General features: G+C 44.0%; 2 long non-coding RNA genes across 2 annotated transcripts; both read right to left on the reverse strand.

The window, feature by feature from the left end:
• Positions 1–8,317: 8,317 nt before the first annotated feature.
• Positions 8,318–10,790, reverse strand: LOC136171142 (uncharacterized). The gene is made up of 3 exons (XR_010663762.1): positions 10,528–10,790; positions 9,757–9,969; positions 8,318–8,619 (listed from the first exon to the last, which is right to left on the reverse strand). It is a non-coding gene; the product is annotated as an uncharacterized lncRNA (long non-coding RNA).
• A 13,937-nt stretch (positions 10,791–24,727) lies between these two features.
• Positions 24,728–56,416, reverse strand: LOC136170275 (uncharacterized). The gene is made up of 3 exons (XR_010663625.1): positions 56,239–56,416; positions 54,174–54,252; positions 24,728–24,820 (listed from the first exon to the last, which is right to left on the reverse strand). It is a non-coding gene; the product is annotated as an uncharacterized lncRNA (long non-coding RNA).
• Between the last annotated feature and the right edge of the window lie 15,673 nt (positions 56,417–72,089).

Below are 72,089 nucleotides of genomic sequence, written 5' to 3' on the forward strand. Positions count from 1 at the left end.
GCTGCTATCTGTTGCATAGGAGAATTTATTATGGGAACACTTTCCTGTTTTGCATAACAGAAGGTGTGAGTGGGCTGTATTCTGGTGATAATTTAAGGGAATATGTAGGAGTTGTACTTAAGCTTTCAAAGTTCAGCTATCCTTTAGTGAGTGACCTAATGGAGCAGACAGCCTTCCACCACAATTTTATGCTGCTGCTGCTGCACAATTTTAAGAGGGAATTATTATTCCTAGTTCTTAGATTTGAACACTGAGAATTAGAATTATATATATTAGAATTATATCCTGAATAAGTGATGGAATCATGCCAAACGAACTCCTAGAAAAGCCCGTGGTTTTCCTACTGGACTGGGCTGCCCCTCCATTCTGCTCCCAGGCCATCCTATCCACTTCCAGGAGAGTAACCACAGCAGTGCTGTATCAGATCCTAAGAAGACAGCCAATGGAAGAAGCTGGAATTTCTCTCCCTTGCTTTTGGGTGACAATGCCGTGGTCTAGACTGGATGATTCGATCGTCCTGGGAGGCAGGTGCCGTCACAATACCCACTGTTGTTACTCTTTTATTAACCACCCTGGATTGTCAGTTCATTGACACTCCTTTCAAAGGAAATAATAATTCAGCTGGAAAAAAAGACCAGTCAATATACATGATTTCAGTTCCTCATAAAGGAAAATGAAAGCTACGTTAAGTGAAGAAAAGGTGTTTTCCTTGAACAGCGATTTGGCAACAGCTTGAAAAAGAACTTTCATAATGATTTGAATAACTGAACACACCCTCCTTGATACAAGATAATTGAGCTGATAAGCTGAGATTATGTAACACTAATTTGCTCGGCCCTGAGTAATATATATGTGTTCTCCACCCTTCTTGAAAAAAAAAAATTTAGAACAAAAATAAGAGCTTTGCAAAAGAAAAAAAATCAAAATTAACTTGTTGATTGTGACCTTAAGTGGGTGTCAAAGGGTCTTGTCCTAAATTGCAAAGTGTACAATTTTACATAAACAATGTTCTTGAATAATTATTATTTTTCAAGTCATCCAATAGAACATTTTCATCTGGCTTATAGGCATCAAAGGCTTTCTTACCCTTTAGCCTTTCATAAAACTTCAAGTAGAGATGAGGGGCTGGAGGGGATTAAAAAGACCATCTCATTAAATCATTGCTGAGGGTTTGGTTTAGTTATTAGAGTGATATTCTCCATTCTTGATAAGTCTACATAAAGATATAATTTACTTGGGGAGTTGCATTAAATACAAATATAATTTGGAGGCAAGCAAATGAGATGAAATGCTTCAAAGCCAACAGTATAATCTATAACAAGTAGAAGAAGCAATAAATATGGTGATGTTTATTTATTTACCTTTACCCAGTGTAACAGGGTAAAAAATTGAAGGTCCAACCAAGGCAATGCTTTCAGTAGATGCTAAAGAAAATGTTTAAATAATTTTTAAAATAATATTAAATTTCCTTTAAATTTATTAAATATTTTTAAAATAGTATATTTTAAATTATCCTTATATCATATATATTTTTAATTTTAAACAATGCATTTTTGGAAATGTACTTTTTCCTGGTGTCTCAAGTGGTAAAGAATCTCCCTGCAATGCAGGAGATCTGAGTTCCATCCCTGGGACAGGAAGATCCCTTGGAGAAGGGAATGACTACCCTCTCCAGTATTCTTGCCTGGAGAATTCCATGGACAAAGGAGCCTGGCAAGCTACAGTCCATGGTGTCACAAAGAGCTGAACACGTGAGAAACTAACACTTTCAGTTTTTGAAATTTATATTGATGCTACAAATGAGAGTGCAGATGGGGAGAACTTCATGCAGAGGATTGCTTCGGAAGCAGCTCACCCTCTCCCCACCAAGGGAGAGGACAGTCTCAATGGTGATGACGAGAAGAACTCTGCTATGGTGACCAGTCATCCCATTTCGCCAGAGTTGAAAAGTCTCCTGAGACAGGCGACCAAGTCCCAGACAAAAGCAGGGAAGTCAGTCTGTCCTCTTAATTTGACCCTGGGGTTGAGGAGGGGCCTACTGTACCAGATCCATGAATTATTGCTTCAGATAGAGATGGGGGTTGATCCATGAATTATTGCTGCCCTGTCATCATGACAGGATTTCCCACTTAATTAATTCTCCAAATACCTTGGGCTATCATTTGATAAATTAAACAATCAGAGGAGAACTCCCAGGGGGACATCCACAGTCTCCTGCACCACATTTGAACCCACAATGGCACCCCACTCCACTACTCTTGCCTGGAGAATTCCATGGACGGAGGAGCCTGGTGGGCTGCAGTCCTTGGGGTCGTTAAGAGTTGAACACGACTGAATGACTTCACTTTCACTTTTCACTTTCATGCATTGGAGAAGGAAATGGCAACCCACTCCAGTGTTCTTGCCTGGAGACTCCCAGGGACGGGGGAGCCTGGTGGGCTGCTGTCTATGGGGTCTCACAGAATCAGACACGACTAAAGCGACTTAGCAGCAGCAGCTCTGCCCCCTTCCTGTGGTCACAGATCCTTTCTCTCTCTTTCAACCAGCACCACATCCCATCCTCCTAATTAGACACCTACCAGCAATTCTCTCCTCTCTTCTACAGGACCAGTTGTTTTATATACACTCTCTTCTATGTAATTATCATCAGCATAAAATCATGGTATCTTTCACATCTTTGAAAACAAATGTGAAACTCGCTCAGTCATGTCCAACTCTTTCAATCCCATGAACTGTATAACATGGAATTCTCCAGACCAGAGTACTGGAGTGGATAGACTTTCCCTTCTACAGTGAATCTTCCCAACCCAGGAATCAAACTGGGATCTCCTCCATTACAGACAGATTCTTTACCAACCAAGCTATGGGGTTCACATCTTTAAACCCATATAAAGGTGCACACCCACAGAGCACACACAATTCAACTTTCTGTGATGGCTATCTCCCCATTTCTCTGCTTTTCCTTTAAGAGGACACGCCAGTTCTTCTATTCCACCAAATGTAATGCCTCACCTCTCATTTTTTATTAACAGTCCAATTGTTCTCAACAGGCCACCAAAATTACTCTTACATAGGCCGCAAACGATGGAACATTGCTAAATTCAGTGACCAACTCAGTTTTCATTTCATGGGCCATGTCTGACACACAATCATTCCCTTCTCCTGAGAACACTTTCTTATTTGGCTTCTAGGAGGTGATGCTAATCTTACAGGGAATAAATACCTGCTTTGTGCGCAGCTGTATAATAAATATTTCAAATGATATTTTTAGAACATAAAGCGTATTTACTGCTGTCAACCTATAGACTTGCTAGTGATGACTCACTAACTGGCCCTTCTCAGGCTGCTTTGCTGGGGAGAAAAATCTTAACTTTGGTTAAAGATCAAAGTGTTAATAATTCTTTTTGACTTGGAGAATAATTTCTGACTTGAGAATCTCTTTTACAAATTAAAATTAACATTAAATTCTCTACTTCTTTCAAGGAGTCAGGAAAAAATGCTTAGATCTGACTTCAGTTTTTATCTAGCAGCTTGGGGGAAATCTCTCATACTGACTACTACTAAATCACAGTGACAGATAAAAGTAAGGTTGAGGTTTGATGACGTTCCATAAGTCATGTTATCCAGTTTACTGCTCATAACCCCTTTCATACCCTTCCAATAAAATAAGTATGGACTCAGAAAATCATGCATTTAATACAGGCCAGTGATGTCAAATAGGAATGGAGCCTTAAACCACATCCCTCCTTCTGATTCAGTCCTGACCTCAAAGACAATATCTTTAGGCTCCATAGCAGAGAATGAGACTCCTCTGGACAGCTTGGCCCTTCCTATCTTGTATCATAGGCGTCCCTGGTAGCTCAGCTGGTATAGAATCTGGCTGCAATGCAGGAGACCCTGATTCAGTTCCTGGCTTGGGAAGATCCCCCAGAAAAGGGATAGGCTACCTATTCTAGTATTCTTGGGCTTTCCTGATGGCTCAGATGGTAAAGAATCCGCCTGCAATGTGGGAGACCTGAGTTTGATATCTGGCTTGGGAAGATCCCCTGGAGACGGGCTTGTCAACCCACTTCAGTGTTCTTGCCTGGAGAATCCCCCTGGACAGAGGAGTCTGGTAGGCCACAGTCCATGGGGTCACAAAGAGCTGGACATGACTGAGAACTAATCACAGCACAGCACAGCCTGTGTCATGTTACAATGGTAGCTGTGATTACTTTCAGTGTGAGATGAACTGTAATAGTAAGTGTGGGTGTCAAATTTACCAGGCCAATGTCCAGTCATTTGTTCAGACACCTGTCTAGATGTTGCTGTGAAGGTATTTATCAGAGATAATTAGCATTTAAATTCAATAGAGTTTTAATAGCATAGAGTACCCTCAATAATGTCATTGGGCCTCATCCGATCATTTGAGCAAAGACTGTTTAAGAGCAAAGACAGTTTCCCAAAGAAGAAACTCTATGTTAAGACTGCCACATAGAAACCCTCTCTGAGTTTCCAGCCTGGTGGAGTTCAGACTCAAACAATAACTTTTCCCTGAATTTCTAGCCTCCCAACCTGCTTCACAGAATTCAGATTTGCTATCCCCCCAATCATGTGAGCTAATTCTTTAAAATATGTATCTCTTCATTTCATCCCCCACCCCCTGCCATTTTTCTCCCTTTATCTCTGTCTCTATCTTTTTCTCTCTTTTTTTCATATGTAGGATGTATGTGTGAGTGTATATATATGTATATAAAAGAGTCAGACACAGCTGAAGCAACCAAGCATTCATGCAGGCTATAGCTAAGACAGAAATACTAGTAGACATTTATTTAGCCATTAATAAGAACTCTAAAAATGCTTTCCCAAATAATTTTGGACACACCAAATACTATAAAGATACTAAGGAGAGTTTTGTTTACCTTCACCCAGCTTTCCCTATTGTCAACATGTTACATAATCACAATAAAGCATTACAAAATGCTAAACCATTAACAGTGGTAAGACAAAATTAATTGAACTACAGACTTTATTCAGATTTCCTCAGTCATCCCATGAAACCAATCATCTGTTTAGGATATCCTATCCCATTATATGTAGCTATGACCCCTTAGTCATTTCCTTTTTTTCAGCCACACCATACACACAGCTTGCAGGATCGTAGTTACCTAACCAGGGATTGAACACTTGCCCGCTTCATTGGAAACAAGGAGTCCTAACCACTGGACAGCAGGGAATTCTCATGACTCCTCAGTCTTTGGAAAGACAAAAAAATGCACCAGATAATTAAGATGACCTTATCCTGGCAATGGCAATGAGAGAACGTGCATTAAGGAGGTCTGTCTAAAAAGAGAATGGAATCAGGGGTCTTCTAGAGGCAGGTGGACAGAGAATCATAATCATCACAGAAGGGTGGAGGCGAGCCTTATCTCAGAATACACAGGTGGGAGCGTGGTTTTCTGGGAACAGGGGTTCCGTGGAAGCTCAGCATCGTCCCTCATCTGTGGTCAGCCCTCTGCCTTTCCTCATTTATTCTGACCTCAGCACTCTTGAAGAGTACCAGTCAGGCATGTGGTAGAATGTCCCCAGTTTGGGTCTGTCTGGTGTTTTCTCATGATTAGACTGAGATATGAATTTGGAGGTAATGACAGTGGCAACATTCCCCTCCCATCAGAGTATATTGGGGTCTGTGATGTCAACACAAGTTGTCACTATGATGTAAACTCAATCACCTGGTTAAAGGTGAGTCTACAGGTGTTCCCACTGTAATGTTACTGTTGTTTCCTTTTATTAGGCATGTTTCTGTGGAATTCCATTTTTTCTCTGGTTACGACATGGGTTCTGAGGATTCAGATTTGAATGAAACCTGCTCATTTCCATCTATAGCTCATACAGTCCACCATGGATGGAATTCTCCCAGGCCTAGATTTGCACTGGAATCTTGATTACATAAGGGAAAACCCACCAGCAGATTTCTCCCAAATATGATGTCCATTAAAGATTCCCACAAGGTCCCTTCTGCCATTGAAATCAGCCCTAACTGAAATCAACACTGTGTGCTGGATTTGGAAGTTGGTAAATTGTTAGTACATTTTAAGGGTAGAAAGCAGCATTTTTTTTTTAATTTTTAAAAATCTTTTTAATTTTTTAATTAAATTATTTATTTAATTTAATTACAATATCGTGATGGTTTTTGCATATATCAACATGAATCAGTCATAGGTATACATGCGTCCCTTCCCTCTTGACCCCTCTTCCACTTCCCTCCCAACCCTATCCCTCTAGGTTGTCACAGAGCACTGGCTTTGTGACTATAAGTTGACTATTTTACATATAGTACTGTGTATGTTTCCATGCTATTATCTCTAATCATCCCACCCTCTCCTTCTGTGGCTGGGTCCAAAAGTTTGTTCTTCATGTCTATGTCTCTTTTGCTGCCCTGCACACAGGTTCATTGATATTCTTTTTCTAGATTCCATATATATGCACTAAGCAAAACCAAAGAAACAAGGAAGAAAAAATGATATCTTTGTATCCCTGTCTGCAGCAGGGAAAGCATGGGCTCTGGGTGGAGGAGGTGGCTTTCCAGTGAAATTACAAGGGGAAGAGAGCAGCAGTGGAGGTGAGAAAGTTCGCTGCAGAGAGACATAGACCCAAGTCACTGTTTTCAAGTGTTGAAGAGTCCTTGTGCATAAACAGAATTAGGTTTGTATCAAAAAGAGAAGATCAAAAGAGACAACAAGCTCTCAGGCAACATGTGCACCATGAAATTAAAAAAAAAAATTATAGAGTCCAGCCTCCAAAGACCTTGTAAAAGGCTCTGCCTGTGACACCTGTCACCTGGACCCCAATGTGGCATCCTGGGCAGGGGTCCCCACCCTCTCACTGCCATGGGGTCACACTGAAGCTGGAGTGTGCTCAGAGAGGACCCCTCTTTCCGTGAGCAGAAACTCCCTTTGACTAGACCTCCACATGTAAAAGGGAGTTATCATGAAAATTAAATAAAATAGAAAAAAGGAAAGAGCAAGAACTCAAACAGGAAATTTGAGAGACACTCCTGGCTCATTCCTACCTCACCTTCCAGAAGCAAGCTTTCCCCAAGCTGCATCATTGTTCCTTTCCAAGTGTTTGCCGGTTGCCCTTCCCAACCTAGGACACCGGCCCCAGACTGATCAGCCCACAGAGACCCTGCACTAGCCTGCCTCCTTGTCCTGGGGGCTGATCTCTGCGGAGCATCCATAATGCTCTTTGTAAAGGAATATCTGAGCAGCATGCCCTCCCCTACCCAGGTATCCTCCACTGCCTGCAAGATTACATCCCATCTTCCTGACAAACCCCTATGCCCTGGACACCTCTCCATTCTCCTCAGTCACCCCCCTTCCTCTCTGGCTTCCCGGCAGTAACTCATGTGAGCAGTAACTCACATGATGTCCCCTCCCCACCCATGCCCCCCCTGCCAGGCCTTCCATCACTTGGTTCCTGCTTATCAGAATACCTGACTGAGCCCCTGTTTTCTGGGCTTATTCCTTATTACCTCTTACGGACTTCCCCTGGTGTCACCTCAACCAGGCTCCCCCCTCTGCTCAGCTCTGGGTCATTCTGCTTAATGCGGCCCACACATCTGTCACTCATCAGCCCTGTGACAGCCTGGAAGTGTCACTTCTCTGAGTTCCAGTTTCCTCATCTGAGATATAGCAGGGGAGTCATGATAAGCGCTTTTGGTGGTGAGGGAGCAATCCACATACAGTGCTTGCAGATAGCCTGGCACTCACTGGATAGAAGGAGCTCATTATTGCTCCTATGATCTTAGTAGTGGTCATCATTTGTTTCTGTGACTGTCTTCCATTTGGGCTATGAAAGCCTAAAGGGCAGCACGTGTACAGGAGTCATCTTTGAATCTTTGAATCTCCATCAAGTAGCACAGTTCTCCCTACACTGTTGCTTTCAGTAAATATTTAACAAAGGAAGATGGAAGGAGAGTAAGGAGTAAGTTATATTCTTTTCCCAGCACTGTCAACCAAAGTCCCTCAAATGCTTGATACAGATTAAAATTGACTTCAAGTGGAAATGAGAATCATTGACAAGCGATACTGATCAATATTGAAAATATGTGAGTAGGTCCAACCTAAAATCTTAAGGAATTAAGGGGAAAGAATCAGGATAGAAATAATTGCTAAGCTCTGGTTTTCTTTAACAATGTCTTTCCATAAACATTTATTTTAAAAATAATGAGGCAGTGGAAGAACTTCTGAATGGAAAAAGCTCTGTTACGCCAGAAATGCCAAAAGATTTCTAAATTCTAGACCTTCTCTCAAGAAATGTCTTAATCACTGTAAAATGAGCTTTTGGAAAATGCCTGTGTTCATCCAGACATTCCTTGATGCTAAGAACAACTTCAGGTTCCTGTCTGACCTTTTGTTTCGAGTTTCCTATAGAGAGAATGTATTGAAGCATTTGCAAGCTAACCTGGCTACCAACCAGAGGGGCCAACCTGGGTTGCCATCACAGTGGGCCACGCTCTGTCAGGTGGAGGACAAGTGGCTCCAAGAGAAAGACAACACAGGGCTTAGTCCTTCCATAAGAGATGTTTCACGCTGCAGAATTCACCCCATATTGCGATTAAGTAGGGCATCCCAGGATCTAAAAAAAAAAAAAAAACACTTCATTTATGCATATTTGATTTCTGTAAAAAATTTCCAATTCAATCCCATTAATATTTAATAAGCAGTTACAAACAGCATCATAAGACCTATATCCTCCCTCACTTTTGAAACAATTCTTCTCTCCCATCAGAGTAGTAACATGATCTAAATATTATCTTCCTTTGCACCACTGTTTTGTCCTTTACATTGAAAACCCATGAGAGAATTTTTTTACGTTCTCTGTCTCAGAGTTTTGTCCTTTCACTCTTTATCCCATTAGGTTATATTCTCCTTCTTCCAGTGGAAGTGTTCTCATCAGGATCACTAATAAATTCAACTTTATTAAACTAATGGGATATTTTTCATCTTTAGTATATCAGGACTTTCAACAGCTATTGACACAGTAGATGCAGCACTTTTTAAGAAAACACTTCCTCTGCCTGACTTTCCTGACCCCATAGGCTCCTGGCTTTCTTGTGTCTCATGCATCTATCTCCCCAAATCTCCTTTCATTCTCCAAGGACGCTCATTCCTCTAACATCAGCCTGATGAGCTGACAACATCCGCACTGATGCATCCCTGCCAACATTTCTTCTGTGTTAAGGAGACAACTTCTTATTGATTTCTCCATATTTGGATAATAGCTGTCAGCCCTCCTATCTCCAACACTGAACTGTTGTTTTTCCAAATGTCTCACATGAGCTCCTGCCCCTAGGTCCCCTGCAGCAGTTAAACCATTCTCCAGCTGACATGTTCTCAGGGTCTCCTCTCTCCCTCCAGACCTCCCACCTTTAACCCGCTCCCACAATGAACCTTCTGGGTCACCAGGCTCCCTGGTAAAAACCTCTTTCTGGGCTCCCTGGATGACTTCATATAAACATGCCTCAAAATAACACCTTTCAATGACTCCTCATCATTTACTAAAATAAAATCCAGTTTGGATCTTTTGATATTTGAAGAATGCTTCCATTTGACAAGTGTGTGTCAAATTTACTGATGTAAGTTGTTCCTAATATTCCCTGAATGTCTTTTTTGCTGTCTGTTGGATCGCTAGTGGTGCCCCCTTTTTCATTTCTATTGCTGTTTCTCTTCTCTCTCTCTATCTCTCCTTCCCTCCCAGCTAGAGATTTCTCACTTTTATTCATCTTTTCAAAGCACTGGCTTAGAGGGCTCTCACTGCAGGTTGTGGGTTATGGCATCTCCTCTTCTCCACGTGCCAAGGCCAGCCCAGCCCCAGGCAGTTGCAGATCCTTTGCTCTATCCTCTCTCCAGATGTCTTGCTGTCCTCCTTGCCCATCATACATATTCCCAGTTCTGTCCACATACCTGTGTCACTCCATGAAAATCACTGTGTAGATACATGAGAACAAAATAAATATGAGAAATTATGCAATCAATAAAATGCTACTAAATATTGTCAATGAAAGAAAAAATGTCCCCCGCCATATCTTGTTACAGACGTCAAGCCATCACATTATAGCTTGCTTTGAGGCTGTTCCCTGAGGGAACTCAGAATGGAAATAGGATGCCGGCCATCAAGCTCTCAGCTGCTGCAGGCACCCCCGGTGGTGCACCCTGAGGAGACTCAGGATGGGAAAACATAGGACACTGGTCCCAGATAGCTGATGTGCATATCAAAGGAATGATTTCTATGAGCCCAAACCCTTAATTTTCCCCTACATAGAAGAATGCTAAATTCGTTAACTTGAGATGTCTGGTTTTCTTACTTAGTAGGAATCATTTGATGTTCTGACAACCTGTTTTTTTGTTTGTTTGCTTGCAAAAATTTCTGTATATCCTGACTCCTCCCTTACTTCTGTGAAGCAGTTCCTCAAAACTACTTGAAAGGCTGTATCCTAGGCTTAATTCCTTAGTTTTATTTGCTGAATAAAATATAATTCTCAACTTTTAAGTTGTGCATTTGTTTTAGTTGACAATATCAAGGATAATGGGGCTTCTGGAACTGGACATCTCTTTTCTCATTCATTCCCAGTGCACCCTCGAGGCTCATATTCATTGTCAACTCATCCACATGATCTTCCCAGATTCAAGCCATCAGAGGAGGTCTTTGCTTCTTGGAATGGGTTCAACTCCCAATTATGTGCCTCAGGACAGTGCTTTTGTCACTCAAGTCCCACTGGGCTCAGTCATTTGCACAGGTGTTGATTAATTTGCTCTGTGCACCGCTCTGCAGAGCTGCATGAAAGAGCAAAGAAAGAAGAGAGATCAGTGCTGTCAGACTAATGGGCTTTGCACCTGTGGAGTCACTTGGGATCTATGTGACCCTGAGCACAGTCATCCTCTTTGTGCCTCAGTCTCCTCATCTGTGAAATGGTCGAATGTACCCTCTTGGCAAGTGGTTGTGGAATTGTCGCTGAAATTGGGAAAGCCCTAATGCAGGTCTAACATGGAATAGTCAGCTTTTCACCCTGGACTCAGGCCCATCGGTCTCCCTGGCTGTGGCTGTCCTTCCACCCATCCTCTCTACCCCATTTAGGCTCTGGGGTCGGAGTCCTAGGCTTGCACCACAACTGGTGCCCCTTATTCTGAACCAGTATTTTTCAGGAAAATTAAGATGATGGCTTCTCTGCAGTTTCCACTGCCACCTTCCCCTCATCTCCCTGTAAGGCCCATGCCCGTGACTCTGCCTCCAGCCCACCTGTGCCCTTCTCTCCATCCCTCTGACTTCATGGATGGCTCCTTCATCTTCTGCAGTCAGACAACCTCACAGATTGGGGGTTAGAAGTACTGGTAAGAGTACCCCTACTCTGAGGTTGACAGCAACCTCATGGGAACCTGGCAGGCAGGAGCCAGGCCTGGAGAGCTAGTAGGGAGGCGCTGAACCTCTCAGATTGAGCAAGCTCCAGGTTCTCACTTGCCCCTTTAGTAATTTCATGAATTTCATGAAATTTATCACCAGTAGCAACACAATTTCTTCCTTGGCACTTCCTGTTCACTTGGTTCCCATAGAAACCCTACTGATTTCCTGACTTTGCAGCTCAGATACTAAAGAAATGGTAGGGGAAAGAGGGAGGGAAGGCCATCGGGCTTACTTTCTGCCATCTGTACATGGGCAGTGCCCTCAGGGCTACTGGCCAGCTCAGACATCAGTGGGCCTGTCCAATTACTAGGGTCAGTGCACACCCCCTGTGATCTGTGTGGTTCCAGGTGCAGAACAAGTCACCTCTGATGAAGGTAAAGTCCAGGCAGCCTCATAATCGACCTAAAAGGTCATGGAGGTCCTTCTGCCATTGTGCTTACAGTCAGCTACTCCTGGTTGGAAGGAGAGGGGCCAGACTGTGACACTTTGGTTCACTTCCACCAGAGGCCAACAAGGACAAGAGTTGGACATGTGGGACGGTGGGTCAGGGTGCGCTCTAGGGTCACAGATATGTTGAGGGACAGAGGCATCACACAGACGCTACGGGGAACACCTGTTTTCACCTTCTACATGCCAGGCAAGGTAATCAGTGCTGAGGATACTTCAGAAAGCAAGAGACTACAGTCCCCACCTTCCTAAAGCTCACATTCTAGTAGGTGAGACAGACAGTAAATGAGGTTAATATCTGAAATGTATAGAGGACAGGAAACCAGGTAGATTCAAGGAAGAAATCCATGAAGGAAGGGAAATTTAGGAAGGGAGTGAGCACTTGGCAAGGGTAAGGGTTAGTGACAGAGGGTAGGTGGGCAAGGCATCTCTGAAAAGAGCCTTCTGAAATGTGAAGATGGCAGGCACATGTTAGCAGGAGACTTTGAGCAGAGGGGACCTGGCAGGGGCTAGGCAGAGCCTGAGGAGGACTGAGGGGACCTCCACAAAAGATGAAGGACATGACCTGGGAGTGGGGGAACAAGATGCTGCAGAGACTACAGGTCCTCCTGGCTCTAATTCCTACTTTGAGAACAATTCTCATTTCCCAGCGCAGGAGTGACCTGGTCAGAGTCATTTTGTCACATGATCAATGATGCACACGAGCAAAAAGGTTTCAGTTCATTTAAACGGAGCTAAGAAGCATGGTGACCTGGGAAATTACACCTCTGTTCCTGGCAAACTATAGCTTAATTTAAATTCAGATGATGGGTACCCACCTCCAAAGTCCCCTACCATGAAAATATCTATTCTGAGAAATCTCGCCTCTTCTAGGGAGACTTCCACAAACCCAGAGGCCCAATAGTCCCCCTCCCAGTTTGCAGAAGAGGCAAGTCCTCTTTTAACACTTACTCTAAGATTCCCCGTCTCCTCCCAGCAATTCCAGCATGGAGGAGAGGGAGATCTTATTCATAAACACAGTAACATCTTCCTCTACATCCATCCAGTAAACATGTGGGACTCACAGCCTATATCCTGGTGCTCTTGGAGGACTGTCTGGTGTTCAGAGGGCTCCCATCACATCAAGCTGTTTTATTTTTGAGTGACAGAAAAAAAGAAGCAGATCACTATCCAGCTGTATAGAATGAGAGGAAGAGATCAAACAGCACTGGGAAAAGACATTTCAGAAAGGCTAAGGGAACCACACCCTCCCTCTCCCATCATATTTCTCTGGTGGAGCGACCGACCTTGGAGGATAAGAAATCCCTGTGGGGCAGGGATTCGGGGAAGGGGCACATCAGGTATTTTCTAAGAGTTGTGCTTCAACTAATTCAGTAGTAACAACAAAATTCATTTCTGGAGACCCAGATAATCTATATGACACTAAAATTGTGAAAGGATATTCCAAGAATAGTGTGCTACACGGTTCTAATAATCATGGGATAACTGTTCTATATTAAAACCTAGTTGTTGTTTTTTAGGGAAAGAAAAGACTGTAATTGCAACAGATGAATGAAACATGTTCATTAAATATTAGGCAATGGAAATGTTGACACAGTCATTACAGAAGAGCAGCTTCCTCAGAGAACAGTGAAAAACTCTGGATTTAAAGACAGAAAAGCCATTGTTTTCCAGAGAGATGGAAATCTTGGGATGTTAAAGGCAGATAAAAAAAATCATAACGGAAAGTATTAGAAAGGATACATAACTTTAGCGGCAAAAACATGCAATTTTTAACAAAGCTGTATAATGAACAATATTCATTTTCTTGTGAAATACACAGGCAATACTAATGAGAGAGAACCATAGGAAGAAGGGATGATTCAAAGATGCTGGACAATGATAATCGTGAACTCAGCACAAGACATGTCACAGGACCCACTGATGGAGCAGCTGAAGAGCCTTTTCAATTGGATCCAAAAAACCAGATACCAGATTATCCCTCAGGCAGGATTAAGTAACCAACAAGATCCTACTGAGAACCATATTCAATGGTGGCGCTAGTGATAAAGAACCCACTTGCCAACTCAGAAGAAGTGAGAGACACAGGTTCAATCCCTGCGATCAGGAAGATCCCCTGGAGAAGGGCACGGCAACCCACTCCAGTATTCTTGCCCGGAGAATCCTGTGGACAGAGGAACCTGGCAGGCTACAGTCCATGGGGTCACAAAGAGTTGGACATGACTAAAGTGACTTAGCAAGGCATGCATGATAAACCATAATGGAAAAGAATATAAAAAAGAATGTATATATATGTATAACTGAATCACTTTGCTGTAAAGCAGTAATGAGCAAAACATTGTAAGTCAACTATCAGTCAATAAAAATAAAATAAAAACAACAATAAAACAAAAAACCAGGATGTCAGGTGGGGCCAGACTGCCTCAGATATGACAGCCTTCTCTGGAGGCAGATCAATTCAGTGCTGTCTTTCTGGGGAACACCAGGCTTTTTCAACCCTAAGCCTAAGTCTTGACTCTTTCTCTCAATCAGAACGAAGGCTGCTATAAAGCACAGGAAGCTCCGCTCGGTGGTTTTGGATGACCTAGATGGATGGGATGGAGGTCGGGTGGCAGGGAAGCTTAAAAAGGAGGGGATATGTGTGTGCATATGACTGATTCACTTTGTCATACAGCAGAAATTAACACAACAAGGTAAAACAATTATATTCCAATAAATAAATAAAAGTAATTAATACAAAAAAAAAAAAAAGAACAAAGTCAATTTCTCAGACCTGAAACTTCATAACCTGTGCTCACCCCTTAGATGGAGCACTGTGACACCTTTCCTTACCTTCTGAGATTTCCTTTAATTTCCTGCTACTTTATTTCCAAAGTTTTCTTTTCTCAAAGTGTTTAAGAACTCTTTTTCTCCCTAACTCTTGTCTCTGAGGTGACTAGTAACACCTCTGCATGGGGGGAGGGGCGTGGGACTGAGGACACATCTGGGGAGGGCAGCTTTCCACCCCCTGCATGTGGCGGCCCCAAAGGTCGGTGAACTGTTTCCTTGGTTCTCACACCGAGGAACGTATGTAGGATGGTATCAACCTTCCCCTGTGTGGGCTGCTATGAGGACTGAGTGACTTCACACCTGCACAAAAGGGAAGAGTGAGAGCATTTGCTATGAGGATGGAAATGATCCTGGTCACACAAGCCACTGGGTGAGAAGGAAACAGCGAGCTCTTCTCGCTCTCTCCAAGGATCCAAGCTTGCACACGAGGATGGGGATGGGTACTCCAGAGAAAGGATGTCCCAAGAGAAAGCAGGAGGATAAATGTGAGCCTCGGGAGTCCCAGGTGGGCAGGGCCGGGCTAGATGCTCCCTTAACTTCTCCAGATGCTTATTATAAACACCACACTACACACGGCTGGTGTATTATAGTTGTGATCCAACAACTGAAGGCAAGACCACAGTCATCCTGGAGGGTTACAGACTCTCACTCGTCAGGAACATTGCTCCAAGTGCAAGAACCCAGAGTCACGTTGATTCCTGGAAGGACATGGGTCGTGACTGCTGTTGGCATAGAGGGCCTACGGTGAATGGGGTTTCTCATGAAAACAGAGCGAGAAAGGCCAGGAAACACTGTGGGGGTGAAAAGGCTCAGGGGTGAGAGGTTAAAACCAAACACTGTTGGTCCTCCCCTGGCCCTGCTGCAAAGTGTACACCTGGTGATGATGTAGAAAGTTCCAGAGCCCCAGAGGTTGATGCTGGGCTGACCCTAAGTGGCAAAGCCAGTCATTCAGTGGCTGAGGACCTGTCTGTAAGATCATTTCTGAATAAAGAAACAGCCACACACTCACACACTGTTTCCACCAGAGAAAAGTAGTCTTGACCCCCCAGCTGCAGCATCACACTGAAGCCTACACTCAGAAGGGCAGTGGGTGCTGGGCCCGGGGTCTTGGAGCCAGGGCAGGACGACGGTGCTAGAACTCTGAGGTCAGTGTCCTGGTTATCCAAGAAGCGCGGTGGAGACTGTGCTGTGAATGGGCCTTTGTCCCCCAGTCCCCTGGCCCGTTCATCCCTCAGCCACCAGGAAAGGAGGGATGGCCTGCCTCCTTGTGGGTGAGTCCTCATTACCTCCCAGGACAAAGCTTTCCTTTCTAAAACCCAATTATGTAAGCCTCCACACTGGCTCAGGGGCCCCCAGACTTTCACAGGAAGATCAGATAACAAGGGCGCTCAGCAGAGGGCCTCCGATGGGACAGGGCAGGCCCACCGGAACTTTAGTTGTCAAAGAAGACGTTTCAAGGTCACTAGAATCCATTGTTCTGCTCCAACAACATCCTTCTTCCTCGCTGAGAAAGCCTTTCTCTGCCTGCGGCCCAGCAGGCCCTTGTTCATGAGAGTCCCTCAGCTCCTTAGTGAGGCCCCGGGGGTCGTGCTCACCGCTCCAGCCTGTGTGCTGGACCCCTCCTCCATGAGGGGCCTGGATCATATCTAAGAGGGTCTCTGTCTCAGCCTGTGTCTCTGTCTTGATCTCTACCTATTTTTGTCACTGTCTCTGTTTCTCTTCCCAGGAGAAAATTCTCTAGCAAATTTACTTCTCAAGCAAAGGTTAAGAATCCCTGCTCCAGCCTCTGGAAGCAAATGCATAGGCGTCACAGCTCTGGGGTGTCCAGGATTAGGGGCCTATTGGGAAGGGTTAGGCATGGACCATGCAGACCAAGGAGAAAGTGCTTCATCGAAAATGCAGCTGTCAATCTTCACAACACCAGCATCAAAAGTGTGCTAGTCACTCAGTTGTGTCCAACTCTTTTGCAACCCCATGAACTGTAGCCAGCTGGGCTCCTCTGTCCATGGGATTCTCCAGGCAAGAATAGTGGAATAGGTAGCCATTCCCTTCTCCAGAGGATCTTCCCAACCCAGGGACTAAACCCAGAACTCCTGCATTACAGGCAGATCCTTTACTGTCTGAGCAACCAGTGAAGCCACCAGTTTCTTGCCATCAAGAAACTCAGCAAATCCCCAATCTTTGGACCTCAGTTTCCTCATTCATGTATTGAATGATCACACTTGTGATCATCAAATAAGGAAAAAGGAGGGGTGCGAATACCTCTGTGAGTTTCTACATGGAGTAGAGTCTCTGCAGTATTGGCAGAACCCCCAAACCAAACTGCTGAGGAGCTCAGTATGAAAGGAGGACCCCTCTCAGGTTATGGAATTGCGTGCCAGGAGTGAGGGATGCTGAGGGCATGATGCGTCTGGTACTGGGGTCCCAGGCTGGGAGCTCAAAGAGCTAAAACGAGGATGAGATGGGGTCTGCACAGAAGGCAGAGTTGCAGCTCACCTCGGAGTAGAAGGAGATGTCCTAATAAGGACAACAGAAGAGAAGCAGCCTCCTGAGGGTAACTAGCCCATCATTTGGTTGCTTCCAGTGCCAGTGCTGATGTAAGCAGTGCATCCACATCTCAAACCTGCCCTTTCATGACCACACTGGATCCTAGTGCCTGCTCAGCCCTGACTGACAGTCATCTGTGTGCTCTTGTGACCCCGTTCACCAGGGCAGACACCGTCCTGATTGCTGCCCAGCTTTCTTTGGGCTGATTTGTTCTCTGCTTGCTTGGTTTTCCTGAAGCAAAGAGGATCTTAGCCCCCGTTGCCTGGACTTGGAAGCTGCATCACCAGAGGTTCCTGAGGCCTGAAGATTCATTAACAATGACTTTTACTCTCAGTGTTCTGAGCCTTTTTGACATCCTGGGGCCTTGTTGGCCCTGGAGGGTTAGCCCTCTGAGGTTTAACCAATTCCTAGAGAGAGTGAACAACTCTCCAGCAATTGTGTCTTTTATATTTGCAAACCAACCAATGCAGAGCCTACAACCCACCCCCAGCCACCTTTTCTATCAGATTCTCATACCCTGTTCCACCACTCCCTGCCCTAATCACCGCAGGGTCAGGCAATTCAGGACATCCTGATGCTCCCAGAGCCCAAGGAAATTATTCACACCAGCCAGTCCTGAGCCTGCTGGTCTACATTGCCCACCCCTTCCAGCAGAAGCCATAGTAAAGGCAGTTGTTCATTCCGTCTTTCCTCCATTCCCCTTACAACTGGCCCTTGATGCTTCCCTGTGTGACACTTACTGCTGTGGCATGTCCCTTTGTCTTGGGATCTGTGAGTCTGTGAGTCTCTGTTTTCTGTGGCACTTATCTCTTGATCTGTCATCCTTACCATACCTGAATAAAATCAATGGTGTGAATGTGTGTGTTAGTCGTTCAGTCATGTCCGATTCTTTGTGACCCTTTGGACTGTAACTCTCCAGGCTCCTCTGTCCATGAGATTCTCCAGGTATGAATACTGGAGTGGGTTGTTATGCCCTCCTCCAGGGGATCTTCCCAACCCAGGATTCAGACTTGTATCTCATGTGTCTCCTGCTTTGCAAGTGGATTCTTTTAACTGCTGAGCCATCAGAAACAGTTGTCAAGACTACAGAAAGCCCTTCAGCCCCATCCCCACCCCACTGTCTTTGGACTAGCACTGACCTTTGTTGCTGGAGTTGATGGGTGCAGACAGCCTGGGGAGGCCCGGGTGTCCCCACTGCCTCTGTCCATTTCCTGCTTTCACTTCTCTTCCCTTGGAGCAGACCCCTCATGGCCTTCCCCACCTTCCCAGTTTCCCCTCCCAACATCCTCAGTCCTGCCCCGGACCTCCGCCACCAGCTTCTCCCCTGTGTCCGTCTGGTTCCTATGCTGTTTGCCTCCTGAGAATCTTGGCTGGTGACAGAGGGAGTGGACATTAGCAGGGCTTGCATTGGGAAACCCAGAAGTGGTCGACCTCCATCTGGTTCCACGTCAGGGTTATGTGGGGAGGCATGTGCTCCCAAATATAGATTCCTATCACCACCCTACCCTGTGATGGCTTTTCCACCTGGGCCCAGGTGAGGCCTGGGGGTGCGGGGAGCACAGCGTGGGCCTGTAATGCTGGCCTGCCCCCTGGGCACTACTGCTCATGTCCACCTGGCCCACCCCCTGCCTGGCCCCAAGCCCCAGGCCCCTTCTCTCCTCCACAATTTATCACAGCCTGTCTGAGATATGACCCTGGCTCCCGTGAACAAGAGCAGGGTCTTCCATCTGAACTCATTGCCCTCTGTCTTTGGGTACAACTTGGGTTTGGGGAACCATGGTCACATCTCAAGGCTGGAAGAGAGGAGCCAGGAGGGTAAAGTCAGTGTGCTTTGGATGGAGGGCAGAACATGGGGGTCCCATGCAGGAGCCCAGGGGCTGCACACCCAACTCCACCTCTAGCTCTGTCTCACGTGTCCTGGGAAGAGTCTGGCTTCCTGGAGGCACACGTCACATTCCAGTCATGCATTCCCACCCTGTTGGTATTCTCACATTCCACACTCCATGAAGTAAATGGATGCCATGGACAGCCACGATTCCCATCCTACTCCCATGCTGGGTGTACAGGGGGCTGAGCCCTGGAGAGTGAGGCCAAACAGCCCTCCTCGAACTTTGGCTACAAGGAGACTCAGTTTCCTCAACTGTCCTACAAGCTGGTGGGAAAAGGCATCCCCAGGCTCTCTTTGTGGCTCATACTCTCTCAACTTTGCCATGACGTTGCATAAGCACTGGCCTCCCTGTGCTGTTCACAATTTCCATCCACTGGGAGGGGTTGAGAAGACCATTTTCCAATGTAATCTGTGCCTTTTTCACAAGTGTGTCTTCCTCTGCACATCACACATCTCTTCCCAGCACTGTCTACTCCTCCCCAACAGCTCCTGCTCTGCTGAGACGGCGAGGCCCAGAGACTTTCAGGGAATCGTCCAGGGTTCTGCAGGCTAGATTCAGCTCTGCTCAATCCCACACATCAGTCCTTGGAGCTCTGCCAAAAGCAAGGCTCATCCTTGTCATAGAGCCACGCGGGCAAGGGCTGTAGCCTGTGTTGGTTGCTCCTAAGGCTCCTTGAGGCCCAGATAAGCTATGACAGTCTCACTGGCTGCATGGCCCGGAGGCCCCATGTACGCTGACCCCTGCACAGTTCCAAGGAGCTGGTGGAGGAGAGAGACAGAGGAAGCACTGGGTCAGGAAGGTGGGGAGAAGGGTAGGATTTAGCAAGCAGCCCGGGAGCACCAGCACTGTTTCTGGAGTTGGCAATACAGGGACACAAATATGGCTTCTGTGGGATACATGACATAAATTGCGGGTTTGGGACTGACCTTAGGAAACAGACAGAAACTGTGAAATCAAAATTAGGGCACGGATCCCAGAAAGGATAACAATCCAGAGTTCCATTTGCTTCCAGATAACCATCTGGGTGAGCAGGAGGCAGGAAGTCTCATCCTGGGGCACCTGAATTTCAGGGGAGCAGACAGCAAACACAGACATTCAGGGAATCCTGCTGAGGAGGGAAAGGAGTGGGGGTCTCAAAGGTGGGGACCCCTGTGCAGGGGGGCATCAGCCCAGGGGAGGAGCCTGGACAGAGGAGCAGAGCAGATGGGGAACCCAGACTGTGGCTGATCAAGGTAACTGTGGGTGTCAGGCCCAGAGGCAGGGATAGAGAGAGGGAAGGAGAAGAGAAAGGGGAGGGATGGGTTAAACCGAGGGCCTGGGGGACCATTGAAAGAGATGGGGAGGCAGGGTTGATCTGACCCATGTGTCACACCCCCATCTGTCTTTCTCCAACTTCTTACCCCTGCTGTATGTCATCCATGCACTCCATTTTCATAACTTTTAGACACGCCCCACATCCCTCTTGACCATGAGTTCCTGGAAGGGTCAAAAACAAATTCTGAATATCCTACACTCTGGCAAAATGCCTTGCATGTAGTAGTTGCTTGTGAAAGATTTCTATGGACAATACTATTTTAAAAAGCTGTGTGTGTGTGTGTGTGTGTGTGTGTGTGTGTGTGTGTATAAAGCTGAATCACTTTTCTGTACAGCAATAATTAACATAACATTGTAAATCAACTACACTTCAAGGGAAAAAAAACACTAAACTAAAAAAGGAATTCAAAAAAGAAAGGTTTCTATCAAGAGAAAAAGGTACAAACACTGTCCTGAATCATCCTCTCATTCGCTCTTTTTTTCTTCCGAATACTTAATCAGAAATCATTTAGGTTGGAAGACATCGCTCCAGGCAGTTTCGTACTGTGCAAAGTTCTGGAGATAAGTAAAGACGTTATCTTGACTCTCTTCAGAGGGAGGCAAACACTGATTCCACTCACTAAGGCGTCTAAAATACCTTGTGCCCTGGGCTGTATTTAGCAACTAGCAGTTTTATTTGGCATCTTCTAGGGAAGCGGTAAAGACTCTGAGGACTCCAGGGTGGGGTGGAACGGGCCACTCCACGGAGAGGTACTTGGATGGGAGGCGGTGTCAGGACTTGCCTCAGTGCAGGAGGCGTAGACCCTACGGTCCCCAGCACACTTAAATGAAAGGAAGATAGAAATGTAGCATTTCTGATTTTAAAGTTCAGAAGATACTTCTCTGATTTATGATTTTTTTCCCAAATAAAAAGATGTGGCTGAAAGTGCAGAGTCAAGGACAGAGCAAGTCAGAGCAGCCACTGTGGGCAGCCTGGGCCCTGACCGTGTTGTTCCCCCCCACCCCCCGCCCCGGTTCCACAGGCCGCCCGCCAGCTCCACAGGGACCTTGGGAAGGGCAGCGCGGGAAGCAGAAAGGAAGCCAGATTCCTGTCCAGAGAGACCCGTGAAAGGGCCTGGGGGCTAGCTGAGTGTGTGTGTGTGTTTAGGTTTTAGGAGCTGAAGCTAGAGCCTGCTTTTCTGTTATGAGTAAAGGGCAGCAGAATATAGACATGTCCGGGAGAGTCAAGAATGGATGGAACATGTGGAATGATGCAGGCTTCTGCTGCTTTTCCCAACCCTCTGACTTGATAGATGCCATCCAGGCTGCCCCAGGTGATGTGGGGGTCCATCCTCGTCTCCCCTCTTCCCACAAGTGCTGAGTTCAGGGAAGCACCTGCCATCCCACCCTCCATCAGCCTCTGCTTCTAGGGGATCCAGCCAGATGCAGGGACATTTCCTCATGTCAAGGATAAAGGGAGACTTCTAAAAGCCTCTGAGAGCAGGCAGGAAAATTCATTATCTGCAGAACGATGAGAATAAAGTGGGCTCAGCCGTCAGCCACAGAGTGTTCTGGAGGAAAATGTTTGCAAGCCTAATACTCCTGACACAGCCTCACTGGAGCTCATCTGTGGTGGGGTGAAAGGGGAGGGGGGAGTGAGGAGGAGGGCAAGGGAGGAGGGGGAGGAGGGAAGACATACACACAGAGTCTCAGGAAACTTACCAAGCACAGAGTCTTTCTAAAAACATTATTCAAGATCATAAACCAGCAAAATAAAAGTCATTCTAAAACGAGGGCAACACATTGGGTGGAAGAAGCAATCGAGGCAGATTCACAGACCATATTGTTATCTCTGCATAATTACTATTGTACAATGCAGAAAAGAATCCAAGGCTAAATCTTCAGATAAGCTCAGTTTGTTAGTGTGAAGCTCTTAAAGCAAAATGTAGGGAGAAGAGGGAAAAGGGGGACAGCAGAGGGAGAGGGAGGCAGGATAGAGGAAAAACAAGAAAGGAAAATAGAAGGATGAAGGTTTCCAGGGAGAGGGAGGCAGGGAGGAGATGAGAGGAGGGGAGCAGGTGTGGAGGAGCCACCTGGAGTCTCTAAAGCAGAGGTGAGAGCAGTGCTTTTGTGTCTTGCATTAAGGAGAGTCCTGACAGAAAAAGTCCATCCTTCCTGTGACCTTCTGGCCTTGGCAAAGTCACCCCAGGACCCAGGTGGAGCAAGCAGACAGGACACATGGGCAAGAGAAGGATGCCCACCGCGGGGGAGGGGTGGGAGGGAGGAGGCCCTCCCCCGTCCCCCCCCCCCCACTTCCAAGCCCGGCACCTTCTCCCCCAGAATGAAGGTGAAGTTGCTCCTTTATCTTGTCCTGAGTGCAACTGTGCTCACAGCGATATCCACTCCTGGGATGAGCCTCACGAGGGTCCCTCACATTAGCCTGGAATCAACCATGAGGGGGTGACACCTTTCAGAAAGATGGACAATCTAGAATACTCTACTGGTTCCTACCCTGCCCAGGTGTTCAGGACAAAATCATCGTAAATAGCCACACATTTGCAGAATGACTTCCTCTTGCCAACGGGTTCTTTCTCAGTAAAATACCCACATTACCTTAATTTCCCTGATGGAACCAGGGATACACTCTATGGTGTGACCTGTCACATCCCTGTCTCATGCTGACCTGGCTTTGAAGAAAGTCAGAGAACATCAGGTGAGAGGAGAGACCAGAAATACCTGCTGAGACAGAGGTGGGAGTCAGGGTGTGAGACTGGCATGATATATGAACTCAGCCTGAAGAATCTTCATGAAAGTCCTTCTCTCTCAGCCAAACTTGAGCAGAGCAACCCCTGATGCCCTCTGATTCATCTGACGCAGACTCAGGACTGTCATGGACCCTGTGTGGTTTTATCTTGTCCCATATACTCAAAGTGGTCATGGGTCCTTAAAAAGAAAGGTGACCAATGGCTGTGTGTCAGTAATATTTCAGCCCTGCCAACTGGGGTAACCCAACATTTCAACTCACAAAACCCAGAAGTCTGACAACCACGGGAAGGGTCTACCATCATCCACAGCTGGGAAGCGCCTTGTCTGATGACTGTGAGATGCCCTCAGGCCAGGGGAGCAAGTAGATGAGAGTGCTGGTATCCTGTGAGCTGATGGGGAAAGGAAAAAAGTCACAAAATCACAATGCAGTTCCTGCACTCAGAGTTTGCACAATCTTTGGAGCGCATGCGTGCATACTCAGTCATGTCCAACTCTTTGCGACCCCATGGACTGTAGCCCACAAGACTCCTCTGTCCATGGGATTTTACAGGCAAGAATACTGGAGTGGAAAGCCATTTCCTACTCTAAGGGATCTTCCTGACCCATGGATCAAATCTGAGTCCGTTGTGTCTCCTGCATCAGCAGGCAGATTCTTTACCACTGTGCCACCTAGGAAGCTCAGTCTTTGGAAGGGGGGAGTCAGATGGGCAGAATCAACCCTAAAGAGAAACAGATGAGTAGAGAGACACCAAGAGAGATGTTCTGGGTCAGCTCTTCTCTGACCTGAGCACCTAAATGGACCAAGAGACTGAGAAGGATTTAGGCAGCCTCGGGGATCCCAAGCAACCAGCACAGCCCTGTAAGACCCAGAAAGTGCTGGAAGCCTCGTGTTTCATTTCAGAAAGGCACAGGGGCAACAGAACCTCACCAACAGCCAGGGCTCAGAGAGAGATAAGTGCAGACTGACACCTGTGCTAATGTAAGGCCTGGGGAAAGGAGCTGACATTATGCCTCCATTTTCTTATCTGGAAAATGGGGATACAAATAAGAATAATAGTAATAGTAATAAAATACCTTCTTGCAGGGATTGATGTGTCAGAACAGTTCCTGGTACACAGTGAGCACTCCAAGATATGTAGACACTATTTCTCACTGATTGAGTCATTATTCCTAACCATATCCTATGCCCAGGCCTTTGAGGAGTCTGCTCATCCAAGTCTTGCCCAGGCACACTCAGGTGCAGCTACAAGTGAGAAGTGGACTCTGCTTAACTTTCCACAGGCTGATTCCAAGCATGTTTGTGGGATCAATAAGCATTTGTTAAAAAAAAAAAAACAAAACACTAAAGCAAACTTAAGCAGGTATGTGATATTTTAACATGCTGTTTGTACTAGAACTCCCTGAAAGATGATGCAATCTGCAATATTGCACTGATTTTGCTCAAGAACAGATAAATACCACCACCAGGAAACCCCCATACCTCATTGCAATCCATGATGGAAGAATTCAGAAAGGCCAGGTGCTCAGCTGGGCCTGTGAAGGCAGGGGTTGTTGGAGAAAAAGAGACCCATGTGCCCTGTTGGTGGGACTGCACAGTAGTTCAGCTGCTGTGGAAAACAATATGGAGAATCCTCAAAATTTAAAAATAGCATGACCGTATGATCCAGCAGTTCTGCTTTGGGGAATGTATCAAAAAATGTAAACACTAACTTGAAAATACAAGTGTACCCCATATTCATGGCAGCATCATTTGCAATAGCCAAAACATGGCAGTTAATAATATTCCATAATAAATATTTGTGTCCATCAGTGAATGAATGGATAAAGTTGTAGTGTAGATGTAAAATGGAATATTCAGCCATAAAAATGAGGAAATCTTACCATTTGCAATAACACAGTTGGACCCTGAAGGCGTTATGCTAAGTGAAAGTCAGAGAAAGACAAATACTGTATAATTTCACCTATATGTTGAATCTAAAAAGAAACAAAGCCACAAACACATAAAACAAGAGATCAGCTTTGTGGAAACCAGAGGTGGAGTGTGAAGGGGGAAAAGGGAATTGGAGAAAGGTGGTCAAAAGGTATAAACGTACAGTCATAAGACAAATAAGTACTAGGAATATAACATAAACGTGATGACCAAAGTTAACACTGCTGTATGATACGTAGGATATTTGCTTTTAAAAATTCCTAAGAGTTCTCATCACCAAGAGTATTTTTCTTTTCTTTATATTTTATCTATATGAGATGATGGCTCTTAACTAAATCTATTGTGGTAATCACTTAATGATGTAAGTAAATCGAACCACCAAGCATCGAAACATACATCTTAAACTTACACAGTGATGTATGTTAATTATTTCTCAATAAAATTGAAAAAAGAAAAAAAAAGAATACTTACCCCTTGGAGAATTCTTAACCACCCCGGACTTTAACCCAGGACTCTGAGTTCTAGTACTATAGTAGTATATGCGTTTTTGTAGCTCTAGCATATGGGCCGGCATAGACTAGATGCTAAATAAAATAAAAGAAGAAAGTAATGCAAATCTAAATGCACACAGAAAGGAAAGCTGGAAGAACTCAGGACACAGTGAGGAGCAAACTCAATGTCAGAGGAGCAGTCAGGGTAGCGAGCCGGCGTCGGAAAGACTAAGAATGTGGTTAAAATCCAGGTCCAGGTTCTAACCGTTGGGACACGAGAGCATGAGTAGGCAGCTCCAAGCCAAACCGCTGCTATAGTCTTGGCTTTGAAAAACCGAAGGGCACTCCTTATTCTTGAGATGTAAGGACACTTACACTGACTGGACGTGGAAGAGGTTAATCTGCTTATTACTAGCTGCATCCCCTGCAGGGAGCGGGGTAGGGTGAGAGACCTAGTCTCTCTAGGTCTCAGCTTCTAGTTTATGAACTTGGAATCAACTTGAGAGAACACAATGTAGGAAGATTCCTGATATAAGATAAGTTGTCTCTACTGCAGCCCTGCCATTACTTTTGGTGGGACCCAAGGGCATTTGGGGCCAATGGGGTTGGAGCAGGACCCAACGGCTAGCAAATTTCATGATGGGAGGAGAGAAGAGAAAGACACTCCAGTATGAAGCAAACTCCTCCCACCTTGGTTCCTGGACTGTCTGGAGTGATCCCATCTGAAGAGAAGAGTTGGACCTCTGAGTCCATTTGCCTGTTTCTCAAGGATGAATAGATGGGGATCTACAGGAAGAGAGGTCATTGGGAAATGACTTCAGGTCCCACCTGTGTTTCATAGGCCACAAGGACGCTGAAAAGGATCTAGAATGACCTGAGCTGACAGCTTAGCCTTTCCAGCCATAATCTTAATTCACATGTGATTCTGTTTTAAGCACATATTTGCTTTCCTCTTTATTCCAAAATTGGAATCATTTAGAGTTGCATTATTAGTCATTATAAGATATTTGCACGCTTATTTGTTGAGTTTTTAAAAGCTTTTTTCTTTTTAATTTATGGGAGCATTCTGATACTGCACTGAAGTGCTAAAAGGATTCAGTCTGCTGATACTGTGTTTTTTTTTTCTTTAATTTTGACACCGTGATTTTAGGTCAGTGAGACCATCCTGGACTTCTGACATGCAGAACTGGAAGAAAATAAATTTGTGTTCTTTTAAGCCTTGAATTTTGTGATATTAACAGAGCATTAGGAAATTAGCACACAACTTATCTTCTTTAGACTGTAACATTATCCTAGGAAAGAAAATTTTATTAACAGAACAAAATGCCCATATTTCACAAGGACAGGGATTTGTAACTTGATTTTCCTCATAGTTATCCCTTATGGTAAGTGTAAAACCTGAAAATTGACTTCTCATATTATTGGGATTACTGAAAGTAATATTGTATGGCTATCTCTTTAAAGCAAATAGTTAAAATTATACTTTGGATAGGCAGTAAATTTGATCTGAGAAAAAGGAAAAAGTTAGAAGTATTAAGTGCCAAGTACTACCAGGAGCACAGCAAATGCCTTCAATATTCATTCTTGATCTTGGCGCATCATTACTTAAGAACATAAAATGGCTCCCTGGAGAATATAGTCCAGTCTTCTCAGCATCATGAATGATGAGCTCCAAGAAAGGTGTGAACAAGGCGTTGAATGTTCTCTCAATTTAACAAATGTTGAATGAACTGCTCTCTACTCCAGCCTCTTTGGAGTCTGCCAGAGGGTAGGAAAAGAGCAATAAAAAATAAATATCTCTTAATTTCAAGTTAGTCTGTTAAGTCTAAGAAGGGAATCATACATACTAAAAGACTCAGATACCAGTCAGTCAGTTTCCCACCCCTCAGTGAGCTGACTGCTTTTGGATACAAATGATATCACTTGTTTTGTTTCCGCAGCAAACCCCATTAGCTCCAGCATTCCAGGATTTCTCTAGGAGGGATCCCATCTTGTAAGACCCAAAATGCCACCTCTAGTCTCCTCCTGAGCATTGCTTCACAGATCTACCTTTATCTCTATCAGCCTAGCCAACCCCAGTCTTCTTTCCCCTCTTTTTTTTTTTCCCACTAGGGCTTAGTTTTGTTTCCTTTACTCTTCAGAGAAGTTCCCTTGGGCATGTGGATCCTGTTTCTCAGCCGGATTCCCAGATTCTGGAGGCTGCTTCGTGCCCACTGGCCTCGTCCAATCTCAGCCTCAGGATGGTGGATGGTGAGTGTCTCCCTGCAAACATTGTCACTGGTACAATGTGGAGCCCCGCTTATCATCACATCTAATCCCTCCAGGAAAGTGAACTAAAGACGGTGATATTTGACTTGAGTGTTAAAGCGTGAGGACACTTTATAAAGATGAAATGTCAGAGAAAAAACTGTAGAGAAGGGAAGAGAAGAAGTTGGTATGCAATAGGGGGCAGCATAAACAACAGCCAGGCCACAACCTATCTGATGAGAGGGCGGGAATGCTTTTACTGCTGCCAGATGCAAACTGAGAACCAAGCAGCAGTGAGAAGCAGACTGTAAGTTCATGATGCCAAGGAGTTTGGACTATATGCTGTCCATCTCTAGAAACCCAGGGAATGGTCTTCAGCAATGATGTAGCACTTCAGCATGCCTGTCTGTGGATCACTGGTGTGTGGCTGTAAGAAGAATAGAATTGAGAGATGAGCTGGAAGTTGTTCAGTCGGGTCCGACTCTTTGAGACCCTATGGACTGTAGCCCACCAGGATCCTCTGTCCATGGGATTATCCAGGCAAGAATACTGGAGTGGGTTACCATGCCCTCCTCCAGGGGATCTTCCTGACCCAGGGTCAGATCCACATCTTTTATGTCTCCTGCATTGGCAGATGGTTTCTTTGAGCTGGGAGCCAGGACAAGTTAATTTGAGTAACAGCAGAGATGAGAGATGAAGAGAGTTTCTACCGAGAATCCTAGAAGGAATGAAAAAAGGACAATTTCAAGAAATATTTAGGAATTAAAATGAGTAGGTTTTGGGGATTTGTTACATATGCCAGTAAAGAATGGGATTACAGTCAAGAATGAGATTTAATTTTCTATCTTCAGTGACTAATTGGGAAAAGGCCCAGGAAATGACACTGGAACTTCACAGATAAAGGAATAGTAAGGAATTTGTTAATTACTTAGGACATGGGAAAGTACAGTAGTGTTGGGTCCAAAATATTTATCATCACCCTAATGAGATGCAGTGGCCAGGGAGTGTCACAAGATAAAGCTCGAAGTCTGGGCTAAAAGGCACATGTGTGGATCATGAGCATGGAGCTGAAGTTGTCATGTGAACACAGTGATAGCACTTAAGGGGGTAGCACATTTCCAAATGACTCATGAGTCAGAGAAGAATCTCAAGAGTAACTTTAAAATATTTCAAACCAAATCAAATGAAAATACAATTTAGCAAAATTTGTGAGATACAGCAAAGCACTGCTTAGAAGCAAACATCATATTGATGCATATATTAGAAAAGAAGAAATATCTAAAATCAATAATCTACTTTAAGAAACCAGTAAATAAGAGGAATTTATGCATATAGCAAGCATGAGAAAATAAATAACCAAAATTAGAGCAGAAACCGATAAAGTTAAAAACAGGAAAACAATAGAGTAAAAAATCAATGAAATCAAAAGTTGATTCTTTGAAAAGATAATTAAAATTCAGACTCCACTAGCCAGCCTAATCAAGAAAAAGAAGGAAAAACACAAATTACTAGTATTAGAAATAAAAGAGAAATTATCAATACTGGACCCGTGGTTGCAAAAATGTTAATAAAGGAAAAATCCAAAAAACTCCATGCCCACAAATTTGATATCTTAAATGAAATGGACCAATTCCTCAAAAGACACAAACTAAACACACACACATAAGGAGATACAGGTAACCTGAAATTTTAAAATCTATTAAGTTGATGGATTATAAGCTTCCCCTGAAAGAAAAGTGTCAGCCTCAAAAGCATCAAATTGTTTCAATGGTGAATTCTGTCAAACATTTAAGGAAGAAATTATACCTATTCCCTACAGTATCTTCCCACAATAGAAGCAAAAAGAACACATCCAAACCTATTTTATGATATCAGTATTTGCCCATTACCAAAACTAGATCAAAATATTACAAGTAAAGAAATCCATAAATCAAAATTTCTCATGAAATTGGGCACAAAAAGTCATCAATAAAATACTAGCAAATCAAATTCCAAAATGTATAAAAAGAATTATATACCACAACCAAGCAAGATCTATTTCAAGTATGCAAGATTTGTTCTACATTCAAAAATCAATTCATCTTTATAATCATTAATTAATGTCCATAATCAACTAGTCTATAATCTATCATATCAACAGGTTAAAGAAGAAAATTATTATATCATCATAACAATTGATGCAGAAAAAACATGAAAATATGCAACACCCATATGTGATAAATATTCTTAAAAAACTAACAATAAAGGGGAATTGCTTCAACTTGATATAAAACATTTATAAAAACTTGCAACCAACATCTTACAGGGCCATTAAGAGGAACCAATGCACCATGGGCATGTAAGATGTTAATAACAGAAGAAAAGGATGTCAAGTAGATGAAAACTCTCTACTCTCTTTGCAACTTTTCTGTAATACAAAATTATGCTAAATATAACAGTTTATTCTTTTTTGAAAGAAGGTGATATGGTCCATTCTTTAGTAGAGAAGAGAAGTATTATCCTAGCTAATTATAAAGCAAGGCAGAACATAGTATAGGGATTGTTCTGTGGGCCTTCAGTGGTGGAATTCTAATCAGCTCGGGAAAACAAAGTTGAGAAATTTTAAACTCTGTTTAAAAATTCAAAGCATGGCTAAAGGAAGTTAAATGAATGCGCTTGGGAGCAGGACATGCAGTCACCAGGGGCATTATGCGAACAGCAAACATGGGAGTGCTTGCCCGCATGGTGCCTCACCCACAGGAGGGGTGCTGGGCTGTATCTGTGCTTCTGTGCTCATCTGTGAAGCTGTTCCTTAAAAAGACCATTCACAGGCCACCCATGGTAATACTAATTCAGTAGGTCTGCAAGAGGATCCAGGAATTTTTCTACTTAAAGGGGGTGTACATTTCAGCCCTAAGCCCTTCTGTTTAGATGTTTACAATCACCATTCTTTCAAAGAAATTATTCAAATAGTGGTTAGAATCCACATCCACATCCTTTTCTCCTGACTGGAACTGAGGAAGCCATTTCCCGGTTGGGCATCCTAGACACATATGACTCACTCATCACTTCCCTGTTACAAACAATGCCCCTGCCCTGTCATTTGATGAATGCAATTCCAGGTACTGATTTCATTTGGACAGTTTCCTCTACGTTTGCACAGCTGCCTATTTGTCAAAGTCAACATTTCACTGTCCCTCCATATTTCAACACCCTTGCTGGAGTCACAAGTTCAAGCCTGTGAGCTACACGGGGATTGGTCTTTAAGTTGGTGAGAATGACCCTAGAAGTAGGTTATTTTGAGTGAAACGTGTAGCTCAAAAATAAGACTTGCATTGAACCATTGTGCTTCTAAAACCTCAGTGGGCATTTAAATTCTATGGATCTTATTAAAATGCTGAAGCTTTTTTAGGAAGTCTAACATGGTGCAAAGATTCTATCCCCAGGTGTCTTGGGTATGCTTGGTCTCTTAGTGACCATGACATGACCTTTCCAGGTGATGGGGTGCTGTGCCTCTGACATAAAGCAGTAGTAGCTCCGGGGGAGTGGATCTTCACTTACAAAGCAGTACATTATCGTTTCTCATTGAACTTTCTATAAGACAGAGACTTGAGCTTAGAAAATTGTGTGTCTTGGTGTGAGAAGACTAAGTCTTCACATGGAGTTCAGAAATGATCAAATGGGAAGAAGGACATGACAGAGCATCAGAATAAACTCATCATTCCCTCCAGGGAATCCTGCAGGCTGAGCAGATGCCACAGGAAAGTGTCTTATCCAACAGTCCCTGAGTATCCAGACAGACTTTCTAGACAGGCCCCTGTCCTGTGAGCAGTTCAGAGATTTGGGAGACACTCCACTTCCTAGAGGGGACTAGGTTTGTTACTACTGTTTAATTGTAAGGTATGGGGTAGGCTGCAGTCCATGGGGTCACTACGAGTCAGACATGACTGAGCAACTTCACTTTCACTTTTCACTTCCATGCATTGGAGAAGGAAATGGCAACCCACTCCAGTGTTCTTGCCTGCAGAATCCCAGGGACGGTGGAGCCTGGTGGACTGCCGTTTATGCGGTCACACAGAGTCAGACATGACTGAAGTGACTTAGCAGCAGCAGCAGCAGCAGAATGCTATTTTTAAAAAATCAGTGTTCCAATTTGTGCTATGAATTTGAAATTCTGAGAGTTCCTGTAGTAAGACTAAAGCAGCCTTGACTGGGTAGATACAAGTTGCATCTCCGGTTCTTCTGTTCAGGTTCTTACCTTCCTAGCAATGTTACAGACAGACCCATGAATATGTGTTATGAAGACACAGAGCAAGATAGAGGCTTGAACTCTAGAAAAATGCAGAGAAAGAGAAGAAGGGTCAGGTCCCCATTAACAAGCTGTCTAGAATGGCTTTCTGGATAAAGTGGCATCTGAGGTGGGTTCTCAAAGAAGCTAAATATTTAGAGAAGCTTCCAGAAGACCAGAAGGACCGAAGCATATCAGCCAGAGAGAAGAGCATAGGAAAGGCTCATGGAAAACCTCCCCTGTGATTTCAGATGTATCACCTTCATTTATAGCTCAGGAATCTGAGATTAGAAAAGAGAAGAGCTGGGAAAAAGCAGAAGCTACAGATACAAGGGGTGTCCTGACCTCACCCAGTCCTTCCTCCAGGGCCCAAGTTTGTACTTAAATTGAAGAAAAAGATTCCTACTTAAGTATTAAATTCGTCTTCATTTAAGAGAAAAGGATAGATTATATATATATCACAACCAAGCAAGATTTATGAAGAACCTCCCATGTTCTCTGTGGTATTATTCACAACAGCCAAGACACAGAAGCAACCTATGTGCCTGTGGACAGATGACTGGATCAGGGAAGTATGGTACATACTGACAGTGGAATATCATTCGGCTTCAAGAAAGAAAGAAAGTCAGCCATTTGCTACAATGTAGATGAACCTGGAAGGAATTCTCCTAAGTGAAATGAGCCAGACACAGGATGACAAACACTACAAGACACCATGTAGATAAGAAATATAAAATAGTCAAAATCAGAGAAGCAGAGAGTGAAATGGTGGTCGCCAGGGACTGGGGGAGGGGAAGTGGGAAGTCTTAGTCTAAGACAGAGTTCAGCATATGCAACATGCATAAGTCCTAGAGATTGATGGCACAGAGTCTATAATTACCAATACTGTATCATACACAAAAGAATTGCTAAAAGGGTAAGTCTTATATTGAGTGTTTTTATCACAAAAGAAAATAATAGCAACTAAAGATAGTAGAAGGAAATTTTTGGAGATGATGGTTGTGTTTATGGCATTGATGCTGATGATGGTCTCATGGGTGTATACTTACCTCCAAAACCCATTGAATTGTGTACCTGAAGTATGTACAGTCTTTTGTATGTCAACCATACCTCAATAACATGGCTCATTAAAAAAAGTTAGGATAATGATCACTTGCTAAATTTATATGAAATTTGGGGTGAAACAATTTCATAATGAATACAGACAAGTCCAAAGTTAATAACAAGATTGCCTCTCTGGAAGAGCAAGTTCAGTCCAAACACTAGGTACTTATCATGGGGCTTGGCAAGTGTCTTCCCTCTGGTGTGGCCATCATTTGAGGGGCGGGCAAGGCCTCTGTGGAGATGAACTCATTGTAATCATGAACTATCAGCTGTCTGATGAAGATGGTGAGCAGGGTGAAAGCACAGGCTCTCTCCAGGGTCAGTTCCACATGCCAGAACAATTATGCACATCAAAAAATCTATCTGACTATAGCTGAGTGTATGGCAGCCTCTAGATTAAACATCATGATGATTTGATTTTCAATGTTCACTTTTCTTCCAGATGTTTTCTCATTATCTATCCTTGACCAAATAGGAGCACATTTATTTGCTAAAAAGTAAATGCTCTCGTTTGAGAAAACACATAAATCTTATTTTCCTTTACAAGGATATATGTCTATATGTCTACATAGAGTTGTACTCCCAAAAGCTAAATAAGAAGCTAATCAGCACCAGACATCACACCACTCCAGGAGCATCTCTTAAATAACAGATAGCATGCCTCATCATATCCAGCCTTCAGCACAGAGGGAACCTGGACTCCACTGTTCTCAGCCCAGAGGACACAGGAACTGAGAGAAGTGTTGCTGGCATGGGGATGCTGAGAAGGGCAGACTGAATAGATCCATATGCAGACTGCAACGTTCGCTACAGCCAAAGGCCTATGTGAGACACCTGAGGTTGGAGTGGTAGGAAGGTACTGGGCTAGGAAGAAAGAGCTGCAACTATGGCAGAAGAGAAAATTAGGAAGACTAGGTAGCAATGTGTACCCTTACTATTTAAGCAAAAACTGGTTACAAACTGATATTTCCTTTTTTTCCGATTGTATTAAAAAACGTTCTCTGAGAAAAATGATAGGAGTTGTTTTAAGATGCAGAAATTATAGGTGATTTCTGAGAGGGGCTTAATCTTTAACAGAGGGTATATTTTAGTTTTAATATGAAAGAAAAAGTGAAAGTGTTAGTCACTAAGTCATGCCCAACTCTTTATGGTCCCGTGGACTGTAGCCCACCAGGCTCCTCTGTCCATGGGATTCTCCAGGCAAGAATACTGCAGTGGTAGCCATTCCCTTCTCCAGGGGATCTTTCCTATCCAGGGATTGAACCGGAGTATCCCATGTTTCAAGCATATTCTTTACCATCTGAGCCACCAAGGAAGCCAGAAAACTACAAATAAAAATGTTAAAGCTACATTAAAGTATATGAAGAAGATTTAAAGGAATTAAGGTAGAGTTTGATACCTTTCTCACAACTAAGACAAATCAGGCCACTTTGGTCAAAGAGAATACAGAGCACTTCTGTAGAGGATTTCAAGATGAAAACCGTGTTCTCATCTGGGTAAATTCTGGTGTCTTTCTGTCCAGAGTTAAAAGCAGACTCTAGATGCTATTTCTAGATGCCCCGCTAATCTGTGATTTCCTGAGTAGTCAAGCCAATTCTCTCAGGTTCCAGGAATTAGCCAAGCCACGGAGCAGACAGAAACAGCTCCTTCCGTATAAGATCTGTTTTCACACCCGTGAGAATCTGCACGCTAAGAAGCAGCATCCTCTGCAGTCTCCGGTTCTGGGAGAACATGGAACAGCTGTGTGTGCGGGAAAGTCCAGAGTCCTGGTCTTCACCCAGGCTACCTCTCACCTTCTGGGCAGCACCACATCCCCACGCCCAGCCGCCGGCCCCACACGTCAGAGTTCAGATGAGATGAGTGTTCCCACAGTAGCTGTGAATAGCCGTTCTGTAAACCATGACATGAAACAGAAATGTGGGTGGTTCATGAAGTCCTTAACATTCACAGGATATGGATGATGCCAAAACTCTTAAGAAGCATCTAGGGACTCGGGCTCCTGGAAAAACAGGAGTGTATTAATAATTCTAATGAAAGGAGACCAAGACTCTGACAGAATGGAAGGATCTAGAGAAGGCATTGTGAGCGTGGGATGGGAACAACAGTAGTTGTAGATGGTGAAGATGGTGACAAGGGTTTTCTGGAGCTGAGAAACATAAAAATGCCTTGAAATTGGAAAACTAAAGGAGTATCTCAAGAAATGGCAAAATCTGGGGCTGGATCTAGAATGTGTGATGGATGTGTGGTGAGGGGACAGGTCAGACAGAAAAAGGAACCAAATTGAGTAGGGCTGAGAAGCGAGTCTGGATTTCATCCCACCAGAAATGGGGGGCCATGGAAGGCTCCTCAGGGAGAGCATGGCCCCTTGGCAGGGGAAGGACTGGGAAAGCAGAGCTAGGGTGGGGGTAGGGGCACAGCCCAAAGGAAAGGTGTCATCTACGAGACATTGCCTTCCCAGGTGATTCTTGTAAGCTCTTTTATTTGAATTCAAAGAACATCCAACCTTCGTGGTGATGTTCCAGCTAAAGTTTGCACAGCCCTGATCACAGATGGAAAAATCATACCACCTCGTTTAGGTAACAAGTTCTTCAACTCGAAATACAATTTCTCTTGTATTCTCTGACAATTTTTCTCAGTGTTCCACAGAGTAAGCTAAACTATCAGGGTCCCAGTTCCAAAATCTGGTTCACTGCAAGTCTTCTTAGAATTAAAAAGCTAGAGAAATTGTGTTATCAATATACCATATGTACTCAAAACAAGCCTTTTGAGGAAGAGCAGGGTCTGGCCTGCAGAGGGAGGGTGATGCCCACAGAACCCCCACATAGCAGTCACTATGCATCCCCAGCCCAGAAGGGTGACTGCATAGGATGCTACTTAAAAACAAACAAAAATAATTCATATTTTAATAGTGTCACTTTGTAGTTAAAAGAAAGTTGTTAGAAGGAAAGAAAGCCATCTGAGATGTAAACAGAAAAACTGCCTCAGAAAAAGTTCAGTGTCCATGGAGATCGTGACCTCAATTTCCCAATCATGCATCGAGAGGGAAGTGCCTCCTTCTAGTCTCTGTGACTGAAGTTTAACAGCCAAGCGACCGTCCCCTTCCAGCCACAGGCAGCCAGGTTGGAGAAGAGTCAGCATTCTGCCTGCCCACCCCATCTTCCCTAGGATGTCACTTTCTGCCAGCACAATAGCCAACCTCTGGACAAGGTTTGAATCATGATGCCAGAGGCTACATGAGGGCAAATTCAGATAAATACGCTGACAGCTGATGCTGTGAGCCAAAGGAGGACCTGAGGCGGGGAGAAGAGAGACAGGCCCACGGGAGGATGTGTCCTGGCCACCTGACTCACCAACTCTATTTGCCTCACTGGCTTTTCTCAGAAAAATTAAAGAACTAAATGTTTAAGTATAGGGAGAGAATACAGCGCAAATGTTCCATTATACAGTGCTCAATTCAATCACACAAATCCTTACTGACACCTGCTCTGGGCATGTGATAGAGGTACCTCCTCGTTCAGTGGACACAGGGCACACATGTGTGAATGCCCACACATCTCACAGGAGAACACACAAGGACACACTACATGCATGTATACACACACTTCAACACTATCTACCATGCCAAATAACAAGCTTTGTGTCATTGTCATCACACCCCCATTTACACTCCATGTGTGGATTTGATGAAGCTCTGAGGGGCAGGCAGACTCAGGAGAGTGAGGTGACCTCAGGGGTGGTTCATGGAGGATGGGGATGAGGGTTGCAGCCTGGGGGTACCCAGCAAGTGGGAGTCCCATGACAGCATCTGCCCCACTCTCCAGTGTCCAGCCCTGGGAAGGCCCCTGACAGCAGGTTCTGTTTTGCTCTGGGGCAGAAATCAGAGGTAATGCTTTTGGAGAGTAGGTGGCAGCAGGGAATATTTCACATTAATGTGTGATGCATTTTTCAATCATTAGAGCAGTTCTGAAATGGATGAGACTTCTCAAAATGAAGAGGTACTCACTCACTTCAGGGAAATTCCCAATAGCAGTCACACAGCCACTGGTTGGGGAAGAGGTTCCAGCACTAAACAGTGCACAGGGGTCTCCAGGAGGTTCAGACCCCCCACCCCCACCCCAGCCAGGTGTCTCTGACCCCTGGGAGCTCACTCAGCCCAGAGTCTGAAACTGCGAGCGGAAAATCAGGCAATGTCAGAGCAGGGCAGGGCTTTGGAAATAATTCACATGTCTGCCCCATTTTACAGATGGGAACAATGAGGCGTTGAGAGAGAAAGGTGCTTGACAAAATTCATAGATAGACCATGTGTGTTTATGCTTGTGAATATTTTATATATGCTGTGTATATTAAAGTATTCAGGTCAGTTCAGTTCAGTCACTCAGTCGTGTCCAACTCTTTGCGACCCCATGGACTGCAGCACACCAGGCCTCCCTGTCCATCATCAACTCCCAGAGTTTACTCAAACTCATGTCCATCAAGTCAGTGATGCCATCCAACCATCTCATCCTCTGTCATCCCCTTCTCCTCCTGCCTTCAATCTTTCCCAGCATCAGGGTCTTTTCAAATGAGTCAGTTATTCGCATCAGGTGGCCAAAGTATTGGAGTTTTAGAACATATTAAAGTATAATTTATATCCAAAACTTGCGGCCTTGTCAATTAACCACTGCCGCCCACATATCATGACACAGAAGCGTTAGCTGTGCTGCCTCTTCCACAGGGCCCTCAGGGACAACTGCTCTGTAGACCACTTGTACCACTGGTCATTTCTGATCATTTGAACTTTAAATAAATGGAATCATATAGTGTGATTCTTTTTCTCGGCATCACATTTGTGTTATTCATACAAGTTGCAGGAAAGAGTAATTTGCTATTGTTCACAACTGCATTGTATTCTACTGGAGGATTATAGCAAATTATACACACCCATTACACTTTTCAGACATTGGGTCCTTCCCAGTTGGGAGTTAGTGTAACACTGCTAGTGTAAGTGTTTGCAATGTCTTTGGTGATTAGATATATGTACGCTTGGTGAGTGTATATTTTGAAGTGCAACAGCTTGGGTCCAAGCATGTGTTCATCTTTAGTAGACATTAGCAAAGAGTTTTCCAAAGTGGTGGCTTTGATCTGCGTGCCCCTTGCAGTCATGCACTTCATGACCCAAATACAGTAAGTCCCCTACATGTGAACTTTCAAGGTGGGAACTTTCAAATACGCAAACGTGCATTCACACGTCCAATCACGTAAGTTAGTTGACGTGTCTGGGGTACTTTGTCACATGTGTTCATCCTCTACAGGTGCCTGTGTGCTTGTATTCTTTGTTGTATGATGTTGCACAGAGTACATTAGAACCGGGTCTTTATTTCAAGCCCAGGACGTCCAGAAGCAAATGTAAAAGCAGTGGTGATACAGATGGTACTACTGTACTTTTTAAGGTACTGTACTGTGAGATTAGAAGTGTTTTCTTTATTTTTGTACTTGCTTGCATGTTATGTATTACTTGTGTGAAAAGTATAAACCTACTACAAGCGTGCATGCTAAGTCGCCTCAGTCGTGTCTGACCCTGCCACCCTATAGGCCATGGCCTGCCGGGCTCCTCTGTCCATGGAATTCTCCAGACAAGAATACTGGAGTGGGTTTCCATACCCTCCTTCAGAGGATCTTCTTGACCCAGGGATGGAACCCACAACTCATGTCTCCTGCACTGGCAGGGGGGTTCTTTACCACTAGCATCACCTGGGAAACACATAAACCTATTACAGTACAGTACTAGGTAGCTGATTGTGTTCGCTGGGTACCTAGGCTAATGTCGTTGGACTTATCAACAAACTGGACTTAACAAATGTGTTCTCAGAATGGATTTTGTTCATATGTAGGGGGCTTACTATACACCCCGGGAGGACTGGCTTTCCTGTGATGTCTCTGTGATCCAGAAAGGCATTTTACTTCTTGGCACATCCATTCTTTCATCAGATGTGTGTGAAGGTACCTTCCAGCCTTAATTTTTTTTCTGATTCTGGAAGGTGTATGTTTATGACTGTTCAGGTACTATAGAGAGATTGCAAAGGTACGTCTATGCTGGTGGTATGCATCAAGATTTCACTTCAAAATGCAAGGTTTCTGATTATCTGAATCACTCTGAAAATAATGATGGAATTAAAGAGATAATAATTTTGCTGAATGAATAGCAAAAAAATACAGATTTTTGTTTTAAAAAGATTGCTTCTGACAATCATGTGAAGAACAAAGTAAAGCACTTCATTACGCTTGAGTATTTGAAGTGTTGACAGAAAGCTGTACTTAAACAGGAAACATCAATTTTTATAACTCTAAGGCCAAGTATTGTGATGCCTTTGGGTTAGAAGCCCAATTTTGCATGACAGCAACATGTGTAACTGCTGTTAAAGGGTCAGTCAGGACCTCATGCTTATATCTTGTATAAAAAAAAATGACAACTTTTTACATAATCAGTCAAGAAAATCTACTACCTGCTCCCAAAAGGGGAGAATAAATGATACCTAAATATATTCAGACTTTCCCAGCCGCCTCCTTATTTTTGACTGTTGGAGAGGAAACAGACAGCTTCATGGAGAAAGTCACACTACAGTGGAGTCTTAAGGAAGTGTAGAATTGTTACAGACATAAAGAAGGCAGCAAACACTACAGTCAGAGCTGGGAGGGGGGGTGGGGAAGGGTTGGGGGTGAGGGAGAGGCTGTATGTCGATATTCCAATCGTCTATCTAAGTGAGAGTTCAGGGAAAGAGCTAAGAGGGACAAGCCTCTCTGCATTGCCAGACAGACCTGTGTAAACAGCTGGAGAACTGGGTTCCAAGACTTTGACAGAATGCTGGGATTTTTAATCACCTTTTTGGGTCAGTTAACTTTGTTCCACTTCACATATTTTCCCAAGAAGCTTTCCAATGGGATTCTTAATAAAGAAAAAGGTCAAGAATTCTTGGCAAGATAGAGGTAGCAACATGTGTCACTCTACTTAATGTTCTCCGAGATGGCTTCTAAGATGAGCAGTAGAAGGTACAATATAGAAAAATTTTAAAACAATGTTGGAAATGACCCACTCACATACCAGAGTCAGTGAAGAAGGACTGCCTGATAAATCACGTGGCAGGCCCAATGTGAAGGACTTCCAAGAGGGTGAACTGTAAAGCCAGAAGGCTGTCAAGGAAGGTACTGGAAAAAGCTCTCTGACATCCATGAGCTTGGAGGGGAGAAAGTGGGTGTTTGCAGAGGGCTGTGAGGCGGGATACCGGGGCACACTAGACATGCCTTCTCGTCTCTGTGATCGAGAAGTATGGGCCCCAGCAAACAGTGCAAGGCCTCAGGATCCTGGCTGATTGTCCCAGCCCCAGTGAGCAGAGGAAATGGCACACCAGGACCCTGAGTCGATACCTGCACAATTCAGAGATGATAAATACTCTGTCTTAGCTCCCACAGTTATAATCCAGGACTAAACATGACCAAATTCATTTCCAAAATGGTGGGAAATAAAGACAAAAAGAATTTGCTGTTAAGAGTGACACTCATGCATCTAAAGAAATGCTACCTGATGAAAACATTTTTTCCAGGAAAGCAAAGAGTTCCTAATTATGTTCTCAGCAAAGAGGAACACAAATATATTGTATTCACCCAATTAGGACAAGTTTTCAGGAGGAGGAAAAAATAAAAATTAGGGCTCAAAAAGTGAAGTAGACAAAAACAGCCATGATAATTAGAAATCAAAGCAGAAGCAACACAAAGCTGAGTAGACAATGTGAGGTATTGAGTTATTAGAATAGAATGCTAACATGAAGATTTCATGCAAAATGTGGAGGAAGATGGATGAATTTATGAACATGGTTTGGTAAAAGCCATGGATAAGGAGAATGGATCTGGGAAAGCTATGATACTTTCATCATGAAAGAACTGAGAAATGGAGCCAAATCCTTAATCAGAGAAATGAAAGCAAAATTTCTGAGCCAAAGAAAGAGTTAAGTATGAGGTACAGGCAGAATTCTAAGGGAAAAAGAGACAAACTTGACAGTTTCAAAAAATAATTAAAGTGTACAGATGAAGGAAAGACCCTGATGCTGAGAAAGATTAAGGACAGGAAGAGAAGGAGGCAACAGAGAATGAAATGGTTGGATGGCATCACTGACTCAACGGACATGAGTTTGAGCAAACTCCAGGAGATAGTGAAGGACAGGGAAGCATGCTACAATCCATGGGGTCGCAAAGAGTTAGACACGACTTAGTGACTGAACAACAATACAGATGAAGAAGAAAAACTATCTACAAAATAAATATGCATTTGTTTCAAGTTCCACAAGTTTGTAATAAAAAAGGAACTTGTTTAATATAATTTTAAAGAGAAACTATTTTTACTCTAGAATTTGTTTTCTAGGCAAGTTTTCAGTCTTGAATAGACAAAAGAGTGGCATTTTCAGTTACCCAGAGTGTAGAATATCAAGATAAATGCACCCTGAGAATAGTTTCCTGAAAATCAACACCAACCAAGCAAAAGACTAATCAGGGCACAAAACTCATGATGGTGAGTGTTTAAAAAAAAAAAAAAAATTAGTACTGGCAAATATCAAAGCCAGTCAGTTCTAGTATCAATACTTGTCATAAATTTTAGTTGAAATTCTAATGTAAGGCACAAAATAGCTCCTATAAGAGAAGTTAGTGAAAGAAAAGTGAAAAGTGAGTTTCTCTGGTTGCCCAGATGGTTCAGAATCTGCCTGCAATGCAGGAGACCCTGGTTCTACCCCTGGGTCTGGAAGATGCCCTGGAGAAGGAAATGGTAACTCACTCCAGTATTCTTTCCTAGAGAATTTCATGGACAGAAGAACCTGGCATGCCCCAGTCTATAGCGTCAGGGCCAGTCAGTTCTAGTATCAATATTAGCCATAAATTTTGGTTGAAATTTTAATGTTAGGAGCAAAATAGTTCGTATAAGAGAAATTAGATAATATTTTTAAAAAAGACAAGATAATACTTAAAGCTGACCCTAGTAGTACAACTATATGAAGAACTATAATGGAAATAATTATTGGGGGAAATTAAGAAAAATAATAGCTTGTTAACCTATTCATTTTATATATTGGTCTGGTGGAGGAATTTAATGTAAACTGAATGATTATTAACACTGGGCATTAGAGGGAAACTGTGTTCAGCATTAAAGTTGAAAAGAATAATGTCCAGAATATTAGAGAAATATATGAGAAGAGACATATTCTACAAATAAGCAAACACAGGTGGTCATGGAGGAAGAAGGCAAAGATTGAATAGTAATGATACAGCGGTCACTTATAACAACAAATGGAAATGTGCTATATTCTCCCATTAAAAGGGATTTTATATTGAGGCAAAAATAAAATCAAATATCATTTATAAACTATACATACAAAAAAGAAAAATATACAACAGATAAAAATTATTATTAGATATGGTAGTTTGTATTGATGTTGCTATTCAGTCACTCAGTCATGTACAACTCTTTGTGACCCCAAGGACTGCAGCATGCCAGGCTTCCCTGTCCTTCATCATCTCCCAGAGCTTGCTCAAACTCATGTCCATTGAGTCAGTGATGCTATCCAACCATTTCATTCTCTGTCATACCCTTCTCCTCCCACCTTCAATCTTTCCCGGCATCAAAGTCCTTTCTAATGAGTCGACTCTTCACATCAGGTGGCCAAAGGATTGCATTAATGGTCCCAAATCTCCTGCGCAAATTCTAACCATGCTGTCTGCCATGTAAAGATGCAAGTTCTCCAACTCTGGGTCCCTATAACTTCCCAAATCCAGGCTCAGTCATGTGTCTACACTCTTAGTCAAAGAGATACTAGCAGATAGGACATGAGTAGAGCCTTGTAAATTGCTTGTTCCCTCTTGTACTCTGCACTCACCAAGAGAAGGACTGACTATGCTAGCCCCTTGGTTACAGAAGAGAACAGACATGTGCAGTGGGCCACTCCAAGCTTCACTTAGACATGCTCAGCCAAAGCTCAGCTGATCCCTGGAACCATGAGAGAACCCAGCCAAGACCAATATAGAAGTGCTAAAGCCCCAAATGAAGGAGAAACATAGTCATTGTTTCATGCCACTGATTTTTTGTGCTTCATTTCCAGAGAATGCTAAGTAATCAGAGTCTTTCAACTGAGGTATAATACTGCTGTGTTTTGGAGTGGAATAATTTTAACACCGTTAACCAATAGAATCTGACACTTATAGAACTCTCCACCTAGCAACAAGAGAACACAAATTATTTTCAAGCACATGGAACATTCACCAGGACAGTATGAGAGAGATCTTTGTGATGAGGGAACTCTTCTGTATCTTGATGGTACGGGCTTCCCTGGTGGCTCAGACGGTAAAGAAGCCACCTGCAATGTGGGAGACCTGGGTTTGACCCCTGGGTTAGGAAGATGCCCTGGAGCATGGCAACGCACTTCACTATATTCAATCCTGGAGAATCCCATGCACAGAGGAGCCTGGTGTCTACAGGCCATGGGGTCTCGAAGAGCAGGGCATGACTGAGCAATAAGCACAGCACAGTGGTGGTTACACGAATCTACACGTGATGAAATGGTATAAACACACACACACACACACAGACACACACACAGCACACTAGTAAAATCTGAATAAACTCTGTGGGTTGTTCCAACATCGGTCTCTTGGTTTTGATGTTGTACTGTAGTTATATAACATTAGCAACAGGGGAACTAGGTGGGAACACAGATGTGTCTGTACTAGTTTTGCAACTTTCCTTAAAGGGAATCTGTAATTACTTGTAAATTAAAAGTAAAGACACTGTGTGCTATGGTTCATGTCCTTCTATATACCTTAATTAAATTTATAAACCAGGAGACCAACCAAAGCAAATGTAACTTTACTTATGTGGTAAAATTAATAATAGGAACCTTATTTGAGATACTCTTAGATTAGTGCCCATTACTCTGCATCTTTTTTTTAAATGGCTGATTCCAATTAAATTAATGCTTCCCAGCAACACCTCAGTCTTAAACAGAAGCACAAATTTGGTCTTTGGAACCATAAGGCAGTGCTGGAAAATAATATTTTTATCCATGTAATCCAGAATATGATTACATTTTTATTTATTCATTATGTATTGTCAAAATGAAGATGACAAAATGAAAAATTAATTTTCAGAAATCTTTCAAAATTCTGAGAAAAACCCTGACTCCAATTAAAGAAACATGCAATGTCAAATCCAGCTCAACTGTATCACTGGTGTATGGTATACTCTTATCCAGCTTAGCATTGTCAGCCTCCAGTGATACTCCAGCCTTTGATAGAGTGACAGATTAAAACATATAAAATAAAAAGGACAGGAAAAAAGTAATATGCAAAAATGCTCACAAGGTAAGCAATATAAGTTTCTTAAGCAAGATATAAGGCTATGTGTATTCACTATAAACCCTATTTTTGTTTTCATATGTGTGTGCATTTAGGGGTCAGAACATAATCAACTGGTGTGTGGATAGTGGTTTTTACCTGCATAGTGGTATGATATTTTTTATTTATTTTTGTAACTGTTTCTTTTGAAACTTTATATTTCTATGATAATTAACCATGGTTTTCCATTGCCTTCTAATGAGCATGTATTACTTTGATTCAAGAATCATATTTTTCAAACAGTTTATGTGATGACTGTTCTTTATGTTGTGGTAGCTGACATACCACCTTTCCACACTGAACTTTCCCAGCCCCGTGCTTCAGAATGTCGGCATTCCTGCTTACATTTATTTTGGGCGGGGGGGGGGGGGGGGGGGCGCGATGGGGGAGTGCTTCACAGTTTGTAATGTAGTAAGGTAATGAAAATACTCTTGGGATTGGAAAAAGACATACAAACACAGCAGTGGAGCTAAGATTTTTCCATCACCAGCAGGGCAACTGTTTCTGTCCAACGAATCTTTAAAGCATGTATTTTCAAGAGAAAGCAAAGATGTTTTTGAAATGGCAGAAGAGTAGCAATGGAATCCCTCCAAGTCCTAGGGGGGTTCTATCAGAACTGAGAAGTCTCTCCTACTTGTGAGCTAACTCCCAGGTTTTCTATTCAAGTGCATTTACATTTGAATAAGCTGTGAATGAGTCCATAGGAAAAATTTAACTCAGTTTCACATTTTAACCTAGCAGTATGGTTACATTGGAGACACGTGAGTAAAAGATGACGACTCCACATCATTGACCAAATGCATCCGCTGAACTGTTTGCCAAGTCCCTGAGAGACGGTGGGGTGCTGGCAACTGTCTGTCTTAACAGAAATTGGAGATTTCCAGGACATGCGTTTTGAGCAGATCCTTGCTATAGCAGAGCTCCTGGGATGAGTGTTTAAGAAGGCACCTACGTTTTAATGGAATGAATTGTCAGAGCTGGGCCAACTGAGCCACATCCCTGAGAACCAAGCACAGAAAACCTGCCCAGAGGAACAGAGAGAGAACCCACAGTGGGTGGTCCACCACAGTCCCCGTGCATGTCTACCTAATAGATCACTAACAGAGCTGCTCCTGGAGCAATGGCCACAACACAGAGCCTGACTTAGTTAATGAAAGGAGGGTATTTCTCTAATATTTTTTTATTGTATTTACTAAAACTGAGCCTAAAAATCCAAACTTGATACTGACAACAGAGCACATGATAGTCCTTAGATTTCCTATTTATAAAATAAGTGTGAATTTCCCATTGAATCACTTCTCAAAGGTGGGGATAGTTCCTAAGGATGACCCCAAATCAGGAAACCCACGTCTTTGGCTTGGCCATGCAGAAAATCAACAAATAGCCCACCTTTTCCTTCCCATGTGACTGAGCAAAGTGCAGAGTATCTGCACAAAGAACAACCTCCTGTCTTCATCTGCACCTCAGACACTCACTTGATCCACAGGATATGGAAAGGTGGTGAGGGATGAGCTATGGGTTTAGGGTGGGACATTCTGGTTTCCCCATCAATATCTGCACAGTGTTGAGCATGTTCCTGAGCCAGGATGTCCTCCTCAGAGAACAGGGAATATTCATCACTGTATTCATTTTCTATGCTGCTGCCTGCTGCAGAAACAAATTACCACAAACACAACAGCTTCAAACAACACAAATGCATGATTTTATAGTTCTATAGATCAGAAATCTGGTTCAGGTCCCATCAGTCTAAAATCAAGGTGTCAGCAGGGCTGTGGTCCTTTCCAGAGGCTCCAGAGTGTGTTTCCTAGCTTATTTGGACTTTTGGCAAAATTCAGTTCTTTGGATGTTATAGAACTGAGGTCCCATTTCCTTGCTGCCTGTCAGCTGAGAGTTGTTTCTACTTTCATTCTTCGGCTTGTGGCCTCTTCCTCCATTTTCAAAGCCAGCAACAGCCTTATGAGGCTGTCAGAGTCACTTGTGGTGAAACAAAGGGGCCAAAGGAATGCCAAGGGTCCTCTGGTCTTTGTCATCAGAACTCTGCCTGATCCAGGGATCTGTTCTGTGCTTCTGGAACTAGGTTGGGGGAGACAGAAGCCCACTAAGAACTGATCAGCCATGAAATATGACATGAGTCTTGAGGGGTAGTATGTCTACCTGAACCAAGCCCATATCCTCCTAAACTCCTAAGGAGAGTCCCTCAAAATATTACAGGTGGAAATTCCATTTCTGCATGATGCTGCAAAGATGGGTACCCAAATTTCAAGTGTACATCCATGAACATTAGTGAGCTCAAAATATTAACCACCACTAGATTTTGAGGATAGCCTAATTTCAAAGGGAACTTATTCCCAAATAGCACTGATTTTTACTGAAACCACAGGAAGCTAATATCTTGTCTCCAAGTCCAATAACAATCCAGTCTTAGTTATATTCCAGTCTGGGATCTCAGGGCACTTCCGCATATGAAAGCAGAAGAAAAAGTCTTTTCAACCAGATTTCTTGTTCTCCTGAAGTCGACAGACGACATTATTTTATTGATCCACTTACTTGTTTACAACCATTTATTGAGCTGGGGATGTAAACTAGGGACTGCTGAAGAAGTTAATTAAGATGTACTTAGGCTGGTATATTAATATCTTAAGATATTAAGAAGAGGTGTCAACAATATACAAAAGAACTATACAAAAAAGATCATCATGACCCAGATAACCACGATGGTGTGACCACTTACCTAGAGTCAGACATCCTGGAAGGCAAAGTCAAGTGGGCCTTAGGAAGCATCACTATGAACAAAGCTAGCGGAAGTGATGGAATTCCAGTTAAGCTATTTCAAATCATAAAAGATGATGTTATGAAAGTGCTGCACTCAATACGCCAGCAAATTTGGAAATTTCAGCAGTGGCCACAGGACTGGAAAAGGTCAGTTTTCATTTCAATTCCAAAGAAACGCAATGCCAAAGAAGGTTCAAACTACTGCACAGTTGCACTCATCTCACATGCTAGTAAAGTAATGCTCAAAATTCCCCAAGCTAAGCTTCAACAGTACGTGAACCACGAACTTCCAGATGTTCAAGTTGGTTTTAGAAAAGGCAGAGGAACCAGAGATCAAATTTTCAACATCTGTTAGATCATCAAAAAAGCAAGAGAGTTCCAGAAAAACATATACTTCTGTTTTATTGACTACACCAAAGCCTTTGACTGTAGATCACAACAAACTCTGAAAAATTCTTCAAGAGATGGGAATACCAGACCACCTGATCTGCCTCCTGAGAGACCTGTATTCAGGTCAAGAAGCAAGTTAGAATTGGGCATGGAGCAATAGACTGGTTCCAAATCGGGAAAGGAATACAACAAGGCTGTGTATTATTACTCTGCTTATTTAACTTATATGCAGAGTACATCATGAGAAATGCTGGGCTGGATGAAGCACAAGCTGGAATCAAGACTGCCAGGAGAAATATCAATAACCTCAGATATGCAGATAACACCACCCTTATGTCAGAAAGTGAAGAACTAAAGAGCCTCTTAATGAAAGTGAAAGAGGAGAGTGAAAAAGTTGACTTTAAACTCAACATTCAGAAAACAAAGATCATGGCATCTGGTCCCATGATTTCATGCCAAATGGATGGGGAAACAGTGGAAACAATGGCAACAGTGGCTGACTTTATTTTCTTGGGCTCCAAAATCACTGCAGATGGTGACGGCAGCATGAAATTAAAAGATGTTTGCTCCTTGGAAGAAAAGTTATGACCAACCTAGACAGCATATTAAAAAGCAGAGACATTACTTTGCCAACAAAGGTCCGTCTAGTTAAAACTACGGTTTTTTCAGTAGTCATGTATGGATGTGAGAATTGGACTAAAAAGAAAGCTGAGTGCCGAAGAATTGATGCTTTTGAACTGTGGTGTTGGAGAAGACTGTTGGGAGTCCCTTGGACTGCAAGGAGATACAACCAGTCCATCCTAAAGGAGCTCAGTCCTGAGTGTTCATTGGAAGGACTGATGTTGAAGCTGAAACTCCAATACTTTGGTCACCTGATGGAAAGAACTGACTCATTGAAAAGACCCTGATACTGGGTAAGATTGAAGGCAGGAAGATAAGGGGATGACAGAAGATGAGATGGTTGAATGGCGTCACTGACTTGATGGACACGAGTTTGAGCAAACTTCGGGTGTTGATGATGGACAGGGAAGCCTGGCATGCTGCAATCCATGGGGTCACAAAGAGTCGGACACAACGGAATGACTGAACATAACTGAACTGAACTGAACTGAGGCTAGTATAACAAGTCACACTAGGCTGCATTTTGGAGGGATGGGGGCAAGAAGGAGCCATGAAATTGACCAGCCACATGGAACATCTGTATTCTCCACCCAGAGCAAAAACAAGGCAACCAACTGTTTGGTTTTCATCTTGAAGCAATAAAGATGCATTATTTGTTCTAAATTTTTGAAATTGCAAATTCTTGCAACTGAGTTTTAGCATTATCTAATTTCATCAGATGAGGCATTTGAATTACCAAATTTCACAAACTTACATCTGATTTTCAATTTCCTTAGTAAATTTTCCATTAAGAAGCAATGGAGCACAAACATAATTCCTACTGGAAGGCCAAGGAAAGCATTAGGAGGAAAAAAGTTATCAAAAAAAAAGCCCACATTTTCTTGCAGATTCAGTAAACTAACTTTAAGATTTAAAACAGATTTCTATCTTTTGGCAAAGGTTTTCACCATTGAGGATCCATGAGAATTTACACGTGTCTGTTATTCTGGAGGTAAGGAAACACGTTTGCACACATATAACTTTGAACTATAGGGAAAAGATCCTGAATTAAAATAAGGTGGCATGGAATATTTGCCATTCAAAATCAGCCTCCCTCTGAGCTCCCACTGTGTCTCCAGTTAGGGTGAATTTTTACTTCTGTTTTTTTGCACCTAGTGTCTCTGTCAACACAGAGTCCATCCTGCATTGTGCGTTCCCCCCCATGAACTGTTCTCTTCAAAGTGTCTCCTTTACCTTTCAGAGTTAGGCAGTACTCCATCCAAAAATGCCTCTTTTCCACCCACCAAGCTATGTTTGTCTAACAGACAGGAGCTTAGGAAGGGCAAATGAATATATAATACATAGATAGACCAATAGATAGATAGATAGATATCAAAAGACAGACGGTGGTGTCTCAGTGATAACCTTTCCCAGCCCTAAGACTTGGTCACACTTGACTGATGGTCAAAACATCAGCCCTCTTGGTTCCATGGCCCTACACAGATAATTCCACGAATAGAGCTATGTACTTCCTAAGGTCCAAACTGTTGAGTGCTTTCTAGAGACATTGTGTTAAATATTCAAAAATTTTAAATGACATGGGGAAATGCTTTTGGTGTAATGATAAAAGTTGAAGACAGGAAAAAAAAATTAGATGAAATAGAGATACTGTTATAGTTACAGTGCTTACATGCTCAACTGTTCAGTCATGTCCTACTCTTTGTGACCCTATGGACTATAACTCATCAGGATCCTCTGTCCATGGGATTCTCCAAGCAAGAATACTGGAGTGGGTTGCCATTTTCACCTCCAGGGGATACTCCTGACCCAGGGATCGAATTTGCATGTCCTGAGTCTCCTGAATTAGCAGGCAGATTCCTTACCCCTGAGCCACCTAGGTACAGATGTTGTCCCTAATCCAGAGTGAAACTTGTAAATTGTAAGAAAGTTCATATCACTTTTGTCATTGAGAAGAGCTCCATGACAGAACCGTATCTATGGTATCTGGGCCCTTGACCCCTGACCTCTTTGCTCCCCCTCAGCTCCCTCCACTGTCCTGAGCTAATCCCGTCCCTGGTGCCATTCCCCCAGGATGCCTACTGGGCTTTCCCTCACCTACTAGGTGAGGCCCATCTGAACACAGTAGGAAACTGCAACCCATCCAGCCCCAGATCCCAGATTCTATGCCAGCTCTGCTCTGCCCAGCCCCCTCCAACCTACCACATCATTTAGTTGCTCTTTTTATTATTGCCTTTCTCTCCCCAAAGATCTAAGTGCTGGAAGGTAGCAGTCTCTACCGGTCTTTCTCAGTGGTTGTGTCTGATCACCTAGAACAAAGCTTGATGGCAGTAATACACATGAATATGCACCTGATGGCAATAATAAACTCATGAAAATGCACCTGAGAAGTGAAATGCCGCACAGAAGTTGTTTTTACCAGGCTGTTGGGTTGACCATTGATTTTTCTTCTTTATATACCACTTGGCTTTATTTCCAAGGTATATATCATATGCAACTTCCATTTGCTCGTTAAAAAAATGGGATAATTGTCTTCTTAACTTTCCGATGCTTCCTTTTATTAAACAAATATTTTTGAATACTTATTATTCTTCTTTCAAGGTATAAAGAGTGATGAAATGATATCATTTTTCTTAATGATAAAAATGCAGATGACATGTTTAAGATACACAGTTTTAGATAGTGACAAATAACTGCATATCTGTTGACTCTTGGGATGTAGTCTTGTTGAAACAACTTTAGAGAAGGGTTAGGCAGGGGAAGAGGAAGTTGCGCATTAAGAACTGAAAGGAATTGTGTCCCAAGCATGGTAAATAGCAAGGATGACAAAAGAACCAAAAGGAAGGCTGTTGTGACGGGGATTTCACTGACTCATTGTTCTGAGTGGATTTTCCTCTTCCTACGGGAAATATGCATATCCCCGTCTGAGAGTTCTGCACCCAGTTTCAACGTGGGAAGATTTTTCCCACACTCCCAAGCAATGCTCCAGCACCAGCTGGTATCCTACAATTAACTCAATTCTGACGCTGTTTGCCTAAAGATAGCTCTAGATTCTAAAGGTTGAAAGTTCAGCCCTGCAAGACTGCCCACCGCTTTCGGAAGTAAATTATGAGTCCAAGTGCCTCTGAGTGATTAATTATAGATGCAGATTCCCACAATCCCCTTTCTGGGTCTGATTAATTTGTAGAGCAGCTTACAGAATTTAGTGAAAAATTTTACTCATAGATCAACAGTTTATGACAAAAGGAAATAATTCAGGAATAGCCAAATGGAAGAGAGGCACAGGTCAAGGTATGGGAAAGGCGGGCGGAGGTTTCATTCCCTCTCTAGGCACCCCATTCTCCCCAAATCTCATATTCACCAGCTCAGAAGTCCTCCAAACCCATCCCTTTGAGTTTTTACAGAGGCTTCATTACACAGACATGATTGACCGAATCATGTTGGCAGTTGGCAATTGAACTCAGTCTCCAGCCTCTGCCCTGTCCCTGAAGGCTGAGGGTGGGACTGAAAGTTCCAATCCTCTAATCCTGTGTTTGGTTCCCACAGGCAACCAGCCTCCATCGTTAGTTACCTAGAGGCTTTCCAAAAGTTATGTCATTTAACATAACAAAAGACATCTAGATCTATTTAGCACTTGGTACGTTCCAAAGGTTTTAGGACATCTGTGCCAGAAACTGACATGAAGACCAAATGTATATTTCCTATTATAAATCACATTATCACATTACACATTAGTGTGTTGTATGCAAGCCCTGGTGAGATGAGACTTCCATGCCCCATGGATGGTTGGTGATGGCTTTCCCCCAGAACAGTCAATGAAAGCACCACCTGCATTCAAGCAGAAAAGTACAGTCACTGCTTGCTTTAACCAGGCTTCCCAGGTGGCCCTAAAGCTAAAGAACTCGCCTGCCAATGCAAGAGATGTGAGAGACACAGTGTTGATCTCTGGGTTGGGAAGATCCACTGGAGGAGGATATGGCAACCTAATCTAGTATTCTTGTCTGGAGAATTGCATGAACAGAGGAACCTGGTGACCTACAGTCCATTGTCGCAAAGAGTTAGACACAACTGAAGCCACTTAGCACACACGCATGCTTTAACCACTCTGTCCTCCCACAGGTGGAAAATGTGTCCCAAGTAGGGGTGCCCTTTGGCATGGATCCCGGAGGGCAGAAGGTACACTCAGCAGAGATGTGGCAACTTTGCCAAACTGGCTAATGTGAGCTCAATGAAGATCGGAGCTCAATGAAACTTTGAAAACTGTCCAGGTCCACAAACAAAAGTGCTTATTGAGAATTCCAAATGCATGCAAGTCTTAGTGTTTGGTAGATTGAGAGGCTACTTTCCCACATGCCCTTGAGAATGTGTGCCCTTGCTTAGCTTCTGTCATGCTGACACCAGGTTTGGTCTGCACACTGCCTTGGCTAATGGGTTATGAACACACACCAACCCAGCAGAGGCTTCAAGGACCTTGGACTTCAGGAATCACCTCCTCTCTTGCTGGTTTTTGGAGTCAGCCTCCATAAAAAGCCCAGACCAGCCTTGGACATCCCTAGCCCAGCAGGTAGCCAGCACCAACCACCAGACCCAGGACAGAGATCATCTTAATCTAGGCAGCCCAGGTCAAGACTCTAAGTCAGTCTGTTCGGGAGAACTTTTTGCACTGGTGGAAATGTTCTGTTATTGTGCTCTTTTGCCATGGCCTTGTGTAGCTAGTTTGACTGAGGATCTGATATTTTCTTTTTTAAACTAGTTCAAGTTTAAATTTTAAGAGCCACATGTGGCCAGTGGCCCCTGTACCAGATGACTGTAGCTGTCAAGTGACCCCAGGCAAGACCAGCAAAGGAACACAGAGCTAGCACAGCCCACATTCCTGACCTGCCCAACAGAGCGGTGCTGATGTTTTAAGCCACTAAAACTCTGGAGTCACTTATTACCTATTAATTCATAACTGACCCACTGTCCCAAAGTACATAAATAAAAATCTTAACTCCTTGCTTGCCTCCAAATCAGAGGCAAACTTATGTCTGGAAATCATGTTATTTCAATATTAAAATCCTCATTTTTAGATTTCACTTTGAAATCTTATAAATTCCTACCTAAGGAAATTTATTCTCCATTCTTCTGAAATGTCACATGCTTTCCTGAAAGTCACATAGCACCCATTCTTGGGCCAAACAAAATATTTTTTTATCCAGAAACCATCTATGCAACCTAGACTAGAAATTCCGATCAGCATTTACTTAAGAATAAACCCAGACAGTGTAGTCAGAGGCCCAAACCCATCTCTAGGAGTTTTGAGTTTCAAGTTACAATCCTGGAGCTAAGAACTCAAGTGCAGAGGAAGTGAACACAGCTGCGAAACAAGATCACAAACAAGATAAAGAGCTAAACATACAATTCAAGTTGAGGGCCACCCAGAAGCTTCCCTCAAAAAGAGTGACTGAGTGGCTTGGCTGTGATCTCAGCTCTGCTCTCCTGGCTCCCAGCAAAGCTGCACAGGATGGTAACCAGGAGACCCATTCAAGCTGGAGCGTGTTCCTCCATAGAATAGCCTCTGGGCATCACCCACCAAATGACAGGAAGTTCTTGCAGGCATCCTTAGGAAGGACAGTGCAGGGCATTTACCTGAATACTCTCCTTCCCATCCCCCCATCCACCTTTGCCAGTGCACAATGTCAGGGCCAACACCCACAGGAACTGGAGACACCTAGGCCTTCGGGTGGGGTTACCTGCACTGAGCCTCAGTTTCTTCATTCATAAAATGGGATGAAGACCTGTGCTGAGTTCATCCTCAGGTTGGCTTTTGCTCTGAAAAGAGAAAATTAACAAAATCTTGAAAACAGTCAAACCGTAAAGGGAAAAGAAGGGCATTTCTAGCTCAACGGTCTGTGCTAATTTAGAATGGTCTCAAGTATCCACTATTTGTGTTGTAAATATATAGTTTGCATTTGCTAATTATGCTATACATCCATTTCTAAAAATAAAGTAACAACAACCCATCAATCATACTCTTTGATATTTACCCAAGAAAGTGAAAAACCTGTATCCACACAAAAACCTACACATAGATGCTTAGAGCAGCTTTATTTATAATTGGCAAAACTGAAAGCACAAAGTGCTTTGAATATGTAAACTGTGGTACATCCAGGCAATGGAATATTACTTAGTGTTAAAAAGAAATGAGCTATCAATCCATGAAAAGACATGGAGGAAGCTTAAATACATATTACTAAGTAAAAGAAGCCAATCTGAAAAGGCTATATACTTTATAATTCCAACCGTTTGGCATTGCAGAAAAAGGCAAAACTAAGGAGACAGTGGAAAGTTCACAGATTGCTAGGGATAGATGAATGGGATTCGGACTGTGGTGCTGGAGAAGACTCTTGTGTGAGGCTGCCAGGGTTAATTCCATGACAGGCAGCCTGGACCTAAGTTTTAGCTTTCCCCGAAATGGTAAGATTCCCCACCCCCATCAGGTAACCTGAAGCCAGCCAATCAATATGCGCCCAGTAAGAGACAAAGGGAAAGCTGAAAAGCCCGCGAAAGCCCAGGTTTGAAAAAGCCCGCGAAAGTCTGTACCAATAGAATTGCTTTGTAAACATGTAACCAATCCGCTTAAGCCAGCTACTAATTGATTATGCATGTCTTATAAATTTCTGTAACAGCTTGGGCTCAGGGCTTTTCTGACCCTGCACCACTGTGATGGCAGAGGCAGAAGGCCCTGGCTCGAGTCAGTAATAAACTTCCCTTTTTTTGCAAGTTGCATTGCCTTGGAAGCCTTCTCTCTTCCCGCTCGGGGATTCGGACATCGGGCATAACATCTTGAGAGTCCCTTGGACAGCAAGGAGATCAAACCAGTCAATCCTAATGTTGTAGCCACAAGTTCTGGAAAACAAACTCACTCAGAAGGACAATGCAGATAGTGGAGTGCAGTTTATCACACTGGTGGGCCCAAGGCAGAGTCTCCTCTTAACCAAGGACCCTGACCAGGTTTTCTGAAAACCTTATATACCCTATGTGTACATGCCCAAACCCACCTCCCCAAATTCCCTGAAACTAGTCTGAACAAAGGAAAAGAAAAATACAATCAGAGTTGACTGCCGATTCATATCCTTAAGCCTAGGTAGTTAACAGTGGACAATTATCAATAGGCCTGTGGTCATACTCAATAAGCATAATAGGATGTATGATTCTATTCAGTTACACAGATAATTACGGTATTCTTTTAGGCAACAGAGAGTCTAGGTACGAGCCCTGGGGCTCTTCCATCCAGAGGGCCTGGTTTTTCAGTTGGTATGTCGTTTCCATAGATACTGGGCTTATAGCTCAGTCCACAGTCTGGCCCAAGATGGAGTCCTGCTTTCAAGATGGAGCCTGTTCTGTCTGTTTCCTCCTTCATTCTCCCCTCCTGATGCTCTTAACTCATAGTATGAGCATCATTCATAGGGATATATTGCACCCTGACTCTCCGACCTCCAATTTGGGACAACGACATCAACCTTTGGGTTACAAAGTTCACAATACTTTGTAAAATAAAGGGTCCACAAAGAAGACCTATCAAGGCAACTATAACAATGATAAACATAGTTTTCCACCAATCACCCTTCACCCAAGATAGGACTGAAGTCCAAAAAGGAAAATTATCATCAGACGTAACTTTTACCTGACCTTTCATGTCATCTAGAGTGGCTGATATATAGCCAGATAAATCAGGAATATATACACAACATTCAACTTTAATGAGAGCACAGGTCCCTCTTTGTACTGAAAGTATGGTTAGTCTCAAGAAGATACCAGCAAGTCCTTGTAGCAGCAGTTGACTGCAGAGCTTCATCTCTTTTTCTTCTTTAAGATGATCTTGGTTTCCCGGGGGTCAGTGGGGTCCCTCTGTGCAGTCCTCTCGGTGTCCTCCAGGTCTGCGAGGTATGCTCTCTCCACCCTCCTGTGGTGGATCCAGGGAGTGACACCTGCAACTTTAACTGAGTAGGACAGGTTAGAACAACAGTATATGGACCCTTCCAATGTGGGACCAAGGAGTCGTATTTCCAGTCCTCGACCACACGTGATCCCCGGGCACACATTCATGAATCTCTTCCCCAAAGGGGAATGGCAGCCTTTGTTGTACAAACTTAGATACCTGATTTATTACCTTGCCCAGTTGTTCCATCTGCTGTGAAGTCTCATCTCCCCTTACCTGAGGCAAATTTGTTAACACCTGTTTTATTATGGGAGGGGGCCCCCCATACACAATTTTGTACGGAGAAGAGCCATGGGACTGTGGGGTCATCCTGAGTCTGAGCAGAGCAGTCGGAAACACGCCCACCCAGGAACAGTCAGTCTCTGTGATCCACTTGGAGAACATCTCTTTAAGTGTCCAGTTGGTTCCTTCCACCATCCCGGAACTCTGGGGCCTATATGCTGTATGTAATTTCCACTTGATGTTTAAAGTTTTGCTCACTGTTATACTAAATCAGCTACGAAAGCCAGGTCATTGTCCGATCCAAAGCTGGTGGGAAATCCAAATCTGGGAACTATCTCCCTAAGCAGGCACGAGGCTACTTTTGATGCTCTTTCAGTCCGGGTAGGAAAATCTTCTACCCATCCCAAGAACATACATACTATGACCAGCAGGTAATGGTAGTGTCAGTGAAGTCCAATTCCAGGTGTTCAAAGGGCAGTGTGCCTTTTACCTGAATCCCTGGAGGTTTCTGTGCCAAGAGGCAGCATTGACCTGTGAGCAGGCAGTGCAGTTCTGAGATTTTGTCCTGCATAGAGAAGAGAGGCAGGGAACCAAGAAATATTTTCGAGTTAGCTCTTCCAGTTTATCATGGCCTAGATGGGTCACTTGGTGTGTTTGGCTTACCAGCATGGGTGCCAGCTCCTCCAGTACCAATAATTTGCCACTTGGCAATTCCCACCATCCCTTTTCAGTCTTGATGGCCCCTTCTGCTTTGGCTAGTTGGTTTTGGGCTTCAGTGTATTTTGGAGAGTCTAGCGTTAGCTCCCCAGTCTAGTACTCTTGCCTGGAAAATCCCATGGATGGAGGAGCCTGGTAGGCTGCAGTCAATGGGGTCGCGAAGCATCGGACACAACTGAGCGACTTCACTTTCACTTTTCACTTTCACGCATTGGAGAAGGAAATGGCAACCCACTCCAGTGTTCTTGCCTGGAGAATCCCAGGGATGGGGGAGCCTGGTGGGCTGCCATCTATGGGGTCGCACAAAGTCGGACACGACTGAAGCGACTTAGTAGCAGCAGCGTTAGCTCAGGTAGCTCCACCAATATGAGAGCTTTAATACGGGCTTCACTTGTCAGCCCCAAGTCCTTGGCTGCTAGTTTAGCGGTCTTATCTGTCAGTCTGTTCCCTGAACCCTAGGCGTATCCTCTTTTTGATCATCCTCAGCAGTGTATGACTGCAACCCTTTCTGGTTCCCAGGCAGCATCTAACAGCGCCTTAATTTCTTCCTTATTTTTAATGTCTTTTTCACAGGCTGTCAAAGGCCTCTCTCGTTATAAAGAGCCCTGTGGTGTGGCAAAAGCATACATACCGAGAGTCTGTGTAAATGTTTGTCCTCTCACCTTTTGACAGCTGGAGGGCCTGGATTAGAGCATATAGTTCAGTCCGTTGAGTGGCCCAGTGTGATGGCAGAGAGCTAGCCTCAACGATGGTTTCGTCCATGACTACTGCGTATCCCGACAGTCATTGTCCTTGTTTCACCCAGCTGGTGCCATTGGTGTTCAGGACCAAATCTGGGTCCAGGATTGGCTGGTCCCTCAAGTCAGGTCTGCTGGCATATTTGCTTGCAATCATGTGAGGGCCCACCTTCTCCTACAAGAAAGAGAGTGGCCAGATTCAGGGCCTGACAAGGCTCAGTAGTAACATGGAGGTTCTCACATAACAGTCCCTGGTATTGAGTAATCCGGGATGTTGACAGCCATTTATGGGGGTCCCTTCGTAGGAGAGTGTTGACCTCATGCGGGACTTTTACGAACAAATCTTGGCCCAAAGTCAGCTTGGTTGCCTCCCGGACCAGTAAGGCAACTGCAGCAACTGCCCGTAAGCATCCCAACCACCCAGTGGCAATACTGTCCAGCTGATTTGAGAGATAAGTCCCTGCTCTGTCCCATGTCCCCATAATCTGGGACAACACTCCCATAGCCACCTTGTCCTAAAGAGTAAACAGTTTAGCAAGGTCTGGCAGGCCCAAGGCAGGCACTGACGAAATTGTACCGGGTTTGAGTACTATTACCATTGAGACTTGTTTTGCAAGCCTGAGGGGGGCAGGGGGCGGGGGGGGGTTGTCTTCCACCCAGACCTCAGGGAATTGTTGAGTTAACTCTCTCTCTTGACTGTTTAGCCCGTCCAGTTTCCTTACCGGGAGATTGTGCAACCTCCATTCATCTTGAGGGGTTACTGAGAAGAAGAGTAAATAGGTGGTTGAGCCCACTCGAACAGTGGGTCTTTCGTGGGGGGAAAGGTCACTTGTGCCCCCAATTTAGACAGCAAGTCTCTTCCTAACAAAGGTACTGGGCATTCAGGGATGTATAAAAATTCATGAGTCACTTGGTGTCCCCCCATCTGACATTTTCAGGGTAGGCTAGAGACACAAAGACTGCATTTATCACCATCTGAGACCCAAGCAGCATCTGGCTGGATCTGTTGACATATAAAGTCAACAGGTCTCGTACAGTCTTTTGCAGAAATCAGAGGGTGATTCGCTTTCCCTTTGAAACATTTCAGAGGGTTTTATGATTCTCAGAACTTTTGAGGCCGCTCTTGAGAGACCTTGTAAAGTAGCCGCCCCGTCTCTCTCCAGGTGGCCCCGCCCTTCCTCTGTGTTACAGTCCCAACTGGGCCTCTCATCAGGGGCGGCTGGTTCTCCCACCGCTGCGGGTTTGCAGTACCCTTGGTGCCTTTTCTCTGAACCATTTTCTGGCCTCAGTTAGGATCCTGTGTCTTTCCTCGGTGCTGGAAAGGGAGACTAGTAGTTGGATTATGTCATCCTATGTAGGGCGGCGGGTTCGAAAAATAGTCTCCATTAGCCTCATCATGGCCTTTGGCTCCCCCGAATACAGTGGAGCGTGTCTCTGCCAGTTTAATATATCCGTAGAGGAAAATGGCTGGTAATAACAGGCTACAGGGGCTGATGGCGGTGCCCCACGCGTCCTGACCTGGAGGCTGCTGTAGCTCTCTGAGGGCCATCTGTGGTGGTGTTCTTTCCCCCTGTTCCTTGGTGGAGAGCAGCCTCTGTCTAATTGCTGTGTTTTCTTACCCCTTCCCATCAGTACTCACCAGAAGAGGTGGATACAATCTAGGAGGTCCAGCTGAGGTGGAATTCTGAGGGCGTTGATCAGAGGTCTCCATTGCTGGGATTGGAGCCTGCCAAAATGGCGGCTCTACAAACTCCAGGAGAGCTGGTGGAAGAGCAATGGCTGCTGCAGGAACTTCACCTGGCCCTGGATGGGGCATTAAGGCGGCCTCCGGTCCTGGTGGAGCACTGGGAGGAAGGCGCATCATTATCCAGTATGGGCGAGGGGTCAGGTCATCCCCGTCCAAATCCTGTAGAATTTCCTTTTTTCATCATCATTTTTGTGCCATTAATATTTTCGCGTTTCCCTTCTGGATACAGAACCTTGTCCAAGTAGGAGGGTCTTGGGCTAACCCTAGCCATGAGTCAATATATGGATATTGATCCAGGTGTCCTGGCTCTCCTGTGACTACTGTAGAGGTTGCTTCCACTATTTTTAAGTTCATGGTGTTCTCTGGTGGCCATCCTGCTCCCATAGGAGGCCATTCGACCTCACAGAGATGTGGAGGCAGTTAGGCTTCATCTCCACCCCATAGTCTCCTCCAAATCCCTTCTTTAAATTTTTAATCATGCACTCCAATACAGTGCGTTAGATTCACTTCCCCCCATCCTGCTTACCTTCTCAGACCTTCTTCTCCTTTTCCTTTCCGGTCTGTCTACGAAGTTCTCACTCAGTACCCTATGTACTTCTGATATTTCCTCTCAGTGATACTTAAATTGCCATTCTGGCCCCTTCCTAATTGAGGTGAGAAGAGCCTTACCTGCCAGATAGCAGAGGGAGAAGGGGGGTCGGCATGTCTTCACCTGCCAGTCAGTACAGCTGAACCAGAACACCACGTGGTCCAAGACTGTTTCTCCCTTAACTTTTAAAGTCCATTCTACCTTGGTGGGTTTGATCAGGTGCGGATGAATATACAGATGGGTTAAATATCCCACGTCCCAGGCCATCTCCGGAAAAGTCCATTTGTACTCACTTATGTATCCCCCTCCTTCTAGCCTGACAATTCCGAGGGGGTCAAGAATTTCATAGCAGATGGGACACCTCCTTGGGGAGGGCAGAGTACAAGCACCCAAAGATCAAGTTTCTTCTCCTAAAAATCCCCTGGCAATTGCTTGATAATAATTTTCCCCAAGACAGTGTGGACACTACCTCCTAAATGACCTTCACAAATTTCCTTCCTAAGCCCTAACACGTTCGTCAACCTGTGACCAAGCAATCGTTGCCACCTGCCTATTCCAGGCCCCTATGGGTCTGTCCTCTTCTAATCCCTCCCAGGGGGTGATCAGGCCCCCTCTTCCACCCTGCCGGGTGGTTTCCTCCTCACCTGAGCACTCAGTTCCCCTGCTGCTGTCCACTACCTGCTAACATGAAAGTTCTGGGTATTGAGAAGCAGAATCCTTCCAGAAAGGTGAGGCGCCTTCCCCCTCTAGAAGATTTGAGCCGCAAGGCCTCGGAGTAGTCCCAAATGGGGCTTGTCTCCTCAAAGTGAGGAGTTTCCCGGCCGATGCACCAAATGTTGTAGCCACGCATTCTGGGAAACAAACTCACTCAGAAGGACAAGGCAGATAGTGGAGTGCAGTTTATTACACTGGCGGGCCCAAGGCAGAATCTCCTCTTAGCCAAGGACCCTGACCAGGTTTTCTGAAAACCTTATATAACCTAAGTGTACATGCCCAAACCCACCTCCCCAAATTCCCTGAAACTAGTCTGAACAAAGGAAAAGAAAGATACAATCAAAGTTAACTGGTAATTCAAATGCCTTAAGCCTAGGTAGTTAACAGTGGACAATTATCAATAGGCCTGTGGTCATGCCCAATAAGCATAATAGAATATATGATTCTATTCAGTTACACAGATAACTAGGGTATTCTTTAGCAACAGAGAGTCTAGGTACGAGCCCTGGGGCTCTTCCATCCAGGGGGCCTGGTTTTCCAGTTGGCATGTCGTTTCCATAGATATTGGGCATCTAGCTCAAAGTCCACAGTCCGGCCCAACATGGAGTCCTGCTTTCAAGATGGAGCCTGTTCTGTCTGTTTCCTCCTTCACTAAAGGAAATTAATTCTGAATATTCATTGGAAGAACTGATGTTGAAGCTGAAGCTCCAATACTTTGGCCACCTCATGCGAAGAGCCAGCTCATTAGAAAAGACCCTGATGCTGGGAAAGATTGAGGGCAGAAGAAGGGGGCAACAGAAGACGAGGTGGTTGGATGGCATCACCAACTCAATGAACATGAGTTTGAGCAAACCCCAGGAGACAGTGAGGAATAGGGAAGCTTGGTGTGCTGCAGTCCACGGGTTCACAAAGAGTAAGACAGGAACTAGTGACTGAACAACAAAAATGGTGATAGATACAATGTCATTACACATTTGTCCAAACCAATAGAATGAGCAATGCCAGGAATGAGCCCTAATGGAAACTATGAGCTTTGGGTGATAATGATGTGTCAGTGTAGGTTCATGGATTATTAACAAATGTACACTCTGGTGGATGTTGAGAGTGAGGAAAGCTCTGCATGGACCCAGGGATGTACGGGAAATCTCTGTACCTTCTACTCAATTTTGCTAGAATTGCCCTAAAAGTGTGAAGTCCTAAAGGTAAAATTTTAATTTTAATCATAATAGATAAACAAACACAGTATTGCAGAAATAAGCTATGTACTTCTATCACCTACAGTTTTCACTCTGAATTTGACAATGAATGGTTTCCTGAGGCATAAAGGAAAAAAACACTCTGCAGTTCTCTCTCCCTTAGTCTCCCCTCATCCCCAGAACTTATGTCCCTAGATCCAAGCATCAGGCTCAGGGTAGCGCCTGAGGCAGAAGCCTGGCCTCCTTGCACATCAAGGTACCTTGAACAAAACAAGACATAGCCTGGAGCTAACCAACAAACCACACAAGTGGGCCATCCCACTGGTTCACAGGACAGCATGGCATCCCTGTGCCAGGGATTGTGTGTCAGAGCACAAGCATGTGTGCACACAAAACCCCAGCTCCATACATCCTCAGGGAAAGGCAGCACCTCTCAGGAAGCCCCTTGTTCTCACCCCCACAACAACACCAGCAAAAGACCCAGAGTAGGAAGGGAAGCTCTCCTCTGACCTCATTCCTTCACCCACAAGTGAGGAAAGAAAAGTCTGGGTTCCTCAGTTGTTTCTGATTCCACAAAAGATGGCATTGATATTAAGACACCTGAGTTTTATCACTGCTTCCTATGGGCTCTGAGAACCAGACACGAGGCACACTCATCTTCCTCCTGCCCAGGGCTCCCCCCTCACCATGGTGTCCCTTCCTTGCCAAACATATTGGAAAACTCTTTTTTCCCATCTTTGAGCTCACTCATGCAGGAGGACAAGGTTTCCTGCAGCAGGAATTGAGGGAGGAAGTGACAAGAAGACATTTCCCCAAATCCGCATCAGCCAAGAAGAGCAGCGGCTGCAGCAGCATGCAGCAAGGCCAGTGATGCTGCTTCCCCTCATTGGGAACTTTCCTCCACTAGGCAGCCCTCCTGTGGGACCACCAGACACAGCTCTGACCTAGGAGTGTGCTCTCTTCACCCCCTCCCCTCCCCTAATGTGTGTGACTTTGATTGGTCCTACTGACCACACCTTGCTTCCCAAAACCCTCCTTTCCAACACATTTCCCTCCAGACTCACTAGATCAGTTCCCTTGTCGCCCTTTGTTAGACACGTGTTACTGTTGTTCAGTTGCTAAACTGTGTCCAGCTTTTTGTGACCCCATGAATGACAGCACACTAGCCTTCCATGTCCTTCACTCTTTACCCAAGTTTGTTCAAATTCATGTCCATTGAGACAGTGATGTTATCTAACAATCTCATCCTCTGCCACCCCCTTCTTATTTTGCCCTCAATCTTTCCCAGCATCAGGGTCTTTTCTAATGACATGGCTCTTCGCATCAGGTGACCAAAGTATTGGAGTTTCAGCTTCAGAATCAGTCCTTCCAAAGAATATTTAGGATTGATTTCCTTTACGATTGACTGGTTTGATCTCTGTTGTCCAAGGGACTCTCAAGAGTCTCTAGCACCACAATTCAAAAGCATCAATTCTTCAGCGAGCAGCCTTCTTTATGGTCCAACTCTTACAACCATACACAATTGTAAAAACCACAGCCTTGACTATTCAGACCTTTGTTGGCAAAGTGATGTCTCTGCTTTTTAATATGCTAAGTTTGTCATAGCTTTTGTTGGACATGTGGACTCACCCAATTCAATCCTCATACCCTTTTCATTTACTCTCAGCTTGCTCTTCTTGACCAAGCTCATCCAGATCCACAGCTTTAATCACCATCTACTAATGGCCCTCAAACCCCAATACACCTGTATCCTAAGGCACCCACCCTGGGGTCCTCTTCCCTTGAATGATTGGCAAGCCTGGCACATCCCCCACAGCCCTAGCCTCTGCCTACTACCCCTGGTCTTCCAACTCTCAGCCTTTCTCCTTGGAATATACTCCACAGTATTTTGGAATACATCACTAATCTCTTTCTCCCCTCACTACAGAGATCCAACCTGTTCCCTTGTTACTATGCCTGCAAACCCAAGCCTCCCTTCTTCCGTCCACTCCTCCTCCTTTGGAGTCTCCCTCTGGGTCTCCATTCTCCCTGTCAAGATTATTACCACCACCACCCACTTAGGTTTACTTCTCTTGATCATCCTACCTCCATTCAGCTCTGCAGGAATACTCAGAGTAATCTTCCTGACTTACACACCAGGTCAAAGCAGAGATCCCTGTATAAACAAGGTTCAAGGTCCTTCCAAATGAGAGAGGTGACCTGACTTGCCTCTCCCCTTCCTGCACTCTGCCCTCATGGAATGACTTGCTGTCTCCTCCTACCTACTGCCTCCCTGCCTGAGATGTCTTCCACAAACCCCATTTCACATGCTTTCAAGATCCTACAGATCCTACCTACTCAAAAAGCTTTAGGCTATAACTGCATGTGGCAAGTGACATGACTATCAGATTCTAGTAGCTGAAGGATAGATATGTCAGACTTTATATCAACACTCAAAGTCCCTTCAAAATGTTAATACAACTTCTTGAAAATGGGCTAGAATTACACTTAGGAAAAACAACAAAACTCCAGAGATTCCTTGATGTACTTTCAGAAGTAAAAGACACAGATGATGATTGGGGCTGGTGGGGGACGGTGGGCACGCACGGCGGGGTTGGGGGCATCAAACCCAGGTCTCCTGCATTGTAGGCAGATTCTTTACCACATGACCACCAGGGAAACTCCCTTGTCATATATATCACAGGTCAAATGTAATATTGTTACAAATGGTACACCACAATCTCCTTGGGAATATTTCCTCATGGAGTGTTTCTCATCCTGTTCAGTTCTCTAGGGAGATATAAAAATGAGACAACATTGTTCAATAAACATAAGACAGTACTATTTCACAATCTTATAGCTGTTGAATGTCAGCATTTGTCCTTTTGTGATGTCATACAGATTTCCATTGCCTTTTAGAATAGCTGCTCCCTAGTTATAGACAGCTTTTCTCAATGTTTTTTCATAGGACCTTACTTATCATGTTATCACATGGCTCTCCTTCACACACTGCCCTTGGCACTGAAGGGTTGTACCCACAACACGGTGGGAGACTCTAGCCAGCATAAGCCCCCTTACACCTGCCAAAGAACCTCAAGACATTGAGATCCAGGGAAGTGATATTCATTCAGTTCAGTTCAGTTCAGTCGCTCAGTTGTGTCCAGCTCTTTGCAACCCCATGGACTGCAGCATACCAGGCCTCCCTGTCTATCACCAACTCCTGGAGCTTACTCTAACACATGTCCACTGAGTCAGTGATGCCATCCAGTGATCTCATCCTCCGTTGTCCCCTTCTCCTCCCGCTTTCAATCTTTCCCAGCATCAGGGTCTTTTCAAATGAGTCAGTTCTTTGCATCAGGTGACCAAAGTATTGGAGTTTCAGCTTCAGTATCAGTCCTTCCAATGAACATTCAGGACTGATTTCCTTTAGGATAGACTGGTTGGATCTCCTTGCAGCCCAAGGGACTCTCAAGAGTCTTCTCCAACACCACAGTTCAAAAGCATCAATTCTTCGGCACTCAGCTTTCTTTATAGTCCAACGCTCACATCCATACATGACCACTGGAAAAACCATAGCTTTGACTAGATGGACTTTTGTTGGCAAAGCAATATCTCTGCTTTTTAATATGCTGTCTAGATTGGGCATAACTTTCCTTCCAAGGAGCAAGTGTCTTTTAATTTCATGCTGCAATCACCATCTGCAGTGATTTTGGAGCCCCAAAAATAAAGTCTCTCACTGTTTCCCTTGTTTCCCCGTCTATCTGCCATGACATGATGGGACCAGATGCCATGATCTTAGTTTTCTGAATGTTGAGTTTTAAGCCAGCTTTTTCACTCTCTTCTTTCACTTTCATCAAGAGGCTCTTTAGTGCTTTCTGCCATAAGGGTGGTATCATCTGCATATCTGAGGTTATTGATATTTCTCCCCACAATCTTGATTCCAGCTTGGGCTTCATCCAGCCCAGCGTTTCTCATGATGTACTCTGCATATAAGTTAAATAAGCAGAGCAACAATATACAGCCTTGACGTACTCCTTTTCCTATTTGGAACCCGCCTGTTGTTCCATGTCCAGTTCTAACTGTTGCTTCCTGACCTGCATAGAGATTTCTCAAGAGGCAGGTCAGGTGGTCTGATATTCCCATCTCTTTAAGAATTTCACTAGTGGCATTCATTGGCTCCCTCAAGTACACAAGTATCCTCCAAGCTTACTTTACTCCATCCATAGCTGCTCCCTCTTGTGCACAAACATATTCTCTTTTCTGCTTTTATCGCTAAGAAATAAAAAGTGTCTTCTTCTACATCTTGTTTCACTTGACAATGCACAGATACACATATCTCCAACAGTGGTAAGTAATGTGACTGTCCGTCAGCTGCTGGGGAGCCAACTTGTTGGGACAGCTTTAAACAGAAGCATCTGGGAAAGAGGAAGTCAGAACAGTAAAACCAGAAGGAATCATGTTCCAGGCAGAGAAAATGACATGAATTACAAAAGAACCAAAAACCAGGCTGATGTGACAAGAACTTCACTCCTTGTGAGGCCCTTTGGTAGATGGATTTATTGTTCTGAGAGCTTTTCCTCTCTCTGTGAGAAGCCTGCATGTCTCTGCCCCTGGTGTGTTGCTTGAAGGGCCCCCATGGGATGAGATTTCCCAATTGGACATTTCTGTGGCCAAAGCAATCCAGTCTTCTTTCCAGACCCAGGCTGCCTTCCTCAACAACCAGAATATTTATTTACTGCAGTAATTCTCTACTTATTGGGAGGCAAATAACAAAACAAAATAAGTCCTGTCGTGTTAATAATACAATCTTCCAGAAAATATCCTCTCCATTCTTAAAGGGTCTTGTGGTACATATTTATTATGAAGCTGGAAGAAATTAACATTCCTTCAAACCCCGGAAGTGGAGACAGCAACCACACAGTGTGGGAGACCTATCTGTACGGTCTGAGAGGACTTCTCACAGCCCTGAAGAAACAGGACAATGTTTGATCAGAGCTCTACAGACAGTTATGGTGCAACTCTGCTCTGGGATGTTCCTCTGCCCTTCCTGCTGGCTTTCTCTCTACCTCAGCATTGAGGCTGGCTCATAAAGCAAGTGTACTCCTGTTTTATAAACCCAGCCATCTACACCAGACACCCCCCTTATAAAGGGCACATGGCACTTTCAAAGGGCGAGGGCTACATTTGGGCTAGATTTGGGCACCCCTAGAGCTGTGCAGAGCACAGTTTAGCCAAGCCAACGGTTCTGAATAAGCATCATGATGGTGGTTCACTGCCCACCTTGGAAAGGCTCTTCCGTCTGAAAAGGATTAGATTAGATGCCCTCAGGGCCTCTTTCATCTCCAAGAGACAGCACTTGCATGATCTCTAATCATATGAAACCCAGCACATCACCATGACTCACTATTCACCTTCTGAGGAGGATTCTGATGACACATGTAGAATCCACGGCAGGTGTTCTTGATCTCTGGGAGGCACCTTGATCCTCCCAGCAAAGCTCAGCTGTGAGCAGTGACAGCTTCTCTAATTTGCTCAGGGAGTATATCTTTCCTGGAATTTGTCCCTGAAGAGGTGCACGGAAAGAAGCAGTGAGAGCCCAAGCACCTGCCAGCTGAGCCTGTGGGTAACACACGGACGGCTCGGGGCGGTAGGTAATAGCTGTGTGTCACAGCTCATCGATGCCAGGATAGAACACACAAGTTCCAACAACCGAGCTATGAAAATTAGAAAATACCTCCGGCTCACAGATTAGTTCTCCTCTACTCTCTGCGTATCACGGAATGCGGGAAGTTAAAATATTGATTGCAACCCCCAGATAACACCACTGAAAAAGAAGGCCCCATCAAGCTGGCTAAAATCAAACACTGTAGTATGCAGGGCTTTCTGCGTGTCAGCTCAACATCCACAAGAGGTGCCCAGAGAGCTTTCAGAACCAAGCTTCTCCTCTAGGGTAGACAGTGGGAAACTGCAGGCTGCAATAGACTACAGTAATTAGAAATGGAATCCCTCCATTTACCGTGACACAGATTATTAAGGATCTCAACACGTCGCCTTTTTAAAAGCATAGCCAAAGCAAAAATCACAATGCAGGAAAAATTTTCTCTTTGCTTGTGAAATAGCTTTTCTTATGCCAACACTTTGCTTATGAAGCGATTGAGCAAAACCTCCTCCAAATGAAACTTCAGATAGAATTAAGAATTTTTGCAGAAATTCTCTTATTGAGTCAGGAGCTAATGGAGGAAAAAAAAACTGTATTGCTTTGAGTGGAGATGATACAATTGCACCTTTGGTGGACAGAAGTGAACAGAGGTGCAATGTTCATTCAAAGTCGAAGCAAGGCCTGAACAATTCCAAAGAAGGTGCGGACTGTTCTTCCCAGATGCTGCTTAGTGCTGCTCAATCAACAGCGAATGTTGTTCTGTTGATGTCAGTGTCATGGAATGGTTCTCTAACTTCAGCATTTATAGGGTTCAAACTGGGCAGTTCAAGAACTTGGGTGATTTTGTTGGCATTTAGTGTTCGGGTCACTCACATTTAAAAACTACTCGGCTCTCTTTAACAAATGCCCTTGAGAGAATCTTCATTTTATTTGAAGCAATGAATTAATCCTTTAATTCTGAATAAAAGTCCCAAAATTCATGTTCACTTTTTAAATAATTCATTGAGTGAAGTCTTCCTGTTTCTTATTTATGGTTCTCAAGAACTCTCCGCCAAACAGTTCAGTCGCTCAGTTGTGTCCAACTCTCCGTGACCCCATGAACCGCAGCAGGCCTCCCTGTCCATCACCAACTCCCAGAGTCCACCCAAACCCACGTCCATTGAATCAGTGATGCCACCTAACCATCTCATCCTCTGTTGTCCCCTTCTCCTCCTGCCCTCAATCTTTCCCAACATCAGGGTCTTTTCAAATGAGTCAGCTCTTTGCATCAGGTGGTCAAAGTACTGGAGCTTCAGCTTCAACATCAGTCCTTCCAATGAACACCCAGGACTGATCTTCTTTAGGATGGACTGGTTGGATCTCCTTGCAGTCCAAGGGACTCTTGAGTCTTCTCCAACACCACAGTTCAAAAGCATCAATTCTTCAGCACTCAGCTTTCTTTATAGTCTGACACTCACATCCATACATGACTACTGGAAAAACCATAGCCTTGACTAAATGGACATTTATTGACAAAGTAATGTCTCTACTTTTTAATATGCTATCTAGGTTGCTCATAACTTTCCTTCCAAGGAGTAAGCATCTTTCAATTTCATGGCTGCAATCACCATCTGCAGTGATTTTGGAGCCCAGAAAGATAAAGTCAGCCACTGTTTCCACTGTTTCCCAATCTATTTGCCATTAAGTGATGGGACCAGATGCCATGATCTTAGTTTTCTAAATGTTGAGCTTTAAGCCAACTTTTTCACTCTCCTCTTTCACTTTCACCAAGAGACTCTTTAGTTCTTTTTCACTTCCTTCCATAAGGGTGGTGTCATATGAGTATCTGAGGTTATTGATAGTTCTCCTGGCGATCTTGATTCCAGCTTGTGCTTCCTCCAACCCAGCGTTTCTCATGATGTACTCTGCATATAAGTTAAATAAGCAGGGTGACAATATACAGCCTTGACATACTCTTTTTCCTATTTGGAACGAGTCTCCTCCAATAGGATTATGCAAATCAAAAGATAAATAACATTATTATACTTAAAAGGGAACTGTTAATGCATTAAAGAAGTAATCAAACAAAGAACACATCCCTTTAAGGGCCAAGGCTTTTATTCAAAGTGGCAAAATTGCTTGTACACAGAAAAAGAAATTCTGAGCTGAAGTGAATAATTATTATGGTCCTTGTCCTAACTGTATTTCAAATGGATTTCATTCCTTTAAGAATTCTTTTACATAGGTGTTACTAAAACCTTTTACTGCATTGGGGCAAGTCAAAACATCTCATGCAGTGTTGAAGAGGAAAGGAATAGGAAGGAAATAAAAATTGACAGTGATGATCTTTCAAGTAAGTGTGTATTTGTATGTGTCTGTGTGTGTGTGGACAACATTTTTAAAAGTCATTGTACAACAGATGTTACAGAATCCTGAAAAATGAAAAAGGACTTCTACCAGAGAAGGTGGTATGATGCACCCAAAACTCAAATTAGCTAGACAGTTCTCAAAGATGCCAACTTTCTGCCAGTACAATGCTCAATAGATCAGCTCATAGTGCTGACATTAAACATGTCTTCTTACTAATATAGAGTCAGGAGATAAAGGAATGAAATAAGGAGTAGATGGAGACATCATTTATTCAGATAAATAAAAAGTAGTTTTTAGTATGAGTATCTCCATGCAATATTTTCTTTTTTCTCAATACATAGGCTATTAGAAATCAAATTAAACTGGGCATCCTGTGCTTTTATTTGCTGTCCAGGCAACTGTACAGTGAACTCAGCACAAATTAGAATTGAAATTGGAGTCTGTGGATTCAGCTCCCAGGCTGGCCTCTCCCAAGCTGGAGGACCCCCAGCAAAGGTCTTGCCCTTTGTGATTTTTCTCCTCATTTAAATAAGAGAAAGAACACTCATTTAATAGGGCTGTCATGTTGATCAAATTATGAAAACATTGTACAGACAATGAACCTATACATAAATGAACATAAATCTGTTAATTCCAAAAGAAAAGTTAGTTGCTTACTCTCCTCCCATTTTTCTATATGTCTTAAAAGTTGATTATTATCTAATATATTCCTAATGTTTTTACTTATTTGCCTTATATACTCAGCTCAATCAGTTCATCTCAGTCTGTCAGTCTTGTCCCACTCTTTGCGACCCCATGAACTGTAGCTCTCCAGGTTTCCCTGTCCATCACCAACTCCCAGAGCTTGCTCAAACTCATGTTCATCGAGTCAGTGATGCCATCCAACCATCTCATCTGCTGTTGTCCCCTTTTCATCCTGCCTTCAATCTCTCCCAGTATCAGGGTCTTTTTCAATGACTTATGTCATTTTTTTTTAAATTTTTAATGTTCTATTTTTGATCCACAAAATGTATTCCCCACTGAACCATTTTCATCTTCACCCCCTTATCAAGGTGACGCTTAGCATTCTGGATCCTCTTCAAGCTAGAGGCTGAATCTAGAGTGTGTGAGTCCCCTGGCCCTGACAGCAGTGCTCACTGAGGAAACCTCAGGAGTGGACCCTTCTGTCACCAGACATCTTAGCTTACAGCCACTTAGAGGGGACCCATGCTCCTCACCCAGCATCAGGACTGGTGCCAACACTAAGAGCTCTGCATCCCCAGTAGGGCGTCCCCCGTCTCTTCAGAGGTGAGATGGGATCCCAGAAGCTGCCTGCCTGCCCCCACCTGGGATTTTCTCTTCCTCACTTCTGCAATACTCCCCTCTCCACAAAAGGCTCCAAGCTCAGCTCCCACTCTGGTCCCATGCTGTGGGCCTGCCATGGATGTCCCAGCTCTTCCCACTTCCCAGTCCTCCCACAGGGTAAGGCCCTCTCCTGTCTCTGAAACACTCCAGCAGGGGCCTTGTAGCAGACACTGCCCTGGGCTTCACAGGGGTCTGTTCACACAGTGGCCTAGTGCTGTTCCCCCGGTCAGGCTCCGCTCCTCTTACAAAGCACCTCCTGCAGCTCTGGCCTAAGCCCACCCCGGCCCTGCTCATTCCATGCCTGTCGCTTCAGTCACCCTGCAGCCCCTCACACTCATCACAACACTTTCTGGGCTCTCAGTCCAGGACCCTTGGGCCACAGTGCTTTTCAGGCGGCTGACTCCCTCTCTTGCA

Source organism: Muntiacus reevesi, chromosome 6 (assembly GCF_963930625.1).
Source record: "Muntiacus reevesi chromosome 6, mMunRee1.1, whole genome shotgun sequence".
In the NCBI taxonomy this organism is placed as follows: domain Eukaryota; kingdom Metazoa; phylum Chordata; class Mammalia; order Artiodactyla; family Cervidae; genus Muntiacus; species Muntiacus reevesi.